At 50.0% G+C, this 62,708-nt stretch overlaps 3 protein-coding genes across 4 annotated transcripts; 1 reads left to right on the top strand and 2 right to left on the bottom strand.

The window, feature by feature from the left end:
- The first annotated feature begins 2,790 nt into the window (after window positions 1-2,790).
- On the top strand, window positions 2,791-13,170 carry Ap1s1 (adaptor related protein complex 1 subunit sigma 1). Its single transcript, XM_028894433.2, has 5 exons — window positions 2,791-2,898; window positions 5,587-5,765; window positions 6,312-6,420; window positions 10,664-10,801; window positions 12,408-13,170. Exons 1-5 carry the CDS (start codon window positions 2,896-2,898, stop codon window positions 12,453-12,455), a joined length of 477 nt encoding a protein of 158 aa, XP_028750266.1. The 5' UTR covers window positions 2,791-2,895; the 3' UTR covers window positions 12,456-13,170.
- Window positions 13,171-14,885: 1,715 nt separating this feature from the next.
- Vgf (VGF nerve growth factor inducible) lies at window positions 14,886-17,951 on the bottom strand. 2 transcript variants are annotated; one of them, XM_028894437.2, is made up of 2 exons: window positions 17,785-17,951; window positions 14,886-17,278 (listed from the first exon to the last, which is right to left on the bottom strand). In XM_028894437.2, the coding sequence occupies exon 2, from the start codon at window positions 17,256-17,258 to the stop codon at window positions 15,402-15,404; it is 1,857 nt and encodes a 618-aa protein (XP_028750270.1). In that variant the 5' UTR covers window positions 17,259-17,278; window positions 17,785-17,951; the 3' UTR covers window positions 14,886-15,401. The 2 variants fall into 2 exon arrangements, with proteins under 2 accessions (XP_028750270.1, XP_028750276.1); XM_028894443.2 differs by lacking the exon at window positions 17,785-17,951 and adding an exon at window positions 17,405-17,489.
- Window positions 17,952-57,455: 39,504 nt separating this feature from the next.
- Mogat3 (monoacylglycerol O-acyltransferase 3) lies at window positions 57,456-62,396 on the bottom strand. The gene is made up of 7 exons (XM_028894397.2): window positions 62,304-62,396; window positions 61,977-62,084; window positions 61,472-61,542; window positions 60,783-60,987; window positions 59,987-60,161; window positions 57,945-58,147; window positions 57,456-57,852 (listed from the first exon to the last, which is right to left on the bottom strand). The coding sequence occupies exons 1-7, from the start codon at window positions 62,374-62,376 to the stop codon at window positions 57,698-57,700; spliced, it is 990 nt and encodes a 329-aa protein (XP_028750230.1). The 5' UTR covers window positions 62,377-62,396; the 3' UTR covers window positions 57,456-57,697.
- Between the last annotated feature and the right edge of the window lie 312 nt (window positions 62,397-62,708).

Genomic DNA, 62,708 nt, shown 5'->3' with positions numbered 1-62,708 from the left:
AACAATCCACAAGCTTCCTATTTATTTTTATTATATATATATATATTTCCAAGACAGGGTTTCTCTGTGTAGTTTTGGTGCCTGCCCTGGATCTCGCTCTGTAGACCAGGCTGGCCTCGAACTCAGAGATCCACCTCCCAAGTGCTGGGATTAAAGGTGTGCGCTACCACCACTCTGCCTTATTATACATTTATTTACTTGTTTATTTATTGTGTGTGTGCACTTGCCGGGGCATGGATGATCAGAAGACAACTTGTGGGCACCAGGTTTTCCTTCCACGACATGGGTCAGGAGTCAAACTCAGGTCAGGGTTGGGGACACATGCCTTTACCTGCTCAGCCATCTCACTGGCCTTTTTTTTGGTCTGACAGTGTCTGATGTACCCGAGGCTGGCCCTGACCTAGCTATGTAGAGAGAAACGATTTTCAACCCCTGATCCTCCTGCCTCCACCACCCAAGGGCTGGGATGACAGGCGTTCACCGCTTCACCTAAGGTGTGCTGTGCTGGGGGCAGGACCCAGGATTTCACACGGGCGAGCCAGCCCTCTGCCAGCTGAGCCACATGCCCTGCCCCAGGTCGAGAGCTCTGAATCACATGCCATTCTTAGGGACTCCCCTGTCCCACATCGTCTCATTGTCCAGTACTCACACGTTCATTACTCAGTGGCCATCTTGGTTGTCAGACAGAGCCCAGCGCCTGTGTTCAAATACCGCGTGTTCTGCTGAGGGACTCCGAAGCACAAAAGTAGCGAGGGCGATAACTCCATGGCAACACATTGTCATAACTGTTCCACTTCAGCACGTGGGCTTTGTAATATTTATTTTTTAATTTCTATTCATGTGTGTCTATGTATGGGCACACGCATGCAGATGTGAAGATGCCCCCCCCGAAGGTCAGAAGTAGGTGCTGGATCCCTGGAGCTGGAATTAGAGGCACTTGTGAGTCACCCACTGGGGACACTGGGACCTGAACTAGGGTCCCCTCCAAGTGCAGTACCTGCTCTTAACCGCCAAGCCACCTCTCCAGCTCCTATCTTTAGTCCTTATTGTTATTTTGGTCCTTAGGTTCATTCTGTGCATAATTTATAAATTAAGCTTTATTACAGGTATAGGAAAACTTCAGTAGATGATTTCACACAGTCTGAGGCTTCAGGAGTCGCCTGGGAGACTTGGGGTGCCATCTCCAGAGGATAAAGGGTGAGTGTAGTTTTAAACCTTCAGCCTAAACACACTGAGTGTTTTCCTCACATCCACACCTCTTTAGTGGAGAGAGACAAAGAAAGGGAGAGGGAAATGGAGAGGGAGAGACCGCTAAAAGCTCTTGCTACAATTCTTTTTGAGTTCACATTTAGGTGTGCATTTTAATTTTGACCCACGCTTTTTTTTGTTTTGTTTTGTTTTGATTTGGGGGTTTGTTGTTGTTGTTTGCTTTTACTTATTTATTTATTATTAAGACAGCTTCTCTCTTTACATAGCCTAGGCTGGCCTTGAACTCTCTTGCCTCTGCCTCCCCAGGGATCAGATTACAGGCACGTACAATGATGCCTGGCTAATATGGTTTATTTGTGTGTGTGTGTGTGTGTGTGTGTGTGTGTGTGTGTGTGTGTGTAGTTTTGCTGTTTGTTTGGCTGTTCTGTTGTTGTTTGGTTTTTGACATAGCATCTCAGCCCAGACTGTGAACTCGTTATGTAGCCAAAGATAACTTCGAATTAGTGATCCTGATCTGTCTGCCTCTACTTTCCAAACTCCAGTATTACAAGTGTAAACCATCACTTGTACGCACGCACTATTTATGTTTGTTTGGTTGTTTTTTTGTTTTTGTTTGTTTTTTTGAGACAGGTTTCTCTGTGTAGTTTTGATGCCTGTCCTGGAACTCACTTGGTAGCCCAGGCTGGCCTCGAACTCACAGAGATCCGCCTGCCTCTGCCTCCCAAGGGCTGGGATTAAAGGCGTGGGCCACCACTACCTGGCTGTTTTAGTTTCAAGATTACATTTCATATATGTATTTTGTGTTGCTCGGGAGCGTGCCGTGTGGGAGGGTGCTCGATTGTGGGGGTGTCAGGGAACAACTTGCAGGAATCCGTTACGTCCTCTCACCTTGGGTTTGGGGGACCAGCTGTATGATCGGAGCGGTCACACCCGCACTATTCGGTTTCACTTTGCTTGGGCTTGTAGCCTGGGGTGGTCTCGACCACGCCACTTAGCTGAGCCTGGGCTTGGGCCACGAGCTGCTCCTGTGGCTGCCGTCCAACGGCTGGAATCTCAGGTGTGCACCACCCCACCGCCTTGTGTGTTTGGGGGACAGGGTACTGTTATGCCGCCCCGGGCTGCTCTCGACCTCTGCTCCCCTCTGTCTTTCCCTCGCGCGGCCCCGCCGCCACCCTTGGACCCGCGTTTTCCACATCATCCCTCCTTTTCTAGCGACCGTCCGCACCGTGCTCCCCTTCGGTGCTCAGCTCCCCGCATCATCCCTCCTTGCTCACCTCTCACCCTTTTCCCGCCTTTCCCCCCCCCCACAAATGCTCCCCAGCTCGAGGCCCTTCATGGTCCCCCGACCCCCCCCTTCCCATCCTCCAATCAACCCACCAAGGCAGCCTTGTTACCATGGCGACCGAGCTTCTGCAAAGCCGAAGTCAAGGACCTGGTTGCCATGGTTTCCGCTTCTCCGCCTCCAGCCCCGCCCGCGCGCCGGGTGGGATGGGAGGGGGGTGGGGGTGGGGGGTGCACCGCGGCAGCGTTGGCGCCTGCGCAGTGCGGCCGCTCGAGGGAGCCGGCGAGGCCCGGGAGGGGCGGGGCTTTCAGGCGGAGAGGGAGGGAAAAGAAAAGAATCGGACGGGGAGTGGAGCTGGCGCCTACGGTGGCCGGAGAGGGACGTGCCGGGCCGGAGGCTGCAGGATGGTAGGCTGTGCTGGGAGGGAGGGGACGGGGACCCGAGGGGCGTGGGCTGTACCTGCGGGGGTCCGGAGGAGAGGGGGGGCCGCCTGTGGTGGGAGTCGCCCTGTCTTCCCCGCGGTCCGCCGAGGATCCACTTCCCGGAGCGGCCGGGGCGAGCCGACCTCGGGAGCTGGAAATGGCACTCGGGACAGGGGCGGGGAGGAGTCTCGTTGGCTGGGAGAGAGAGGGGACTGGGCTGGAGGGTGGCGGGACCGTCCCGAGCAGGGCGCAGCGCTCGGGGCGCGGGGTTCGGTCCTCGAGACGGCCCCGGTCACTGCTGCAGGGGAAGGCACACGAGGAGGGGGCGCCGGGGTCACTCCCGAGGGTCGCAGGGCGCCGAATCCCCTTCCCAGGAGGCCCGGGACCGGGGAGAGCCGTGTGGGAGGGGACGGTTTCCGGGTCTCCGGAGTTCACCTCCTGCGCCTCGACCGAGCTCGCTCCGAGTTGCAGCCGGGGGACCTAGGACTGGAGGACTCCCCGACTTCGGCATTCCCGGCTTGCACCCTCCCCGATCCAGTTTCTTTTCCGGAACCCAGGCCTTCCGTCTTCCTGCCGTAGTTATCACCTCTGTAGCTTAGCCGCACGCGGCTTCCTCAGTTCTTCCCAGTCCCTGTCCCCCCACCAGCCCCCGCCCCTAGTTTCTGGGGTCTTTGTTCCTAGGATTTCATTTATAAGCTGGAAGTGCCGCACACACCCAGGGATTCCAGCCTTGGCCATGTTCACACATCTGTTTGGTGGGAACTGAGTTCAGGATATGAAATCAGGACCCCCTGCACCTGGGAAAAAACTAGATCCACAGAGCTGTGAGGACTCTGCTTGCTCTTTATTCCTCAGACATTCCCTAGGAGAGCCATCTGGGTGACTGGACCCTCAGTGAGGGACTGCAGGATCTGGTGTCTGGGATGAAAGGCCAGGCCTTTTAGCACACACCTGTAACCCTGGCACTCAGGAGGTAGAAGCAGGAGGATCAGGAAATCAAGGGCAGCCTGGGCTACATAGGGAATATAGGTCAGTCAGCATGAGCTACATGAAACACTGCCTCAAAAAAAGAAAGAGGAAGAAAAGAGGGCCAGAGAGATGGCTCAGCTTGTAACGGTACCTGCCGACCCGAGTTCAGTCCCTGGGACCCTCATGATGGGAGGAGAGAGCATGACTCCACAAAGTTGTCCTCTGACCTCCACATGTGGGTAGTGGCACACGGGTCCCCCCCTCAATGTAAAATAACATTTTAAAAAAAATGGAAAGAAGCCGGCACTAGGATCCAAATGTGTGGATGGCAGAGGGCACGACCTGAATATCCCTGTACCAAGTGCAATTCGGATATATGTGCGATACAGACAAGACTGTCAACAAGCATGGGACTGGCATGGAGAGGCCGTAGGTCACGGGGCATCTAGGGCCTTATGGCAGGATGGGTAGAGACCCGACCTCTCTGAGATATGGGGTCTAGAAGGAACCTAAGTAGAACTGTAGTCTGTTGACATCGCTTGTCATGAGGGCAGGCATCTTATTCCTCATGGGAAACAAGCTTAGGAAACAGGAGGTCAGGGAATAGCAGCACCTAGCATGTTGTAGGGCCTACTGTGCGCCACGCACCCCCATGAATTAACTCATTTAAGAATTCCTTAAGGGAGGAGGGGTAGACGGATGGCTCAGCCATTAGGAGCACTGGCTGCTCTTCCAGAGGACCCAGCTCAGTTCCCCATCACCTGTGCCAGGCTGCTCCGACCGACCGTCTGTAACTCCAGATCCTCCAGATCCGGCAGATGTGAGGCCTCTGGCCTCCATGGGCACCTGCTCTCAGGTGCGGCTTCCCGCTGTGTAGACCCACAACCCACACTTCCACATGATTAAAACCGGGCTGGAGAGATGGCTCCGGGCTTAAGGGCATGTGTTGCTCTTGCAGAGGACCGGGCTCGATTCCCGTCACCCCCATGGCGGCTCACAACCATCTGTAACCCTTGTCCTGGGGGATCCAACAGGCATTCACGTGACTATTTCCAACACACAAAGTTAAATATCTTTAAAAAATAAGGAGAAAGACAAATCTTAAAAGAATTCTATAAGGAAAGTAACTTTATTGTTTCTATCTTGCGGGTAAAGAAACTAAGTTTCAAAGACAATAAGATGGCTCAGTGCGGAGAGGCACTTGCTGCCAAGACTGAGTATCTCAATTTGATCCCTGGGGCTCACATGATAGAAGGAGAGAACCCTCTCCCAAAAGCTGTCTTCTGAAACTCACACACACACACACACACACACACACACAACACACACACACAAATGTTTTTATGTCTATTTATTTTATCATGTGTGTGGGCAAGGTGGCTGCTTGCCACAGCGTGAGTGTAGAGGTTAGAGGACAACTCGTGGGCGTCAGTTCTCTTCTGTAATGTGGGTCATGGGGTCATGGGTATTGAACTCCGGTCGTCAGGCTTGGTAGCAAGCAACTGAACCAATTGAGTTGTCTGGCCTGAGGTTGTACTCAGCTAGTAGAGCCAGGATTCGAACCCAAACCGCAGGCAGGAAGATCTTTGACTTTCCCTCAGGAAAAACATTCTTCTCTACTCAGCGTTGACATCTGGGACAGAAGTTTTGAAGAAGATAGCGATGAATGTCTGTCCCTCAGCTCTGGTCCTTCCTCCCTTCCAGATGCGATTCATGCTCCTGTTCAGCCGGCAGGGAAAACTTCGGCTGCAGAAATGGTACCTGGCCACCTCAGACAAGGAGAGGAAGAAAATGGTCCGCGAGCTCATGCAGGTCGTCCTGGCTCGAAAGCCCAAGATGTGCAGCTTCCTGGAGTGGAGGGACCTCAAAGTGGTCTATAAGAGGTGACTGGGTTAAAATGGCGGGGAGTAACTAACTCTCTTTGAAGTCGGGAGAGTTCCGAGGAGCTGAGGAATCTGCAGGCTGGTCAGGAATCCCCTCTTCCCTTACTTCTGAGTTCTTCTCAGTTATTGCTTCCTTCTTGGTTTTCTGACACAGCCTCTTGCACGTACCCTGAAGACTCCCCTGCCCGCATACAGGTCCCTCCCAGTCTCATTCACCACACTGAGGCCTCACCCCACTTTTCCCAATCCACACGCCCACATTCCCACACCCTCCCTTTCTAGTTCCTTCTGCTCTGAGCAAGCGTGTAAACTGGCTCAGATTTCGGCTGAGTCCAGCCGGGCGGGTCGGAGGGCGAGAAGGAGAGGAAATGGAACTTGTGTGTTTCTGAAGCACGCTCACAGTTTGCAAAGCGTTAGTCTGGGTACCTGCTGGGACCACCATGTCTGTGCACTGTCGGAGGACCTCAGGCCGGCGGGCAGGTTGGACCTGCAGCTCCGAGGTCCTGAAGCCAGCTCCTAACTCTTGTCTCTCGGTTTCCTCTCCAGATACGCCAGTCTCTATTTCTGCTGCGCCATCGAAGGTCAAGACAATGAGCTGATCACACTGGAGCTGATCCACCGTTACGTGGAGCTCCTGGACAAGTACTTTGGCAGCGTACGTCTCCCCACGAACCCTGGTTTCCCTGCCAGGCAATTCCGTATTCCTGCCAAGCCTTAAAAGAAAGACTCATCCAGTCCCTGCCCTGGAAGTCTCAGTGGGGAGGTGGTGTTGGGGCACAGGGACCGTAATTAATCTCCCCTTTTAAGCTCTAAGCCTATTAGCTGTGGCCCTTAATCAGCTTGGGGGTATACCTCAGTAGGTAGAGCTCTGCGTGAGGCGGAGGGGGTGGCAGTAGAGGGAGACAGTTTTTACTTTATAGGGGTTCCTGACCTTGGCATTGTATTGGAATATTCTGGAGAGAGAGAATGAGTGTGTGTGTGTGTGTGTGTGTATGCATATGTGCATGTGTGTGTGTATGCATATGTGCATGGAGAGGCCAGAGGACAAACTCATGGTGTTCCTCTGGCACCCTCCTCCTTGATGGAATTTCTTTTCTTTTTTCCTTTCTATCTTTTTTTTTTCTTTTGAGACAGGATTTCTCTGTGTAGCTTTGGAGCCTGTCCTGGAACTCTCTCTGTAGCCCAGGCTAGCCTCAAACTCATAGAGATCCGCCTGTCTCTGCCTCCCGAGTGCTGGGATTAAAGACATGTGCCACCACCACCACCCACTTTTTTTTTTTTTTTTTTTTTTTTTTTTTGAGGGTTAAAGATTCATGTTATTTATTTTGGTTTTTCTAGGTAGAGTTTCTCTGTGAAGCTGGAATTTGCTCTGGCCTTGAACTCACAGAGATCAACCTGCTTCTGCCTCCCTCCCATGTGCTGGATTAAAGGCGTGCGCCATTGCCACCCAGCTCATTTTATTTTTTATCTCTATGTATGTGTGTCTGTCTAGGCATGTGCATGTGAGTGCAGGTGCCTGCAGAGGTCATCGGATTCCCTGGGACTGGAGTCACAGGTGGTCATGACCCCCCCACACCCACACACACACAGGTGGAGGGAATTGGACTCAGGTCCTCTGCAAGGACAGTATGAGCCATCTCTCCAGCTCCCGCCTTGGTTTGGTTTTTGCTTGCTTGTTTGTGAGGTTTTTGTTTGTTTGTTTTGGTGGTTTCTGTTTGTGGAGGAGGCAGGGTCTCTCACTGGCCTGGAACTCCTTGATTCAGCTCAGCTTGGGGATCTGTCTGTCTGTCTGTCTCCACCTCCCCTGTCTGTCTGTCTTTTGTCTGTCTGTCTGTCTGTCTCCTCCCTGTCTGTCTGTCTCCCCCTCCCTGTCTGTCTGTCTGTCTCCACCTCCCCTGTCTGTCTCCTCCTCCCCTGTCTGTCTGTCTCCACCTCCCCTGTCTGTCTCCTCCTCCCCTGTCTGTCTCCACCTCCCCTGACTGTCTGTCTGTCTCCACCTCTCCTGTCTGTCTGTCTCCCCTCCCCTGTCTGTCTGTCTGTCTCCCCCCTGTCTGTCTGTCTGTCTCCCTCCCTGTCTGTCTGTATCCCCTCCCTGTCTGTCTGTCTGTCTGTCTCCACCTCCCCTGTCTGTCTGTCTGTCTCCACCTCCCCTGTCTGTCTGTCTGTCTGTCTGTCTCCCCCTCCCCTGTCTGTCTGTCTGTCTCCACCTCCCCTGTCTGTCTGTCTCTCCCTCCCCTGTCTGTCTGTCTGTCTCCCCCTCCCCTGTACTGGGATTATAAATAAGCGCCATTACTTTTAACTTTTTTACATGGGTCCTGGGGACCCAGCTCCTCGTGCCTGAGGCAAGCAGGTGGTGCATATACATACATGCAGACAAAACACTCCTGCACATAAAATAAATAAATCTAGAATATTAAAAAAAAAAATGATAGCCAGAGTCCAGTCTCCCAGAGATTCTGAATGAATTTATGTGGGGTGTGTCCTGGGTTTTGACAGATAGAGCAGACCTTAGATACAGAATCGGAGTGCCTCCCTAATACATAACGCGGGTAATGACGTACGAAGCCCAGTTGGGAGGCGGGGCAGTGGTGGCGCACGCCTTTAACCCCAGCATTTGGGAGGCAGAGGCATCTCTGAGTTTGAGGCCAGCCTGGTCTACCCAGAGCGAGTCCCAGGACTGCCAGGGCTACGCAGAGACCCTGCCTTGGGGGTGGGAGCAGGCTTGGGCTCTACCTGAGTTGATTTCTTTTGTTGGTGCCGGGGATTGAACCCAGGACTGCACTCCTGCTATTACTGTGTGCTCGCCAGAGCTGTCCTTTTTTGTCTGTTTTTAATTGCATTTATTTACTTGGAGATGGTCAGCCCCACTCAGGAATGTGGAGGTCAAAGGACCACTTTTGGGAATCTGTTTTCTCCTTCTGCCGTGTGGGTCCTGGCTGTCAACCAACCTCCAGCTTGGCAGCAAGCGTCCCTACCCAAAGAGCCATCTCGTTACCGTATTTTAATATTGTGACTACCGGGGTGGGGGGCGTGCTTGCCATGGCATGCATAGGAAGCAAGAGGACAGCTATGTCGAGGGAGTTCTCTCCTTCCGCCCCTGCATAAGTCCTAGGGCCTTGAACTCTGCTTGTCAGGCTTATGTGACAAGTGCCTTTACTTACTAGTGCATCTGGCCAGCCCATTTTGTTGTTGTTTTGTAGGAGGTGAGAGGTTCAATCAGGGTTTCTCTGTGTAGCCCTGGCTGTCCTGGAACTCGCTTTGTAGACCAGGCTGGCCTTGAACTCAGAGATCCACCTGCCTCTGCCTCCCAGGTCGTGAGCCACCACTGCCTGGCTCCTTTTCTTTGTTTTTAAGACAGAAGAGCATGTATGCATCCTAAGCTGGTCTCCATCTCAGTGTGCAGCTGAGGGTGACCTTGGTCTTCTGGTTCTCTTGCCTCCACCTCCTGAGTTCTGGGGTCACAGGTACGGCCACCACACCCAGATTATATGGTTTTGGGAGCTGACCCGTTGTAAAGAAGTGTCTTAGTTACTGTTCTAATGCTGTGAAAAGGCTTTATGACCAAGGCAGCTATTATAAGAGAAAACATTTAATTGGGGGCTCTCTTACAGTTTCAGAGGTTCAGTCCATTATCGTCATGGGGGTGGGGTGGGGCATGGTGGCTGCAGGCAGGTGGTGGAGCAGCAGCTGAGAGAACCAGCTACATCCTGATCCAGAGAGAGAGAGAGAGGGAGGGAGGGAGGGAGGCACTCTGGGTTTGGCATGTGCTTTTGAAACCTCAAAGCCCATCTCCAGTGACACATGTCCTCCAAAAAAGGCCACACCTCTTAATCCTTCCAATCCTTTCAAGCAGTTCTTCTGCCTGGTGACTAAGAGTTCAAATATATGAGCCTATGGGGACCATTCTTGTTCAAACCACCACAGCAAGCATTCAACCAACTGAGCTACATTCCCGGACTGGATTGATTGATTGATTGATTGATTGATTGACTGATTGATTTTGTGATACCTAGACATCGTACCTAGCCTCACACATCAAGTTACTTTGTGCTCTACCGCTGAGGTATATCCTCACTCCCTTTTTTACTTTTTATTTTGAGGCAGGGTCTCACCAGGTTGCCCAAGCTGACCTTGAACTCACTCCGTAGCCCAGGAGGCCAGTCTTCTGCCTCAGCTTCCTGCATAGCTGAGATAAGAGATCCACCCCACCCCACATGCCTTTTGAGGGTCTCTGGCTTGTTCTTCATCTATCCAAGGAGTCAGTGTTACCATCTCCTTTTTTGGCTGGGGAAACTGAGGCTCATAGACGTTCTATGATGTGCACAGCTAATTTTGTATTAACAGAGATCACCTTGGGTCTTCTAAAGCAAAGACCATAATATTCTCCTCTGCCCCAGAATGCCTAGGGTAGCAGCTAGCCCAGGGTCTGGCAGAAACCACGTCGGAGATTTTAAGAGAAAGGCAACAGCAACCACAGACTTCTATTTCCTCGTCTGGAATAGGAGGCAAGCTGTGAAAGAACGAGGAGGCATGGCAGCCTGTGCCCATAATGCCAGCACTCAGGCTGAGGCAGGAAGATTAAGACCTCAAGGCCAGCCTGGAGAAAAAGACCAGCGGACTGAGAGTTGAGGACTGGGAGGATCTAAGATTCACGGAAGGAACTCACTGTGGGCTGGGGATGTCACTCGGTTGGTAGAGTGAGTGCCTGAGGACCTTGCCTGCCCCACATGGTGTGGTGTGGAGGCGCGTGCTTACAGTCTCGGCGTTTAGGAGGTGGAGGCGGGAGAACCGGTCTGGGATAGCCTCAGCTACGTAGTGAGTGTAGGGTCCGGAAGCAGAGGGAAGAAAGAAGGGGTACCCCTTGATGCTCAGCTCTGCCTTCTCCCCCCGTCCCCCAGGTCTGCGAGCTGGACATCATCTTCAACTTTGAGAAAGCCTACTTTATCCTGGATGAGTTTTTGATGGGTGGGGACGTCCAGGACACCTCCAAGAAGAGTGTGCTTAAGGCCATTGAGCAGGCTGACCTGCTGCAGGAGGTACGAGCCAGGGACAGTGAGGAGGAGGAGGAGGACTGTGGCCGAGGGGATTCCCCCTCCCCCGGACACCCTGCCCGTCGACGAGTGGGCCCCCCTCCCTGTGGTGTCTGGCCCCCGTCACGGCCTGCTGTCTAACTTGTCCTGAGTCCTGAACCCCTGGAGCAGGAGGTGGGTGGGCCCATCCCCCTCTGGTGCCAATGGTTCCCTCTTTCATCTGAGCCCTGTCCTCTTCCCAAGACCCAAGATGTCTGTCTTATCTGGCCCAGTCTCCTTTGGCTTCACGATTCTCTGATGATAAGGGTTGTTTAGAGGACTGGAGAGCGGTTCATGGTAGATAAGCCTTTTCTTCCTCGATTTCCTATCTGTCTGTCTGTCTGTCTCTGTGTCTCTGTCTCTCTCTGGTGGAGCCTAGGGCCCTGATCCTCACTTTGCCTGTCTCTGTTCCTATGTGTAACGTGAGGCGTGTGTGTATGCACCTGTGTATGTAGAGGCCAAAGGTTGAGATTGGGTCTCTTCCTCAACCATTTTTCAGATGGTCTCACACTGAATCTAGAGCTCATCCATTCGGCCCAGCTGGTTGGCCGCTGAGCGCCAGGGATCTTCCCTTTCTCAACGCCATCCCCACAAATATTTGGATCACAGACCCGCCCCTCCACACCAGGCTCTCGTGTGGCTGCTGGGGATGTGAACTCGGGTCCCCATGCTTACATGACAGAGGCATTAGTGACTGAGCAGCCTCCCCCGCCCTGACTAATCCTCACTTTGAACAACATGTGCACACGCACACGCACACCCCTCTGTTGCTCGGGAGCCAGCGGCTGTGGGCGCTTGGGGCTGGCCTGGAGGGTGTCTGTCAGTTGTCCTGATGTCTGTCCGGCACCCCCCCCCTCTGCCCAACGCTGCTCGCCCCCCTCTCTGCTGTGCTACTCTGAGCCTTGGTGCAGGAAGATGAGTCACCAGGACTCCGCAGTGACAAGCGAGCCGGCTTGAGCCGGCTCTGAGGAGAGGGAGAGATGGGGGCAGTGAAGGAGCTGGTCAGCTCTCGAGGGGGAGAAGTGGCGGAATGAAACTTGAGGTCACCCCGCTGGTCCAGGTTCCCTTCACTCCCTGACACACACGTGCACACACGCATGTGTGTCCCCCGGTCACTGGACCCTAGTGACTCGTCACTCTGAAGTCCCTTCCCTTCCCCAGGAGCCCGGTACCAATGTCTGATACCAGTGCCCTCGCCACTCTGAAAGGCACGGACCAAGCGTCCGCACTGCCTGCCTCCTGGGAGTCAGGGTTCCTCTGCCTCCGGCCCCGGCCTCATGCTTCTTGCCCGTTGGGTTCTGAAGCCGAATCCCTGCTCCCCCAGCTCAGAGCTTTAGGTCCTGGGTGGTGATGAACCTGGCCTCCGCCTCTCCTTGCCACCGTGGGTGCTGGCAGTGGTGTCATGAGGCCTGTGAGCGCCCTCCGCCAGGGGCTCACAGCGTTCCAGCCTTGGGCTCACATCGGCTTCTCTTCTCCCACCCACCCCCACGTGTGTCTGTGCCTCTGATCCCTTCATCTCGCCTGCCCCGTCTGCCCTTCCTGGTGTCTCTGCGTCACCCTCGTCTTGTCTCAGGAGGATGAGTCGCCGCGCAGTGTCCTGGAGGAGATGGGCCTGGCATAGCCCCGTCAGCCGGCCCGGGGTCCCTGTGGAACTGGGGAAGCCGAGACAAGAGACGGCCCTTGGGGGCTGTGTCTCCCACCTCTCCCCCAGGCCCCTTCTCTGGGCGGGAGCTGGCTGCTTCTCCTCCGCCACCTCACCTTCTTTGGAAGGAGCTGTGGTTCCAGCCCTTCATTCAAACATTCCCTCCCTCCGCCCTCCACCTTTCCCAGCGGAGGCCTTAGGAGCTAGAAGGCAGGAAAGTGTGACCTGGATGGGGTGCTCCGTGGCTTTCGTCCCCCTCCCTGGAAGAACCCGTGTCAAGCCCAGCCCTCCCCACGTCCTTTATCGCTGTAAATATATAAATACGTCAGGCTAAAGGGAAGAGGTTCCCAGGGCTCTTTTCTCCCCTCGGCCCCAGAACCTACCTCCAGCCCTCCCCATAGCCAGCCAGGGCAGCTTCTCCGCCTGGGAGGGGTTCTCCCTCTCCTGCCCCCACTTCCTCCTGGGCTCCAGTGTCCAGCCAGAGCCAGGGAAGGAACCACCGAGTTAATGTTTTTCTAACCTTGCCACCCGGAGGGAAGGAACGGTTCGGGGAGGGGCCTGCTTTCTGGGACACTGGCCCTGTCCCCCTCCTCCACTCCACACTGTGGATGTGGCGGGAGCCAAGCGGGTGGGGTGGGCCAAGCGGCTGCCTTTATTCCTTTCTTCTGAAATAAAAGGAAAAAGTGTTTCTGGACTTGGCTTGCCTCTGTCTTTGTTGAAGCCGACCGGTGTCCACCCCGAGGTCAAGGGCAGCTTCCTGCCAGGGTCTTCCTGGGACCTGGGTGGTCATAGTTAGGAAGAAAAGCTAAAAATAGAAGATACCCAGTTGGACGGCAGCCAGACAGCAGGTTTGGATGTATTGTTTTGTTCTGTGTCCTAGGACAGTCAACCCCACGCCTTGTGCCCGCCAGGCAGACTCTGCCTGCTGAGCTCTCTTAGACGTCTGTCTTGTCTTGAATTTCGAGACAGGGTTTTGCAGCCTAGCTCTGAGTGACCTGGATCTCAGGGATGATTCTGCTACCTGTGCCTTCTGGATGCTGGGATTACAAGCATGTGCCAACCACACCCCAGCCCAACAGATGCATTTGACGTTTCTTTAAATTTTGAATCAGGGTCTCACATAATCTAGGCCGGCCTCAAACTCCATATGGATGGGAGAAGCAGCTTGGCATCTCTGAGCTTCCTGCCTCTACCTCTAGAAACGCTGAGGTCACAGGTGTTCAGCAGCACTCTGTTCTGTGAAATGCTTCACACATGCCGGGCAAGCGCTGGACCAGCCGAGCCACGTGTTGATTTTGTATGTTGCAGTACTAGGGATCAGAACCCGAGCCCTCTCGCTGTTCGAGGTCAATGCTCTATCGCTCAGCCACAGCCACAGCCCCAACAGATAAGTTAGTAGTGTGTCCCATGCACTATGAAGAGTTATTCTGGGGGTGGGGGTATCTGTTGCTTATCTGGAATTGAAGGTTAAATGATTGTCTTTTGTTCTGTCTGGCAGCCCAAAGAATCTCGCACACTGCTGTGACTACACACACAGCCAGGGAGGGCAAGCCCTGAGGTCGTTAGGTTCTCTATTCTGAGATGTCCGTGGGAATTCTTCCCTTTTGCCTCTTTTTGTTTGGGGAGGTAACTGAGAAATGGCTAAAAACAAGGTGTGTGGGGGTCAGCTCCTCCCCAAGTTTCTAGGAATTCAGGGAGCCATGAAGAGAAGGATGGATGACTTGGGGTGGGGGAAGCTATCCAGATACCCAAAGAGGAGCATCTCCTATGCGGTATCTTTTTTTCTTTTGCGTTCTAGAAACTTGCTCATCCCAGACAATTGTTTCTTTTCTTGGTTTTTGTTTTGTTTTGTTTTGTTTTTTCTGACCCTGAACTCACTTTATGGGACTAGACCTCGGGGCCAAGTGCGTACTAGGCAGGCATTCATACTGAGCCATAGCCCCAACCAAACACCTGGCTCTTGTTGGATTCCACTCTTCTGTGGGTCAAACACTGGCAATTATGACTCAACTTCCGGCACAGGGTGGTAGCGGAGAGCAGAGGTTCTATTTTGTTGTTTTTTTTTTTTTTTTTTTTTTTTTATTACATTCATTTATTTTGTGGGCGGGCGGGTGTACCATGGTGGGCATGTGGTAGTCAGCCCTCCCCTTCCATCATGTGGAAAGAACCCTAGTGTTACACTCAGGTCACGCTTGGCAACCTGTGCCTTTACCCGCTGAACCGTCTCACCGGCCCCAAAGTAGATATTTCTAGATCATTCCCTTCCCAGGTACAGCTTCACACCTTTCTCCCACCCAGTCCTGGCTTTGGTCAGAGAGTCCAGAACCGGATCAGACTGGCGCTCCCCTCACCGCCCCTTGGAGAGGCCCAAGCAGGCCCAAGGGGTCGGGTGAATAACGGAAAACAAAGTCCTAATAAAATAGTCACTTTTATTTCTTAGCAAAACTATTTCCTCCGTGAGGGGTATTTACAACAGAGAAGGGCAGGAAGTGGGTAAGTTCACAGCGATTTGGAGAAGGGGGAGGCTCCGGGGGCCCCACGGCTGGGAGACAAGACACTTCACACGATTAATTAGAACAGATTTTCCCGCTGGGGATCGGGAAGTCTCAGGAGATACTAGATGGGGACGAGGCCCCTGGAGGAAGTGGGGGTGTAAGGGGACTCGCACAAAACACCCACCCGCCTGGGATGGCCCCGGGATCGCCCGTGAGTTTGGGGAGTTCTGGACTGCAGACCCGGGGCAAGTCTGACAGGTCCGGTCCCGGCAGAGCTCGGGGCGGGGTCACGTGGGGCGGGGCCGGGCGGCAGCCGAGGGGCGGAGCCGGGGCGCATGCAAACACCGAGAGGGAGGAGGAGCGACACGGAGGGGGGGCGTGGTGGCGCGCCCAGCCTGGGGCGGGCGCGCGGGGGCGGGGCCGGGGCGGGTCACGGGCGGCGCAGCAGCACGTGCTCAATGTAATTCTCCAGCTCCTCCTGCTCCTGCAGCCGGCGCTCCTCCGCGTCCGCCTCCTCCTGCGCGCGCCGGGCCTGGGCCTCCAGGTCGGGATGGTGGCGCGCAGGTGGCAGCGCGTGGTGGAAGTGACGGCGGCGGGAGGACGCGGGTGGCTGCAGTGTCCGCGGCCGAATGTAGTTGGGGAAGGGGTGGTAGGGCCCCGGGGGAAACACCTCATCCTCCTCCCGATCCCAGGGTGGGAGCACTTCGTTCCAGTCCGGCAACTCATCCCGGGCCGGGGCTGGCGGTGGGGGCTGCGGGGAGCGGACATGAGTGGGGGCTGGGGCGGCCCGGGGGGGCGGCACCGGCTCGGGAGGGGCGTTCTTCTTCCGCTTCCGTTTCTCCTCCACCTCTTCGATGATGCTGACCACGTCGTCGGCTGGCAGGTGGAGTTTGGTGGACAGTTCAATGAGGCTATCGATGGTCTGCGGATCCATCTCCTCGTCGTCGTCGTCCTCTTCCCCGCCCTCCTCTGCCCCCTCAGCATCCTTCCGCCGATGGCCTGGCGCCTCCTCCTGGGAGCGCTTGTCCTCGGCTCCGGCTTCCCCGTCCTCCTCCTCCTCGGCGAACAGGAGCGCGTTCTGCCGCGCCCTCTCCGCCTCCTCTGCCTCCGCCTCCGCCTCCGCCGCCTCCTCATCCTCTTCCCCCATCTCGTCCTCCCCACCACCGCGTCTCTCCTGCTCCGCCTCCTCCTCCCTCTCGCTCTCCCGCTCTTGCTGCGTCTCCTGCAGCCCGCGACCCCCGAGATCGCGCTGCCGGGCTCCGCCCTGCAGCAGATACTGGAGCAGCAGGTCGGAGGCGAGGTCGGCCAGCCGCTCTTCTTGCGCCGCGGCCTGCCGGGTGGCCTCCGCCTGTCTCCTCCCCGCCTCTACCTGAGCCAGCCCTTGTTGAAGCAGGCGCTCTCCAGCCTCAGAGCCGCCCAGGAGTGAGCCCTCGAGGCGGCGCACCTTGGGGAAGGGGCCACCTAGGCTTTGGTACGCCTTGGATAAAGGTGTCAGAGTCTCACCTAGATGTGTTTTAGGGGAGGTCACTCCTTCCCCGAACTGATGGGTTTCGGGAAGGGGAGCGCTTTCGGGCATTCGAACCTGGAATTGCGAAGGGACAGGGGGTGGCAGAGGAGCGCGCTCCGGGACGCGCGCCTGGAACTCTCCCCAGGAAGCGCGCCATACGCGCTCTGGCCCGGGGCTCTCCAGATTGACTCGGGTCAGCGTGTGCGTGCGGGTTTCCGTCTCTGCTGCGGCCGTCTCTTGCTGGCGCTTAGCGTTGCTCGGACTGAAATCTCGAAGTTCTTGGAGCAAGGACGCTAGCGCCTCCAGCTCCTCTGAGCGGTCGTCGGCCTCGGGATCGTTGTCCTGAGTCTGAGGGCGAGGGGGGGCCGCAGCGGGCGCTTGGATCTCTGGTGCCGGGAGGCTATGGGTCTGACTGCGCACGGACTCGGTTAACAGAGCTTCTGCTGCTTCTTCGGGTGCTCCCTGCTGGGAACCTCCTGGGACCTCCGGGGGCGAGGCCGGACGGTCCAGTGCCTGCAACAGTACCGCGGCCAGCGCCCGGGGATCCACGCCCTGGAAGAGCTCTCCCTGGTCCTGAGGCTCGGAATTCCGAGCGGCTCGGACCTCTGGGGCGCTGCCATCCTTTGGCCGGGACACTGCGTCCTCAGCTACCTGCTCTTTATGCTCAGAGCCGAGGGGAGGAGGATAAGCATCGGAGCGCCCGGGGGGCGCTGCTCCCAACCCCTGGATCAGTAGAAGGAAGCAGAAGAGGACGGATGCCGGCCACGTGAGGGTTTTCATGACCAACGGGCTGCCAGAGACTGAAAAATAGAAGAAGCCAAAGAAATAGAGGATTTCTGTAAGAATTCCCCGCTTTCTATTTCTGCATTCCCTTCCCCCACCTTTAAGCAGGAAATCCGGGGTTTCCCTCATTTCTCCAACCTTACCCGAAGAGAAAACGTTTAGCAGAGAACAAGAAAGATGTGGCGATCTTTGGAGTCGTGCAAATGGGAAATAACGCCCGCAGTTCTCGCCCTGGCTACCCAGTGCCTCCTGTCTGTCATCCCCTTCCCCAAGTCATCTCTCAGCCAGCGCCCGCGTACAAGGATAAGCGGGAGGTGGGGGGGGATCTGTTCCCTCCCCACAGGACTCCCCGGATGGTGCGTGGGCGACTTCATCAGCGGCAGAAGAGCAGAGACTCCCCCATTTACCAAAGACCCTTCTCGGGGGCACCCGGCTGTGCTCTCAACACCCCACTCGGAGAGAGAACCCTCCCTTCACGCCCACGACTGAAGAGGGTTGGCGGAATGGACATCGGAGTATTTACCAGCCGGTGTCACGACGGCGGAAGGTGGAGAGGAGGGTCGGGACAGGGGGAAGACCGGGCCCCGTCCGCCTTGGCTCCGTTCCGTGGCCGGAGTGCGAGCGGTGGTCGAGGGCTGGCGTCCTGGGAGCCGGGCTCCGCTGGGTCAGCTGCTGCGCTCTCGCTCCGGCTTCAGCACGCTGGACAGCGCCCGCGCCGCCGCCTTATAAAGGGGAGCGCGCGGGGTCACGTGGGCTCGCCCCGCCCCATTGACGTCAATGTTCATTCATGGGGAAGCGGGCGGGTGCCCGGTGGATGGTGGATGTCCGGTGATTGGAGGGTGAGCGCCGCTCCCGGCCTGCGCCTGCGCAGTGAGGCCCTCGGCCAGAGGGGCGTGCGCCAGCCGAGCTCCGGGAAATGAATGAATGAATGAATGAATGAAATGTCGAGGCGGGCGGGGCAGGGGGCTCTGAATGAATGAAGGAGGGACGAGGAGAAAAGGATGAATGAATGAATGGAAGAATGAATGGAAGGGTGGGTACAGAGGAGCCAGAAGGCGGGAGGGTGGGTTACAAAGCAACTTGCGGCGCAGCCCGCGTTGCTGAGCAGAATAGGATAGGAAGAGGGCACCGCCAGCATCTAACTGGGCGCCAGTAAGAGATCAGTACTGGCTGGGGGGACGGTAGGGGTTTGGAAGCTGGGGAGGGGGACGGGCTCCCTACGCCGCCACAGCGTGGTCTATGGGGAGCACGCCCAAGGACGACGCGAACCCGAGAGGAGGGGTGGATCTGCGGAGCGGGATGCCCGCCCAGGGCCAGGGCAGATGGGTGGATATTGCGGTTCGGGTAATCACCTTGGAAAGGGTCCTAGTTGGAAGGGAAAAGGAAAAGATTGACGATGTGTGTGCCTCTGGGTCGTGTCTGTTCACGATCGGTTCGTGTCTGGAGGGGGTGGAGAAAAAGGTGTGTCTGTCCTTCTGGCCAGCGGGCTCTGCTGTGCCTGTCAGGGGTCCCTGTGGTGCCCCCTTTCCAATCCACCTCTCCCACCCCCTTCTGCTTATTCCCCTCTCCCCCACAGCCCCCACCCAAGGACATTTGGAGGGCGAGACCAGACCAGGTGGGGAGGGGGTTGAGCAGGTGGAGAGGGTGACTCAACTCCATTCCTCTCTGCTGCTTAACGGGGAGGCTTGAACGCGACGGGGGGGGGGGGGCGGGGAGTGCAGTGCAACGTCAGAGATGGACCCTCTCAGCCATCAGACCCTTCGACCGTATCTCCTGCCCGGAGGGGTTGGGGCTGGGGGCTTGGACAACTAGAGGTTCCGGGAGTGGGGGGCGATGACGCAGAGATTGCGCAGAAAATCTATCAGGCAGCCGGGGCCGGTGAAGGGAGACCAGACGTGGGCGGGGGTGGGATGGGAGGACGGAAATGGGGAGGGGGTAGAGGAGAGGGAAAGGTGGCCCCGGAGCGGTGACTGCAGGAATGAAGGGGAGGGAAGGAGGGAGGGAGGCTGGAGGGGGCTGCGGTGCAGGCGGAGAGCAGTGCGGGGGCGTGGGCAGGGAAGGGGGGGGGGACAATGACACACACCAGACACACAAGAGCTGCGGACACAGGGGTGCTTGTGGGCACACGCAGAGCCTCACCCCCCCACCCACCCCGCACCTCGACACGCTGGAAACCGGGATGGGTGTGTGTGTGGAGGGTCTCAGGGCCTCTTTCAGAGTCAGCCCTACCGTCATCCCATCCCGCTACCGACCCTCATTCTGAGCCCCCTACATCGGGCGCGCGCACGCGCGGGCACGCGCGCACACACACTCACACTCACGTGCTATCCCTCTATAACCAGCAGTGGCTTCTCCCTTCCATCAGTGGCTTGACTTTCCCAGAAGAGAACCCATCAGCTCTGCGGAGAAAAAGGTGGGGTGAGAGAGGAGGAGGAGATGGGGGCAGGGGAAGGGAAGGGAACCTGGAGCAGGTTGAAGGATCAGGCTAAAGGGGAGAAAAAAAAAAAAAAACAACAAACTTGAGAGCCAAGGTGACAGCAGGCATTCCATAGAAAGGAGGAAGAAGGGCCTGGAGATACCACCACCACCACCACCACCGCCACCACCACCACCACCACCACCACCACCGCGGCAGCAGCAGCAGCAGCACCTGACAGTCCCCCCACACCACTACCCAGAGCCTGCCCGTCTAGAGTCCCCTCCTTCCCTTTCCCCTCCCATCTCCCTGCATCTCAGCCTGGTTTCCAGGAGCAGCAGGCTGAGGACGGGGGTCGCATTACCTTCCTTAAGGAAAACGACTCAGAAAGCTGATGGTTCCAACCTCTGAAGGTGGGGGAGAGCCTTCCGAGAGAGGAGGGTGGGGGAGAGAGCTCACCAAAGAGGGGCGACTGGGGAGATCTCTAAGTTTGAGATCCCCGGGAAAGGAGACAGACACCCAGAGGAACCGTATACCTGTGGGTTCGTGTGCATATGTAAGCACCCTCGTGTGCATGTACATGTATGTGCGTTTCTCTGGACAGAGATGAAAGAGACCCAAAGCAGAGAAGAGAAAGAGAAAGAATTTGAAGAAGCAAGTGAATCAGGTTGAGGCTGGATAGATGTGGTTCCAGTTTAAATGGGTTGGGGGGGAGGGGGCTTCTCTTACCACCTGTGTGACTCTGGGTGCATCCATGTACATTCTAATCTCTTAGGACTGTCAGCACATACCTGTGCTGTTTGGGGTCTTTGGATGCACCCACATCTGGTGTCTGGCTTAGTGCGTTGAGCGTGTGTGTGTGTGTGTGTGTGTGTGTGTGTGTGTGTGTGTGTGTGCTTTTCTGGGGATCCTTTGCTGTCTATTGGTGTGCGCGCATGCTTATGGGAACTTCTCTGGACCTCCCTTGTCCCTCTCTTCTTTCTTCACCTTACGGATCTCAGGGCGATCGTCTCATAACTGAAGCCACTTGTCTGCAGCCCCCCAAGTCCTCACCCCAGGTTGTTAGGAGCCTTCGCCACTTCTCCATCACCCCTAACTCCCCATCCTTACTTATCCGGAAACCCAAGCAACAGCTCATAAATTCACATCTCAAGACCCTTGGTCATCACAGGGTGGCGATGGGCAAGGTGGGCCCAGATACCAGACAGGCGTGGCGACTTCATTTCTAGGTCTGAACCCCTCCTGCCTCTTGGGACTGACTCTCTGTCTCTCTACCTGGTCCCTAGCTCAGCTCATTCACGTGTCATACATACCTCCCCTCCCAGGGATGACGGATGTTCTTCATAACTTCTCCCTCTGTTGTTGTTTTGTTTTGTTGTTTCTGAGGCAGGGTCTCAAGTAGCCCAGGCTGGCCACCAACTCACTATATAACTAACTGAAGATGACCTTGGCTGTCTGATCCTGCCTCCCCCTCCTAAGTGCTAGGATTACAGATATGCTCCCCGGTGCCCAGTTTATGCAGTGTTGGGGATTGAACCCAGGGCTTTGTGTATGCTGGGCAAGCACTCTACTGACTGAGCTACACTCCCCTGCACCCCCCAACCCTATCAACCACCTTTCGAGACTCTGATGCCTCTACACAGGAAAAGATCTAGCCAAGGGGCAGGTTCCTAGGATTGGGGAGAGGAGGAGGATGGCAAGATGGTTAATGACACGGAGAGACAACTTTAAAAGGCGTAGCTAAGATGAGGACCCGGAGGGGACACCCAATATGTTCTCTGGCTGGTGTCTAGGGACCTGTCTTGGTCCTGGTTTCTGAGTCTCTCATGCATTCCAGGGGTAGGAGGAGAAGGTGAGGTTGGTTCAGCAGAACCATGATCTCGGAGTTGAAAGGTTTGGAAAGCCAAGGATGAGGGCTGGCGGGGAAGGGCATTAGGAGGTGTGGGAGAGAAAGAGCAGGGGCTTCGTCGCCCCACCCCCCCCCCCGCCACTCACCCCCCCTTTTCCTGCTCCCCCTCCCCCAACCGGTGACTCACCTCTGCAGCCATTCCTTTCGTCAGCCATGGGGAGGGGTGGAGATGGGCAATGAGAGGGGCACTTTGTAAGGAGACGGGGGTCTCCACTTGGAGCTCAAAACAAGTGTTAAAGACCCTTGGAAATGGTCCGATTCAGAATCCATTCATGTCTTAAACGCCCCCCGCCCCCCGCCCCCAAGCCAATCCAAAGCTGGGCAAGTCTGGGAAGGAACTTGGAGAGAGGGTCAGGGAGGAGCCAAGCAGAGGGTTCCGAATGATACATGGTGGGAAGGGGGGATTCTCACTCTGATTTTTAATACCAGGGTCCCATTCCATTAGACCCCCACCCACCCACTTCGGAGTGGGGGAGGGGAGACCCAGCAAGCCGGGGGAGGCCATTGCCGCAAAGATGAGTCACCAAGCAAAGAGAAAAAGAGGCAGAGATGGGAGAGACATAGAGAGACTGCTACTCGAGAGACCTGGAAAGGGAAACACACCACACACATTTGTGCACACACACACACATACGTTTCACACTCACACACAATGAAGCTGGCATTCACAACTAACAAGAGAAATTGGGTGCTTCCATAATCTTACTCCAACCCCTCCAAAATCCACCTGTCACAGGACACGACCCGCTCCTACAGAGTTACACTCCGACTCTCAGACACACCCACTTAACAAACACAATGTCACACTTCACTTAGCAGAGCCATCCAGACTTAATGCTGAGGATGTGCCGGAGTGATGGCAATCTGCACTGACAGACCTTATTCCTTTTTTCCCAGGGTGGTGGGAGAGGGTTAAAAAAAAAAAAAAAAAAGAAAAAACAAACAAACAAACAAACAAAAAACCACCTCATGAAACGTGACTTCAAAAATCAAGACGCAGTTTCGGGGACTCACAGCATGCACTGTGCACACGCGACAATACACGTAAGTCGCCTGCCTCCCCGTCCACACATAACCACATTAAGCATCCTCATAAAAAGAAAAAGACACTTGGAGTACCTGTTTCAGAGGATACATCAGGTTGGTTGCCCCGAGCACATCCCACCCAGACACCCCCTGGCTCGCACACACATATACAGAAAGGCAGACACACAAAGACACCCATGGGCGCACTCACACGGACGAGAACCACCTTGCGCTGCCTCGCCCGCGTCCGCACTTGTCCTGGCGCCCCCGTGTGGTAGGATTGAGGATCGCAGTCTCCACCGCTCCGGAGAAGGAGGCGGGGGCGGGGGGGGGCGGTGCCCAGGTTCTTCCACCTCCTTCTCTCCTCTGTCACGCGCTGCCCACCCAGAAATGGGGAAAGGCAGAGCGTCTGGAAAGCACGGTCCAAAGAGGTGGGAGTTAGATGCCTGGGGTCTTGGAGGACCGAGTGAACTTAGGAGAGGAACCCAATAATTTAGGTAGCAATTCATTCCTATGTCCAGGGGAAAAAACGGTGACCCCGGGCTAGCCCAGATACAACCTGGGTTCTTTCTTCTGTTTGATGGAGGTGGGGGAGAGCAATGGACAGCATCCCTCCCTGCCCGTCATTAGCCCAATTGCTACCGGGCTTGGAGATCCTCTTGAATACAGGCTGATGGGGGAGCGGGGCGGGACGGGGTGTGTATCCTTCCCCATGGACAAGAAATGAAACATACACACACAGAAGAAGAACCAAAGATCCTTTATTGCCATATGGCCATAGTGGGAGCGACCAGAAAGGTGGCAGGCCAGGCTGAGACAGAGCAGAGCAGCAAGCAGCAAGGGCTGAACTGGGAAGAATCTGGACAGCCATGGCTGTGCCCTCTTGCAAGCCTTGAATCCTCCTGGAGCTCTCCACAGCCCACACCTTGGATTCCAGCTCCAGCAAACTCTGTAGTGGAGGTAACATTTCCCTAGCAACTGTTCCCTTGACCAACAAGAAGTTCAATTCAACAGCATGACCTCGAGAGAGGTTCTGCGCATGCTCGGGGCTTGGACCACTCAGGTTAGAGACCTGCTGTGAGGCTTCTGGCAACCGGGATCGGCTTAGAAACCACTTGGATCTTTTTGAGTCTGTTCTTTCCCTCCCGTTAGTGTGGGGATCCAGCAGCGAAGGAGGCCGCACTCTATAAACACAACGGTTACTTTTCATATTTCAGCAGAAAGAGTCCAGGCTGAGGCTGGGGTGCAGCTCAATTGGCAAAGTGCTTGCCTAGAAGGCCTGAGCCCCGGCTTCCATCCCCAGAACCCATTGCAGAAACTGGGCCTCACCAGGCGCGCCTTTAATCCTGGCACTTGGGAGTAGAAGCAGGAGGATCGGGAGTTCAAAGCCATCCTCAGCTACATGTCAAATTCAGGCCTGACTGGGATAGGTGAGACGCGGTCTAAGGGGAGGGGGATGGAAATCCACACATTATAGAGCAATGGAGGTAGATGCATCCAGAAATATCTGGGATATAGCCCTCTATTGCTCCAAATTTTCCAGTCAGAACCGCCCGTGGGTTGAAGGTTTATGGGTGGAGCCTTGAAAAGTGAGACTGTAGTTGGATAAATTTTTAGGAACCCCCAACCCCTGGGAGGACAGGTTCGGGAAATGCCTCACCAGAGATAAACACAGAGGCCCGAATGGGGAGCGTTACAAATCCGCTTCACGTCCCGAGTCTCTCACCCACTGGGTGGTGGGTGAAGCTAGAGCACTGGACACAGGGGGAACCAAGTTAGAGACTGAAGTTCAGGGAGGAGGAGAAAAACGGGCAGAGTGGAAGAGGCAGTGTCTGCTGGTCAACAGAAGCTGAGGCGGGGGACCCCGGGCCAGCTCCGGGAGTGAGGATAAATACCGAAGCACTCTCCTAGTAGCCAGGGTCTGAATGCTGCACACACTTTTGCTCGCGTCCACCAGGGGGTGTAAGAGAGAAGCCAGCCAGAGCATTCTTCAGTTCTGCTACAGGGAAGGACTCTGAAGGGACCTGTTCTTAGAAGGGCTCGAAGTGGGGCCATGCAGGGGGATTCCCCCAGGCACTGATGTGGGCAAGGGCATTTTGGGGTGCTTTTTAGCAAGCAAGATAGGAAAAGTTAGGGAGTTAGGAATTAGAACCTAGGGGTTGGAGAGATGGCTCCGTTGTTGAGAGCACTTACTGGCTGAGGACCTGGGTTTGGTTCCTAACATCCACATGGAGTCTCACAACCATCTGTAACTCCAGTCCCAAAGAATCCAATGTCCTCTTCTGGTCTCCTCGGGCACTGCATGCAGGTTGCACACAGACAGACATACATGCAGAGAAAACACCCATACACGTAAAATAAAAATACAACTTTCAGCTGGGCGGTAGTGGCGCACGCCTTTAATCCCAGCACTCGGGAGGCAGAGGCAGGCGGATCTCTGTGAGTTCGAGGCCAGCCTGGGCTACAAAGTGAGTTCCAGGACAGGCACAAAGCTACACAGAGAAACCCTGTCTTGAAAAACAAAATAAAGAAAAGAAAAAAGAAAATACTGTTTTCTTAAAAAATTAAAAGTAAACCTTTAAAAGAGGAAGGGGGCTAGAGAGATGGCTCAGCAGTTAGGGGCACTTCCTGTCCTTGCAGAGGACCCAAGTTCGTTCCCAGCACCCACATAACTCCAATTTCAAAGGACCCAGTGTCTTCTTCTGGCCTCTTCTGGCATCAGGCACACATATGGTCTATGCAGGCAAAACACTCACACACATGGAATAAAGTAAGTCTAAAAAAGAAAGATTTGGAGGCTAGGACCCCCAAGATGGCGAGTGGACAAAGGCTCTTGTCATTCAGCCTGCCAACCTGAATTTGATCCCCTGGACCAATCAATATAGGGAAAGGAAAGAACTCTTCCAAAGTTTCCCTCCGACTCTCACACTCATACAGTGATGCTCTTACAAATACACAAAATAATTAAATATAAAAACAAAAAGTTGGTTTTGTGTGTTTGTTTGAGAACCAGCCTATTTCTGAGCGGGGCGGAGCTTGGGAATGGCAGATGTGGGGCTGGCTGAGGATCTGCAGTGTGTGTGTGTGGAGGTGGGGGTGGGGAGGGGGGTTCTAAAGAGCTCCTTGCTCCTTTCCGGAGGAGAGGCCTTAGATGTCCGTCCCTCCCGCAGGTGCTGCGCAATGCTAACCCTTGGCTAACCCGACCCTCCCCGGCTGTTCCGACGAGTCAGCCAGCTGTGAGCGCAGCTTGATGCCAAGTGGCGCTGGCGCAGCCTGGCCAGGGGCTTGTCGCCGCTGCAGGTGCCACAGCTGCTGGTCTGCACTTGCGCACTGGAGCTGCGGAAAGCCACTCTGGCCTTCTCCACCGGGCAGAATGAGGGAGGGGTGCAGGCACAGCATGCGCTCGCTGTCCGTCGGTCCGCTCGCCGCTCCCGGCCTCTGGTCTTGAACAGCAGCTGTCGGTCACACCGACGGCCCTAAGGGGTGATGGTGGCGCCACGACAGCAGCAGGAGGGCCGTGTCTCAGCTCGCCCTGGTCGGAAGATGGTGGGCAGCGGTGCTGACCCGTAGGGCTAGGCTAGGAAGACGGAATCCTCCCTTCAGTAAACAGGGCTGAAAGAATGCTCTGCGGGGACCACAAACGAGCACGCACCCGAGGCCAGAGGCTGTTCCTTCTCAACGTCATCACTCCCACAGCCCCTCACATGGGCCGATGCTCAGGAGGTTTGGAGTAAGTTGGGTGAAAAGTCTGGGTCCCCCAAAGTAGCGGGGCTGGACTAGAGTCAGAAGAGTCCCACTACCTGGATCTCCACGGAAAGATGGATGAGTTTGGAGCAAGCCGGGAATAAGGCTGTTTCCATCCCTGGGTCTCCAAGGGGGATGAACCCGAGGGAGACGGATCAGAAGATGGAGTCGAAGAGGAGAAGGGAACGGGAAGGTTCCAGTTAGAGTGTTTTAGGTTCTTAAAGAATTGGCAGGATCACCTGGCCGTGGCGATGGGATCCCAGGCCAGCCTTTGTCTTTTAAGATTAAGAAGTATTTCTTCCGTTGGGGCTGGAGGGCAGATGGTTGCCTCGGAGGAGCCACACCAGCTTGGCCCTCGGAGGCTGTCCCTTGACTGACTGTGAGCAGAAACAGTGCGGGAGCCTAGGCCACTCCCGGTGCGGCGCCCTCCTGGTACCACACGCAGCTTCCCCCGCCAGCAGGGTCTCCAGGCTGGGAGAGGCTCACACTGCGGACTCCAGCGTGATCTGCAGGGGGAGGCCTCTAGGGGGCTGTCTCTCAGCCTCCACCCCTGCCACGGCTGTGGTTCACCTGGCCCCCAAGCCGCTGACCACATCACTCAGGTGACAGGCCAGGTTCCAGGAGGCTGGTATAGCTGGGACTGTGCAGAGAGGAAGAAGAGCCCATCGCTAGGACTTGGAGAGCATCCAATCCCAGACCATTCGCCCCGTATCTCTGGCTCTAGCCCCCAGACTTACCCACACCCCCAGCTCGCTACCTGCTTGCTTCCTCTATTAAGTCACTGTAGACATCAAATGGAAATTGTTACTATCCTTGAATGAATTAGAACAGTGTTTCTCAACCTGCGGGTCGCGACTCCCCTCGGGGTTTCCCACGACCCTTTCACAAGGGTCGCCCAAGACCACCGGAAAACACGGATGTTTACATTACAATTCGTAACAGTAGCAAAATTACAGTCATGAAGTAGTAACTAAAATAATTTTATGGTTGGGGGTCACCACACCATGAGGAACTATAAGAAAGGGTCGCAGCGTTAGGAAGGTTGAGAACCACGGCTCTGGGGCCTGGAGTCCAGGCCAGCTCTGAGTTCTGGCTCTCAGCTTCTTGGTCCTCTGTGCCACACAGTTCAATCCGCTCCAGGGTCCCAGATGTAGCCTTACTCCGCTGGCCTCCTCTCCCCTTCCTGTGCTTCCGTCCTGAGAATCTACGGGGCCCCTAACTGGAGCCGGCATTCTGCTTCTTCTCCTCCATCTTGCCTTCCGAGTCTCCTCTAGCTGTTCCCGAGCCCTTAGAGACTTCCCTGCTGCCTATTCCAAACTGGTCTGCCTTTTTGTAGGAATCAGACTACAAACTACCTCCTTCCCATTTGGAGTTCCTTCCTTCCTTCCTCCTTCCTCCTCCTTCCTTCTTCTTTCCTCCCTCCCTCCCTCCCTCCCTCCCTCCTCCTCCTTCCTCCTCCTCCTTCCTTGCCTGGAACTCCCTATGTAGCTAGATGAGACTGGCCTTGAACTCAGAGGCCAGCCTGCCTCTGCCTCCTTGTGCAGGGATTCAAGTTTTGTGCCACCACCCATCAGGCTCCTCCTCCCCCCCTCCCTCCTGGACCACTGCTGATGCAGGGGACAAATTCCCCACCACAGTTCTCCTCCCTCCTCTTCTCTCTTTCTTGCTGGAGTCCTCACGACTCCCCTGTAAGAGCTTCTCTATGCATCCCTTCCAGGACTCCTGCCGAGTCCCTCCCTATGAACCTGGCATGCTCTTGGTGGCCAGTTCTTCTATTTTCTCCACCCAGAGACAAGGTCGAGGAGAAACGACCTCCCTCCCCGAGTCCCGATAACTCCCGCTCCAGACCTATTTCCTCATATGAACCACACAACCAATCAAATCCCCCATGGTCTCTCAGCCAATTACAGCGTTCCCTTCATGCTACCTGATGAAACCTCCACAGTCAAGACCCCGGGGACACAGACCCCCAGCTCTGCAGGGGATGATATTAGTTTGGCTTAAAGGGGAACCAGCTGCGGCACAAGAGGTGTTTGAAGGAAATGTTGTTTATTTATTTCCTATGGGTGTTTTTCCTGCATGTATGTTTGTGGATGAGGTACATGCCTACAGGGCCCAAGGATGTCAGGGCATTGGATGCCCTGGAACTGGAATTACAGGTAGTTGTGAGCTGCCCAAAGTGGGTGCTGGAAACGGAACTGAGGTTCTCTGTAAGAGCATTAAGTGCTCGTAACTGCTTAAGCCAGTGGCTCTCAACCTGTGGGCCAAGACCCTGTGGGGTCAAATGAACCTTTCACAGGGGTCGCATATCAGATATCCTGTGTATCAGATAATGACATTATGATTGATAACAGTAGCAAAATTATAGTTGTGAAGTAGCAACAAAATAATTTTATAGTGGGGGGGTCACCACAACATGAGGAGCTGTATTAAAGAATCGAAGCATTAGGAGGGTTGAGAAACACTGGATTTTGCCATCTCTCCAGCCTCTAAAAAATATTTGTAAAGAAGAGTTCCCGCCTCCTCTTCTTTTTTCGAACATTTCTCTGCTAGCTTTGCGCTTTCCTGAACTCACTGTAGACCACTGCCCGCCACAGAATCCACCTGGCTCGCCCCCGGGCGGAGGCGCGCCCCCCCCCGCCTCCTCTTTCTTGCCTGAGTCTTTGTAATCTGCCTCGAGTGAAGCCAGCCTGGGTGAGGGGAAAAAAGAAACTAGATTTAAAGCTTGTCCAAGCTCCTCAGGGGCCACTACAATCTACAGGGCTTGACCTGAACAAGATCAACACAAAACAGTCCATCCACATCCGGTCATGGAGGAGGGAAGGATTCCTAAGGCCCTGCCCCTTGAGGACTAAAAGGAGTTAATTGCTAACAGGGCAGTACCTCGGCCTTTGGGAAATCCTGCTCCAAGACCATCTCCAGGGTATGCAAAAAAATCCACAAATGCAGTGAGAGCTAGACTTTTCTATCTGAGGGGTAGATAAGGAAACACACACTTTCTGATGGTAACTTTCTTTTTTACTTCATCTCAAAAAATCTCCTTCTGGAGCTGGGTGGTGGTGGCGCACACCTTTAATCCCAGTACTTGGGAGGCAGAGCCAGGCAGATGTCTGTTGCTGGAGGGCTTCTCTCCAGGTTCCCCAAGCCCCGCAGTCCCACAATCCACTTATGAAATAATCACTCAGACGCTTATATCACTTATAAACTGTATGGCTGTGGCAGGCTTCTTGCTAACTGTTCTTATATCTTAAATTAACCCATTTCTGTTTTTTTTTTTTTTTTTTTTTTTTTTTTTTTTTTGGTTTTTCGAGACAGGGTTTCTCTGTGTAGCTTTGCGCCTTTCCTGGAGCTCACTTGGTAGCCCAGGCTGGCCTCGAACTCACAGAGATCCGCCTGGCTCTGCCTCCCGAGTGCTGGGATTAAAGGCGTGCGCCACCAACGCCCGGCCTTAACCCATTTCTATAAATCTATACCTTGCCACGTGGCTGGTGGCTTACCGGCGTCTTCACATGCTGCTTCTCCTGGCGGTGGCTGCAGTGTCTCTCCCTCAGCCTTCCACTTCCCAGAATTCTCCTCTCTCCTTGTCCCCCTACTCCTGCCTGGCCACCTACTTCCTGCCTGGTCACTGGCCATCAGTGTTTTATTTATATAGAATGATATCCACAGCAGATGTCTGTGAGTTTGAGGCCAGCCTGATCTACAGATTGAGATCCAGGACAGGCACCAAAACTACACAGAGAAACCCTGTCTCGAAAAACAAACAAACAAACATAAAATATCTCCTTCTGAAAACTCTTTGTCTCCACACAGCTACGTTCTTTAAACACTGCTATGTATCTCTCTTTACATGCACACATCCTCTCCTACACAGTCATACATCTCTATATGCAGTTTCATCTCTTTTTACATAGCTCCACATCTCCGTCTCCACACATCTCTCTTCTACACACTTTTCTCCTCTCTACTCCACTACATCCCTTCACACACTACTACATCACTCACTCACTCTTTACTCGATCACTCGCTCACTCGCTCACTTTCCTCTGCAGACACATTTCTGCCCTATGCACACATCTCTGGACAAATAGGAGTTACATCTTCAGGGTCACAAAGCATTTCTTGAGTAAACAATAAGAGACAGAGCCATTCTGATACACGTAAGGAATCACATGGTTTCTCTCAAGCTAGGGAGGCCCCGCTGACCGGGCATGGTGAATAAAGCAGACACGTAGCTCTGAGTGGTTAGGGTTCCCAGACAGAGAGTGACATTGACATTCAGAACTTAAACAATAAACAGCTAGTTGGCTGGACCTTGAGGCCAGGAGCATGTGCAGAAAGTCAATTGCTGTGGGGAATTGATGTCTTTAACGTTATCAGCTTGGCTTTGGTTCCACAAACAGACACCTGGGAACTTGCCCTTGTGCAATTCGTCTCCAGGGACAACTAGTCTATTTTGGATTTGCTCTGAGGTCTTAGCTAAATGTGTGGAAAGCTGTCTTTGTGGCTGAGAACACAGTTATTTTATGTCAGTCTGAGTATGAAAAATATCTTAGTATTATTTCTATTCATCAAAACTATACAGCTTGCACAGAAATCATCTTCCTGACCATCCACAGATAAATATGTGCCCAATAGATGGAATATATACATGAGATAAACATACAATCAGTGGGAAAACACCCATAGCAGTTCTTAGGGAAGAAATGTAATAGCACATGAGAAAAATGACAGACAGGAGCAAAGTCATTTACAGTCAGTGGCCCATAGTCTTCACCAAGTGGGGCTTCCCATCAGAGAGTTATTTGTCTGATGGGTCAACCTATTGAATACTTCTTGTCACCTGCCGTATATTCCCAGGGCCTCCAGCAGGGGAGGGTGGGACAGTTTCTTCAATGATGAAACCACTGCTGTGTTACCCTTGTTCCTGTAAATAACCTCCCATTCATCTTCTGTATTGAGCCCTGATGAAGCACGTTGGTATACACACACACACACACACACACACACAAACACACCATACACTATGCACACACACCATACACTATGCACACACACTATACACTATACACACACCATGCACACACACACCATACACTATACATACACACCATACACACACACCATATACTATGCACACACCACACACACACACACACACTATACACTATACACATACACCACACACACACGCTATACACTATGCACACACACCATACACACACACACCATATACTATGCACACACACCACACACACACACACACACTATACACTATACACACACACCACACACACACGCTATAACACTATGCACACACACCATACACACACACACCATATATTATGCACACACACCACACACACACACACACACACTATACACTATACACACACACCACACACACACGCTATACACTATGCACACACACCATACACACACACACCATATATTATGCACACACACCACACACACACACTATACACTATACACATACACCACACACACACGCTATACACTATACATACACACCATACACACACACACCATATACTATGCACACACCACACACACACACACTATACACTATACACACAAACCACACACACACGCTATACACTATGCACACACACCATACACACACACACCATGCACACACACACACATCATATACTATTCACACACACCACACACACACATTATACACTATACACACATACTACACGCACGCTATACACTATACACACACACACACACACTATACCCTATGTACACACACCATACACACACACACACCATATACTATGCAAACACACACACCACACACACACACTATACACTATACACACACACCACACACACACACCATACACTATACATACACACCATATACACACACACCATATACTATGCACACACACCACTCACACACACTATACACTATACACACACACCACACACACACTATACCCTATGCACACACACCATACACACACACACACACACACACACTCAACCATGAAAATAGGAGGACTAATTGGGGAGAGGAAGAAGGTCAGGGGGTGTGAGAGTTAGTTTCCTTTGTCCACTTGTCTCAGCCTGGAATCACCTGGGAAGAAAGTCTCAAGGACTGTCTAGAGCAGGCTGGCCTGTGGATATGTCTGCACGGGATTGTCTTGACTGTGCGTTTATAGACAGGGGAAGATCCAGCCCACTGTGGGCAGCACCATTCCCTAGGGAGAGGATCCTGGGCTGTATGAAGTGGAGAGATCGAGCTGAGCTTGGACGTGCACGCACTCATTTCTCCGTGCTCTTGATTGTGGGTGTGATGTGAGCAGTCCCGGTACCTTGACTTTTCTGTTGTGATGGGCTGTCGCCTGGAATTGTGGGCTGAAACAAACCCTTGCTCTCCTAGATTGAATTTGTCACAGAGACATAAACAAAACCAGGACCAGCTGGACCAGGCAGTGGGATAAAGGAGGGGGATGGGGAACACATATGATCAAAGTACTTAGGTCAGATACATGTGCAATGAATGAACCATTATTCTATACAAATAATATATGCTAACACAATTTTTAATATACCCAACTGTAGCAGCATAAACAGTTAAACTCAGGAGGCAGAGGCAGACAGATCTCGTCACAAGCCAGCCTTGTCTATATAGTGGCTTCCAGGCCAGCTAGGGCTACATTGTAAGAGCCTATCTCCAATAAATAATAAAAATTAACAATCACGGTGTTCAACTCTCTTTACAATAGGAGAGGAGCCTTTGGGAAAATTGCAAACCCGGCCCGAGACGCTTTCATAGGCAGAGCCAGGCCAAAGGTGAAACTCTCAGACTTCCAGCTTAGGGAAAGAATCCTCTCTCTGCTTTACCTGGGTCTCCAAACCCAGCCTGAAGAAAGAGGGCAACTATAGGGTCGAGTCTCCATCAGAGCCAAAGCGTCTGGCCACGCTGACTCAGAGCCAGAAATGACATTCTTGGGGAACCCATCCTGCCCAGCCTACACCACATTAACACACAAACCTGCATGCCTAGAAATCCCCTGCCCCCTTCATCCGGAAAATGAAGTTAGTTATTGACCGTCCCCCTCCCCCATTTGTATCTTCAGGGATCAGCAAGATGGCTCCGCGGATAAGTGCTTGCTTATGCATGGTGATTTGATCCCTGTGATCCCTGTGCTGAGAGAAGAAAACCATTTACGTTTTTAGATAACCGGAACCAGCCGTGCCCCGTTCCCGGAGAAAACACAAGCAGGCGGGCCCACGGCGACGGCAGCCATTCATGGTCCCGTGTCCCGTGGGGCAAAGCGTGAGTGGCCTGGAACTGGGGCTCCTCTGACTAACCGAAGACTTCAGGCTCCTGTTTCCTTCCACGGCTTCCAGGATGGGGAGACCGTTCCAAAGGGTGCTTCTCGCAGAAGATTGTTTGGGGTGTAGGTGGCAGAAGTCGGGGCGCGGGGCGGGAGGGGGTTCCCAGAGTCCCGAAGGACTTGACTCATCTCTCCCCTACCCTCAGCATCCCCCGTGCTTCTGCTGAGTCACGTCAGTTTGTTACTGCACTTTGAAGAGCTCATTTTATTTATCTCTCTTTCTCTCTCTCTTTGTGTGTGGGGGGGTGCAAGTGAGCTGCAGATTGCGTGCGGAGGTCAGAGGACAATTTGTAGGAGTCAATTTTCTCATCATGTGGGTGCTGGAAATAAACTTAGGTGGTCAGGCTTGGTGACGGGTGCCTTTACCCACAGAGCCATCTCACAGACCTGTTGAGGTACTTTTTATTACATTTATCATTAGTGTGTGTGTGTGTGTGTGTGTGTGTGTGTGTGTGTGTGTGCACACTCGAGGGCCGGATGACCGTTTGTCTGAATCATCTCAGCTTCCACTGTGTGGGCTCCAGGACTGAACTCAGGTGGGCAGGCTCAGAGGCAAAGTCCCTTCACTCACTCAGCCACCTCACCAACCACTTCCCTCTGCTTCTGTTTCCTAAGGGGGGGGGCATACGCAAAGGTTCTAAGGTCCCTGAACCCCAAAGGCGAGTACTGGTAACTGGTGGGGTAGGGGGTCCAGGGTAAGCCCAAACCGTAGGTTGTCTGGTGCATCTTGTTTCACGGTCTGACTGACACCTTGGAACTAAGTCTCAAAAGAGTGTCTGGGCAGACTCAGTATGGGCAAACCCTGACCTCCAGAGCACTGGGAGAGATGTCGCTCAGGACTACATGGACCAAGCCCCGGACAGCATTCACTTCCCCACCCCATTCTCATTCTGGCATTCTTACATCATGATTTTAATCTCATGAACATGAATGGTGGCTCCAGGTGAAGGGGATGAGTGGGGGAGGGTCACTGGGCATGCTGAAGAGCCATGCATCACCACCCCATTACACTCCTCTTCCACCACATACTTCTGGAATACTGAGATCCCTGAGGCTGGAAGGAAGGGAGGAAGGGAGGGAGGAAGGGAAGGGAGGAGGGAGGAAGGAGGGAGGAAGGGAGGGAGGGAGGGAGGGAGGGAGGAAGGGAAGGGAAGGGAAGGAAAGAGAAGGAAGGAAGGGAAGGGAAGGGAAGGAAGGGAAGGGAGGCAGGAAGGAAGGAAGGAAGGGAAGGGAGGCAGGAAGGAAGGAAGGAAGGAAGGAAGGAAGGAAGGAAGGAAGGAAGGAAGGAAGGAAGGAAGAGGTAAGAGATGAAGCCAGCTAAGATGCAGAAGGCATCTTACAAAGAACCCAAAGATAGGAGCAAAAATAGTGGACAGCAGACAGAATGGGGGCTAGGAACAATTAGGGAGAGATTAGCCACAGGAAGTGCCCATCCAGAACCTCAAACATGACACCTCATGACTCTCGGCCCTGCAGATGCAAAAGATAGCTTGTTTGTTTGTTTGTTTGTTTGATTGATTGATTGATTGATTAAGGGATGGAGAGACAGCTCAGTGCGTAAGAGCTCGCTGCCCTTACGGAGGACCTGGGCTTGGTTCCCAGCACCCACATAACGGTTTACAACCATCCGTAACTCCAGTTCCAGGGGATCCCATGTTCTCCTCTGACCTCCACAGGCACCAACCACATATGGAACACACAGACAAGCAAGCAAAACACTCATACACGCAAAATAATACATCTTTTAAAAAAAGGCTTTAAATCCCTCTCCGAGGCAGATGGATTTCTGTGAGGAGTTTGAGACCAGCCTATCTACACGGTGGGTTCCAGGTTATCCAGGGCTACATAGTGCAACCCTGTCTCAAAATATATATATTAAAACAAAATCCATCTCCAGGGGGACCATGAATGTGGAAAACATGGTGTCATATGTATGCCCTTCCTACACAGGAGTGTCACTGGAAAAGCGCCCAAGGGAATGACATACAGGAGACTGGAAGAGACCCTGCGGACGGAGAAAAGGGTTACAGGTTAATGGGGCGGGCTGGAAGGGTTGGAGTGGTGGTCAGGGAAGAGGAAGGTGATAGGGAGAGGGCTGCCTCGTTCAGGAAGGAAGGCAAGCTGTTGGGAGAGGGTCTTCCTGGACGAGATCAGTGCACCCCATTTCTCAGAAGTGAGAGGGATTCTGAAGAAAGCTGTCTATTTGGCAAGGGTCTCCTTGGGCATGGAACCCTGGGGACAAGTGAGTAACATGGAGATTGGAGACAGGCGGATAGGAAAGATGAAGTATAAGGACCTCTGACTCAGGAGGCTAGCCCAGTAATCTGGGTCATTAGACAAGGTCAAGCTGCACCATGGGGGTCTCCATGAAGGGCGCCATTTTGTCCCTGTGAGATGGTGACTTTCTGCATGTCCTCTGCTTTTCTGGAGCTGGATCTGCGATGCTGAGAAGTAGAGAGGAGGAGGCCCGTGTAGACAGAGACAGGTGTCAGGGCAGAGGCATCACGTCCCAGCCTGGACAGCCTGGGAGGAAGACGAGCAGGCCCTGGGCTGTGCGCACTCCTGGATACTAGCTGGGACTCGGGTCCCAGAGGAGGGACGTGGGCACCAGGTCTGATGAGCAGTGGGTTCAGAGTTCTGGTGGTGTTCTGTGGTGGCTTGGAGAGTGACTCAGAACTGTGAAGCCTCCAAGGGCATGAAGCAGAAACCCCCACCCTCCTCCTCATGGACCTGAGCCAACTGGAGCCCAAGGGGGCACCAGGCATCCGGTACAGCCGGGATGTGGGTGACATGAAGTCTTGTGGACAGAACTCTGATCCTTGTCCTGGCCGGGGAACTGGACGGGAGAGATGAGAGTGGTTGGTGGCCCTTTTGTATTTTTTTCTTTTCTTTGTGCATGTGTGTGGGTGTTTTGATTGTCCGTGTGTCTATGAACCACCTGTGTGCCTGGTGCAGGTTGAGGCCAGAAGAAGGGGTCAGATCCCCTGGGACTGGAGTTGCAGACGGTTGTGATCCTCCGCCATGAGAGTGCTGGGAGCTTGAGCCAGGTCCTCTGAAAGGGCAGCAGGTAGCACTCGGGAAGCAGAGGCAGGCAGATCTTTATGACTTCCAATGCCACCAAGCCCCACCATAAAAACCAGATGACAGCCATGATAGCTTTGGGGATCCTAATTAAGTGTGGAATGTGGGCTACACCTTGACTCCTCCTCCCCTCCTCTTCCTCCTCCTCTTTCTTGTGACAGGAGTAATTGATCCCAGGAGCTTGTGCATGGTAGACAAACACTCTGTCTCTGAAACATCCGCAGCCTCGGTTTAATATTAGCCAAGACCTTTGGAGAGGCAGGAGAGAAGGCTTTTGACTCAGCAGCCCTGTGTTCCAGGGTCCTCTTGAGGCCATGATGCATTATGAATCACAGCACCATCCAGAGTGTTTTCAAAGAGCTTTGGCAGAATTCTCAGAACGCCGCCGTAGGCGGGTGGTTACAGTGGGTGTGAAGTGTCCCCACGGGCACATGTGTTTGAAACTTGGTCCCCAGCAGGTGGCGCTGTTTGGGGGAGGTTTGGAGCCCCGCCGTGATGGGGTGTGTGTTTGTTACTTTCATAGTTGCCATGACAAGATAAGATACTTGACCAATGCTAGCTGAAGGGAAGACAGGTTTCTTTCAACTCACAGTTTGAAGGTACAGTCCATTCCGGTGGCAGCAGCTGGTCACATTGCCTCCACGGGCAGGAAGTAGAGAAGGACGAATACTCTAGCCTGTTTTCTCCTTTCTGTTCAGTCTTGGACCCCAGCCCATGGGATGGTACTACTCACATTCAGGGTGCATCCTCTCTCCTTAGTTAAACTCTCTGAACCCTCACTGACATACTCAGAGGTGTGTCTCCTAGGTAACACCAAATCCAATCAGCAGCTGGGAGGTGGTGGCGCACACCTTTAGTCTCAGCACTTGGGAGGCAGAGGCAGGCAGATCTCTGTGAGTTCGAGGTCAGCCTGGTCTACAAAGCGAATTCCAGCACAGCCAGGACTGTTACACAGGAAAACCCTGTCTTGAAAAACCAAAACCAAAACCAAAACAAAACCAAAACAAAACAAAAAGCACCTCACATGCTGGTTTTTTGTTTGTTTGTTTGTTTGTTTGAGCATTTGTTGGGACTGGAGAGATGGCTCAGCAGCCGTTCTTCCTGAGGACCTGGGTTTGATTCCCAACATGGTGGCTCACAATTGTCTATAACTTCAGTTTTAAGAGATCTGATGCCCTCTTCTGGTCTCCACGGGCACTGCACATACGTGGTGCACAGCCATTCATGTGGGCAACATGTAAAACAAAATAAAATACTTTCATGCCTTTAGTCCCAGCACTTGGGAGCCAGAGGCAGGTAAATCTCTGAGTTCAAGGCCAGCCTGGTCTACATAGTGAGTTCCAGAACAGCCAGGCCTACGCAGAGAAACCCTGTCTTGCTGGGCAGTGGAGGTGCACACCTTTAATCCCAGCACTCAGGAGGCAGAGGCAAGTGGATCTCTGGGAGTTTGAGGCCAGTCCGGTCTACAGAGCAAGTTTCAGCACAGCCAGGACAACACAGAGAAGAAACCCTGTCTCAAAACACACACACACACACACACACCAAAAAAAAAAAAAAAAAAAAAAAAAAAAAAAAAAAAAAAGAAAAGAAAAAGAAAAGAAATCCTGTCTCAAAAAATAAAACAAGAAACGTAGCCTCAAAACTTTCAAAAAATCGAGTCATTTAAAAAATTACATTTGCAGGCTGGAGAGATGGCTCAGCGCTGTTCTTCCAGAGGACCTGGGTTCAATTCTCAGCACCCACATGGCAGCTCACAACTGTCTGTCACTCCAGGTCCAGAGGATCTGCCACCCTCATGCAGACCCAACACCACCAATTCACATAAAACAAACACAAACAACAACAACAAAAAACCCAAACAACAAAAAAATAATTTGCTTAATTATGGGTGAGGGGGGCACCCATGTGCCACAGCTCCCACGTGGAAGTCAGAGGACAACTCTGAGGAGCTGGCTCTCTTAACCGCCATGGGGTGCTGGGTTGGAGACCAGGCTGTAGGGCTTGGTGGCAAGTGCCTTTACCCCCTGAGCCATCGTGACAGCCCCACATGCTTTAAAACGAAAACAGGGTTTCGTGTAGCCCAGGCTGGCCTCTGGCTCTTCATGGAGCTGAGGATGCCTTTCAACCCCCAGTCTTCCTGTTTCAGTCTCCCTGGGATGACAGGCCTGCACCGTGACTCCATGCTCCATTTGGATCTGTGCAGTGCTGGAGAGGGAACCTAGGGCCTCCTGCTTGCTTGCTAGGCAAGCAGTGTGCCCACTGTACTACACTGCCAGCATCCCTCAGGCACCCCATAACCTTCACAAGGAGCTCATTCTTCAGACAGGGGAGGAGACCAGGGACACAAGGGTTAAACAGCTGGCCCGTCATCGCAGAGCCTGACTCAGAAGGGCAGCACTTAGAGGAACGCTCTGGAGGCTCAGAAGGCGATGGATCACTGATGTCACGCTCGCTGGTGAATCACGACATCGCCCTCTCTATACAGAAGACCTAACACCTCGTTTCCAGTAAGGGCTGAATGAGATGATGCGGGGAAAGGGCTTCGTGCCGGATTTCTGGCACAGAGGCTCAGGTAATGGGAGGAATTATTATTTAGTCAATTGGAGCTGTTGTTCTCCAGCCGAGTTTCATTACAGCCTGGCCATCTCAACGCAGCCATAATGGAAGCCTCTCTTGTTGAGTCCGTAGGCAGGATTGTCCAATTCTAGGAACACCCTTGGGAGCTTTGTGAGTCAGAGAGATAGAAGAACTGTCAGCCTTGACTGTGAACTCTTTTAGGACAAGGTCATGTTAGAGTCATCTCTGTATCTCTGTGTATTGGGTAGTGGCTGTTCTCATCACGACGAGAGGATGCCTGGCACACATTTGGATATTTCTTTGTTAAGACAGGGTCTCACTGTGTACCCTTGACTGGCCTGGAACTTGCTATGTAGACCTGGATGGCCTTGAACTCACAGAGATCCCCCAGCCTCTGCCTTAGGAGTACTGGAATTAAACTTGTTCCCTACCACACCAAACCTTATGCTTACCATTTGTAAAGACCTCAGCACTGCCAAGTAAACAAAAAACAAACCACAAAGAAACAAGCTGTATTTTCCTTCTACCAGTCTGCTGTCATGGGTTATCTGGAATCCCTGATGGGAGATTTGTCTTCCGTTACCGTAAATGTGCTGAGACATAGCTTCTCAAGGCATGATGAATGATGAAATGTTTCCCTTCTTTTCAAAACAGGGGCTGGATAGACGGCTCAGAGGTTAAAAGCACTTGCTGCTTCCACAGGGACCTGAATTTGGTTCTCAGCATCCAAGTGGCAGCTCACATCCACCTACCACTCTAGCTTAGGGGACTGGATACCCTCTTCTGGCCTCTGTGGACACCTGTATGCACTTGCACAGACCCACACACATACACAAAATCAATAAAATAAATCTTGAAAATAACCTTTTCAAATTAATGAGCTGCTCCGTGTTCTTTAGTGCAGATCATCAGACTTTTTTGTTTGATTTTATTCTTTTTTGTTATATATGTGTGTATGTATATGTAGGGGTGTGTGTGTGTGTGTGTGTGTGTGTGTGTGTGTGTGTGTGTGTGTTTTCCTTTTTTTTTTTTTTTTAAACAAGATGAGATCTCACTATGAGCCCTGGCTGGCCTTGGACTCACTATTTTCCCACCTTGGCTTCCCTAGTGCCAAGATGATCGATGTTTTCCACTTCACCTAATACAGCAAGTGGGGTGTCAGGCATCTTTAAGGGGGGGGGGGCCTGAGCCACCTGAGGTTGCAGGCCTGGGAAGGCCCTCTGGAAGTGGACTGTGAATTGCACTGAGGTGTTCCCCTCCAGGTAGGCAGCTGGTCTCCAGCAAAGCCCAGGGCTCAGAGGCCTCCTGCTCTGTGAGCTCTTCGGAGTATAGCGGCTCATGCCTATAATCTCAGCACTCAGGAAGTTGAGGCAGGAGATTCACAGGTTCAAGACTAGCCTGTGCTCCAAAGTGAGATCCTGTCTTAAAAGCCCAAACCAAACAATCCAGACAAACAGGGCCAGGTGGTGGTGGCACACACCTTTAATCTCAGGACTCTGGAAACAGAGACTGGTGGATCTCTGTGAGTTTGAGACTAAGTGCGACTGCCCATTAGACCTCCCAGTAAACAGGAGTGACCGGGCAGAGGTTTTAAACTGGAGGACAGATTTGCCTTTTGAGAAGAGATCACCCTCTGGTGGCCACTTCGAGGATGGCAGGGAGAGAAGAGGTGGAGCTTGTGGAGCCCTGAGCACACAGTGTTGGAGCATACTGTTCACGACATGGTGAGGAGGAGATCCGCAACAGCCTTGAACTCGGGGATATAGGGCTCTGGAAAAGAGAGAAGGGGGAGGGGAGAGGAGAGGAGGGGAAGGGAGGGGAGGAAGGACAGAACAATCTGAGCCATGCCTGTGTTCTCAGCCCTCAGGAATGCTTATGAATTCAAGGATAGCTCATGCTACATATTGAGAGCTCACCTTCAATTAAAAAAAAAAAAAAAAAAAGGAGAGAAGAGCAGAATAGTATGGAGTGGAGTTGTGCAGACCTGGCTGTGGTAGCACTTTCTAGTTGGGACCGCCAGCTCAAAAATAATGACACAGAGACTTATTATTGATTATGAAAGCTTGGCCTTTAGCTTAGGCTTGTTTCCAACTAGTTCTTATAACTTAAATTGACCTGTTTCTCTTAGTCTGCATTCTGCCATGTGGCTTTTATTTATTTATTTTTTCTCAGTACAGCATGTCTGACTTCCTCTGAGTCTGCTGGCAAAAATCTCCTTCTTCTTCTTCTTCTTCTTCTTCTTCTTCTTCTTCTTCTTCTTCTTCTTCTTCCTGGCATTCTCCTCTCACCCTGGAAGTCCCACCTATTCTCTCCTGCCTAGCTATTGGCCGTTCAGCTTTTTATTACACCAATCACAGTGACACATCTTCTAAGTGTACAAAAAGATTATCCCAAAACATTTCCCCCTTTTTGTCTAAATTAAAAGGAAACATTTTCTCTGCATAGACGAGACAGTTGTTTAGCTTGACCTGCTTAAGGGGCCCTCTGGCAGTGGGATCAGGATCTATCGCAGGTACATGAGTGGGCTTTTTGGAGCCCAGTGCCCATGGTGGGACACCTTACACTGTCTTGATGCAGGGAGAGGGGCTTGGACCTCAAGTGAATGTACCAGGCTCTGTTGACTCCCCATGGGAGACCTTGCCTTGGAGTAGGTGGGAATGGGAGGTGGTTTGCAGGGGGGAAGGCTGGGGGGGTGGGAGGAAGGAGGAGAGGATGATCTGTGGTTGGTATGTAAAATGAATAGAAAATTTCTTAATAATAAAAAAAGACAAAGAAGACTTAAGACTGCAAAAAATAAATAAAAGGAAAGGTTTTAACTCTAACATAGTAAAACTATATATACATAATAAGAATAATTATCAAGTAAAAATTATAGTCACAATATCCAGTCCATTTGTATTAGGCAAATTCAGAGAAAATATTTCATTTTCTGTCCTATCTTGGTAAGTCCAAAGTTTTATACCTAATTTATTTTCTATAAGAACTAAGGAAAACTGTAACTATAACTATCTAGTATTCAACACCATCAGAGACCCAAGAAGGATTTAATATTCCCTGAGTAAACAAGAAGTGAAGAGCAAACGACTTTCAAAACTATAGAAATAACAGAGACACCCGAGGTTCCTCTGCAATACTGGGGCATCCATCTTTAGCCCACAGGCCTAGAATATCTGACACACTTTTCTGTGAAGCAGGAATTTTGAAGGACTGCCCTATTTTGTCTTGGTAAACTTCAGCAGTTGCCTTCTTTTGTGTCCTGTTTATCCAGTTTGGACAGCATACTGTCAACAGTTGAGGCAAGGGCAGTGTTGTGCCCAGTGGCTAACTTTGCTATAAAAGAAAGCAAACTCCATATGGAGGTTCTTTGATGCCTATCATCCTTTTTTGAAGTAAATTGGTGCTTCCAGGAGCATACATGATTCACAGTTATGAAAAGCTTTGTTATTAAAACATTTTAAATGGCATATTCTACAGGTCTTTGAAATGTTTGAAGATCACCTATTTAAAATATATCTCTGTTTGAACTAGAAAACATACCTAACATGACTATAAGTTTGATTGTTATAGATGACTAACTACTAATTGTTTTACTTTATTATCCTAAATAGCTTTCAAGGACTAGAACTTTACAATATATTTTTAAATGAGCTGCATAGGTACAATACCTTACACAAGAGTAGAAACATATATACAGTATAATAAAAATAACTTTAAATTTGTATCAATATACAAAAGTATCTTAAACAAGAATAGAAACATATATACAATAAAACAAAAATAACTTTAAATTGTATCAATATACAAAATAAAAAATTTTTGAGACAATGTTTCTCTGTGTAGCTTTAGCAATCCTGGAACTCACTCTGTAGACCAGGCTGGCCTCAAATTTACAGAGATCTATGGTGATATTTTATTTTGTACTAAAATGTTATTTGTATGTTAATAAATAAAGTTGCCTGGGGGTCAGAGCTATTAGCAAGCCATAGGAAAGCTGGTCAGTGGTGGTGCACACCTTTGATCCCAGCATTTGGTAGGCAGAGCTAGGTAGATCTCTGTGTGTTCAGGGATACAGCCAGCATTGGAGACACACGCCTTTAATACCAACCATAGAAGACCTGGAGGTCTGTACAGACAGGCAGTGACGAGGCAGTCATGTGGTTGGGTTTACAACCAATGAGAAGGCAGAACCAAAAGTCTTTATAAAGACTTTAACACAGGAAGTAGCTCTCTTTCAGAGAGGTAGGACCACCGCAGGAGGAAGGGTAAGGTTTTAGCTCTTAGCTCTGACCTCTTGGCTTTCTTCTTTGCATTGGTTCTGTGTTTCTTATTTAATAAGACGGTTGGTTACATCTACATTTGGCGCCCACCGTGACAAGAATCCATTAAAAACCGTTTGGCTTGGGACAGACAGGGTAATCCTTTGCCTTGGGCTTCGGGAAACTCCCAGAGGGGCCTCAGGCAGGTCCCCACAGTAAATCCAGTTCAAACCTTTCCTGCAGTTGTAGAGGAAACCCCTACTCAAAGCAACTAAATAACCAAATGCCTATTGGAATAAATCATGCTGGTCAGGATGATGAAACAGAGAATAGGAAATTCAGGAAAAAACATAAAGAAAAATTTTTGACAAACTTCTATTAATGAACAAAGACCAAAATTAACGATAAAAATAAATGGTGTTTTGTTGTCTGGTCTGGTAGACACAGGTGCGGACATTACCATAATTGCACTCAGAATTTTGGCATCCAACTTGGCCTCTTTAGGAGGTAAACATTCAACTGTTAGGAATTGGGACATTATCTCGAGTGAAACAGAGTGCAAGATGGCTCGAATGTATAGGTCCAGAAGGACAGAGAGGAAAATTAAAACTATGTGTGGCTAACATAGCTATGAACCTGTGGGGTCGAGACTTGTTGCAACAATGGAATACTCAGATTAACATCCCTCCAATCTCAGAAACAAATCATAAACTAGTATATGTTTCTGAGAGAAATATTAGAAGATATTATTCTAATAAGTGGTCACCAGCCATCCATGTTATACAAAACAGGGCACAACAACTGATAATCTTCCAAAAACACCAACAGCTCTACCTTTAAAATGGTCAACAGACAAGCCTGTATGGGTTCAGCAATGGCCTTTAACAACAGAGAAACTCCAGGCTTTAGAAGAGCTGGTAGAAGAACAGTTAAATGCTCAGCATACTGAAGAATCAACCAGCCCTTGGAATTCTCCTGTATTTGTTATTAAAAAGAAATCTGGTAAATGGAGAATGGTAACAGACCTTAGAGCAATTAACAAAGTAATTCAGCCAATGGGCTCTCTACAATCTGGAATTCCATTGCCTACTCTGTTACCAAAAGGATAGCCTCTCATAGGTTTAAAAGACTGTTTCTTTTCAATACCCTTACAAGAAAAAGACAGAGAAAGATTTGCTTTCACAGTGCCTACTTATAATAATTCTCAACCGGTTAAAAGATTTCAATGGAGGGTCCTCCCTCAGGGAATGATGAATAGCCCAACTCTGTGCCAATATTTTGTACAATAGCCATTGGAAGTAGTATATAAAAAGTTTCCTAAATCTATAATTTATCATTATATGGATGATATTTTACTAGCTGACTCAAATGCAGATACTTCAGAAAGAATGATTGAAGAAGTAAAGAAAATTTTGCCTTGCTGGGGATTACAAATTGCTCCGAAAAAGATACAAAGAGGAGATTCTATTAATTATTTGGGATATAAAATAGAGCTACAAAAAAATTAGACCCCAAAAGGTGCAAATTAGGAGAGCTCGACTACAGACTCTTAATGACTTTCAAAGATTATTTGGAGACATTTCTCATCTAAGAACTATTGTTGGGGTAAAAAATGATGAACTGAATAATTTGTTCAAAACCTTAGAAGGTGACAAGGACTTAAATAGTCCAAGAGAATTATCACCTGAAGCTGAGAAAGAATTGGCCTTGGTAGAAAAGAAAGTAACGAAAAGTAAAGAAGGGCACGTAGATTGTATTGATCCAAAGCTGGATTACATTTTGGTTATTTTACCTCCTAGGCATTCTCCTACAGGAATATTAATGCAGAGGGAAGATATTATATTGGAATGAATATTTTTACCAAATAAACCAAATAAAAATTAAAAACTTATGTGGAAAAGATCTCTGACTTGATTTGGAAAGGAAAATTGAGACTTTGTCAATTAGCAGGAATAGACCCAGCAGAAATTGTCATACCTTTAACTAAGGAGGACATTGAAAAATTATGGATAGAAAGTAAACCTTGGCAAAAAGCTTGCATTAATTTTTTGGAAGAAATTAACAGCAAATATCCAAAAGCGATAGAATTGATCTTATAAAGAGAGCTGATTGGATCTTGCCTCAAATTGTACGGGAAAAACCCATATCTGGAGTTCGTACATTTTATACAGATGCCAACAAACAAGGAAAGGCAGGTTACAAATCAGAAAATTTAAGTAAAGTGGTTCAAGTCCTTATAATTCAGTTCAAAAATCAGAATTGTATGCTATTCTGTTGGTATTAATGGATTTTTCAGAACCTCTCAACATAGTACATAGTAACTGATTCTCAGTATGCTGAAAGAGTGGTATTTACATATTGAGACTGCAGAATTTATCCCTGATGCTTCAGAATTAACTTCACTATTTATTCACTTGCAAGATACAATCAGGAAAAGGAGTCATCCTTTATATATAACTCACATCTGATCCCATACTGGTCTGCCAGGCCCTCTAGCACAAGGCAATGATGAGATTGATAAATTATTGATAGGAAATGTGCTGGAGGCCTCAGAATTTCATAAAAAAAAACATCATGTCAATAGTAAAGGTTTAAAAAAGGATTTTTCCATAACCTGGCAACAAGCCAAAGAAATAGTAAAGAAATGTCCTACTTGTTCCTTCTACAATCAAACGCCATTACCAGCAGGATGTAACCCAAAGGGTACTCAGAGGAATGAAATCTGGCAGATGGACGTGTTTCACTTTGCAGAATTTGGAAAATTGAAATATGTACACCACACCATCGATACTTATTCAGGATTTCAATGGGCAACTGCTTTGAGTTCTGAAAAAGCTGATTCTGTAATCACTCATTTGCTAGAAGTTATGGCCATCATGGGTATACCTGCACAAATCAAAACTGACAATGCTCCATCATATGTCTCTGTTAAAATGAAACAGTTTTTTTGCTTATTACAATATAAACCATATTACAGGTATACCACATAATCCTACAGGTCAAGCAGTTATAGAAAGATCAAACAGAACTCTAAAGGATATGCTAAATAAACAGAAAGGGGTAACAAAACCCACCAGAAATAGACTACATAATGCTCTATTAACTTTAAATTTTCTCAATGCCAATGAGAAAGGAACAACAGCTGCAGAGAGACATTGGATAATAGAAAAAACTACAGAATTAAATCAGCTTATATACTTTAAAGATGTGCTGACCTCAGAATGGAAACCAGGATATGTGTTACATCAGGAACGAGGTTTGGCTTTTGTTTCTACAGGATAAGATAAGCTGTGGGTATCATCAAAATTGATAAAGGTTGATTTGAACAAGAGAGACCTCTTAGAGGAGGTGATAGTTCATCAACCAGCATGAACATCCAATTTAAACTAACTTATACCAGTAACACATGCCTTTTCATTTAAACAGATAATAAGTTGCCAAAAAGGAACATCCCCAAAAAACTTTGGGGAAAGGTTTTTATTTTTGTCTTTTAGGAGAATGAAGATTATGGAATCTGAAGAACACTGAACAAATGAGACAGCTGAAGAAAAGGGACAAATCATCTATCCCAGGAAACAGAGTGAAATGGCGTATGGGTATATTATCTAAAAAGTTTTATGTCTTCCTACATGTTTGTTTCTGCTTTTCTCTAAAGATTTAACACTACTGGTCTTCTAATAGTTCCAGTTCAATTAAAATTTAAAGCTGACTTTGGAGTTGGAGAATGGCTCTCTCCTTCTTTAAACTCAAGCATGTTGTTAAAAGGAAAATGCAAACTCCCTGTATCATGCCAGAAGAAAAGAGCCATCTTCTGCTATGGGACAGGACAAAAGCCAAATTAATTAAGGAACTATTCTATTACTAATCTCAACTCTTTGATTCTACTCCGATTCTTTAAACTTTTCTTAAAGTATAAATTTTATATCAAAATCTACAAGATTAATATATATATATATAGATATATACATTTTAAACTTTGTTAAGATATGAATGGTCATATAGAGTACTAACTAATTCTAGAAAAAAGGCTAGCTGCATATATATGTTTTTTGTGTTCGAGTCTCTTATCACTTTTCTGCAGGAATTCACGGCCAGGCCTAACATCAACTGAAGTCTCCAGGAAGAAGATGGGGCCCCACAACAACAACAATTCCACGTGGACAATAATAACATCACTAAGCTGACAAACATCATCTACAGATCAGCTTTGAACTACAAACAGCTCAGAGCAATTTTGAGAGGGCTAGCTGAGATGATCCAGTCTCAAAGACTACTTGAATAAGGATTTGAGATAAACCCTGAACTTTGGCATTATACACAGACTGGATAACAAAGGATATAGTACCTTTCCTAGAATTTGAAAATTAACCTGAAATTTTTCTTTTCAGGATAAAGATACCTTCGCCCATACCCAGCAGGAAGCAATTTTAAGAATACAATGCCCACATTCCCAAAGAGGTGTTGTGGGGTGGGTGGTTTTTTTTGTCTTTTAATGGGCTTTGGGTCTGGGATAATTTTCATTGATTGGGGGGTTGGTTACAAGTTGTTGTCAAGGGTTAGGAAAAGGGCTAAGCAAAGGAGATTAGATTTAAGGTTCTTGTTTAAAAAAAAAGAAAGAAAAGAAAAGAAAAGAAAAAGACAATTACTAGTTTTAAATACTTTACATTGGATTGGATTGTTTTATATTGTATACAAATTATATATATTAAAATTGATATTGTTAGAAAATGCTATATGTATATTTCTAATTGTACTTATACCGTTCATTTAACAATGTAATGCAATTTTCTGATTCTTGAATGTTATTATTACCAACTATTAGGATATAAAGAAATGAAAGTTAGTAGTTAGACATTATAATAGAACTTGTAGTCATATTAGGTATGTTTTGAAGATTGAGCAGATATATTTTAGATAGACGGGTCATCTTCAAACCCTTCAGATCTACAGAATATGGCATTTAAAATGTTTTAATAACTTAGAAATTTTTTCTTTTTTGTTATGACTATGAGACATGTCGGCTCCTGGCAGTACCAATCTACTTCAGAGAAAATATGGGCATTGAAACAACTGCAATTGGAGTTAACTTTCATTGTGGCAAAAGTTAGCCACAGGACAACAAAGTATCCTCAAATGAACTGCTGACAAACAGGACAGATAGGACACGAAACAAAGGACTACTGATTCTTGCCAAAACAAATGTGGTTATGGCTTTATCAAAAGGCATCTTCTGAGGCCAGGACAATATGGCCTGAAATGGCCTTCGCAATCTGGAAAAGGTACAGTGCCCTTTTCTTCGAAGGCAGCCGACCAGGCAGTGGGCTGATGGCTTCTGATGTGCAATGGAACAGCAGCTGAAACACTTATTCTGGAAGAGTAACTAAGCTCACACCTCTAAATAGTAGAATGGCATTTAATAGAGGGATGTGTAGAAGAACAAGATGCTGAGATGAAGCCACATACACACATAGCCAAGAAGAATGGACAGCTGAATTCAAAAACTGTCAACAATTTCCAGAATTTAAAATCCTGAATCATGACATGACACTAGTGGAATTCAGGTGTTTCTGGTACATGGACTGCTCTCACCCAATGTGAGGTTGAACTGTTGACCTTATGTACATCCTACTTCACAAATGAGTCTGTCAGATACGCTAAGCCTATAGGCTGAAGATGATGCCCCAATACTGCAGAGAAACCTCAGGTGACTGTCCAGGCAGCTGTCTGTTTCTGTCAACCTCACAATTTTTTGGAAGTTGCTTGCATGTACTTCCTGTTTTTATTTTTGTTAGCTAATATTATTTCCTTCTTGGGTCTCTGAGGGAGTTGAAGATTAGTTAGTTATAGTTGAAGATTAATTAGGATAGAAAGTGAATTAGATACATTTTGGACTTACCAAAATAGGATAGATAATGGAATTATTTTCTCTGAATTTGTCAAATACAAATGGACTAGACATTGTTTAGGTATTTATTACTTGTATATAATGTATATAGTTATTGTACTTTTGTATATAGTTTTTCTTATGTTAGTTATAAGCTTTTTCCTTTTTTCTTTTTATTAAAATAGAAAAGGGGAAATGTGATGATATTTTATTTTGTACTAAAATGTTATTTGTATGTTAATAAATAAAGTTGCCTGGGGGTCAGAGCTATTAGCAAGTCATAGGAAAGCTGGGCAGTGGTGGTGCACACCTTTGATCCCAGCACTTGGTAGGCAGAGCTAGGTAGATCTCTGTGTGTTCAGGGATAAAGCCAGCATTGGAGACACACACCTTTAATCTCAATACCAACCATAGAAGACCTGGAGGTCTGTACAGACAGGCAGTGACGAGGCAGTCATGTGGTTGGTTTTACAATCAATGAGAAGGCAGAACCGAAAGTCTTTATAAGAACTTTAACAAGAGCCGGGGTGGTGGAGCACGCCTTTAATCCCAGCACTCGGGAGGCAGAGCCAGGCGGATCTCTGTGAGTTCGAGGCCAGCCTGGGCTACCAAGTGAGCTCCAGGAAAGGCGCAAAGCTACACAGAGAAACCCTGTCTCGAAAAAAACCAAAAAAAAAAAAAGACTTTAACATAGGAAGTAGCTCTCTTTTGGAGAGGTAGGACCACCGCAGGAGGAAGGGTAAGGTTTTAGCTTTTAGCTCTGACCTTTTGGCTTTCTTCTTTGCATTGGTTCTGTGTTTCTTATTTAATAAGTCAGTTGGTTACATCTACAGATATCCACCTGCCTCTGCCTCCCAAGTGCTGGGATTAAAGGCATGTGCACCACGCCGCCCAGCATACAAAGATATTTTAAATGAGAGTAGAAACATATACAGTATAACAAAAATAACCTTAAATTTGTATCAATATACAAAAATCCATACCAGTGTAAAATATTTGAGATTAGTAATTGTTTTTTCAGTTTAAAAGTAGTTCAATAGTTGGGCAGTGGTGGCACACACCTTTTTTTTTTCTTTTTCTTTTTCTTTTTTTTTTTTGCCGAATGTTATTTATTGGGCACACACCTTTAATCCCAGCATTTGAGAGGCAGAGCCAGGGGGATCTCTGTGAGTTTGAGGTTAGCCTGGTCTACAATGTGAGATCCAAGACAGGCATCAGAACTACACAGAGAAACCCTGTCTCGAAAAACAAAAAAAAAAAGTAGTTCAATAATCTACCTTTTTATCCTATCATTCCTATATCCCCCATTTTTCTTTTCAGAATGAGATCCCTGAATCAAATCTCCTTTGCTTCATTTCCTCCATGATCATGACCTATAACAACTTGTAACCAACCCTCCTAAATGATGACAAACATCCACCGAATGACCAAAAACCACTTACCCCATCTCTTGGGAATGTGGGAGTTGTGTTCTTAAACCTACTTCCTGTTGTCTGAGGGCAACGGCATCTTTAAGAGACCCTGAAAAAAAATTGCAATAAAGACAAAGTCCTGGGAGAGCTAGTTGTTATCCAGTCTCGGTGTGATGGGAAAGTGTAGGGCTTATTTGAAGTTCTGACTGGAGTAGTCTATGATGTTGGACCATCTTAGTTTAGCTTGAAATTGTCCTGAGCAGTCTGTAGGCCAAAGCTGATCTTTGGGTGGTGTTTGTCAGCTTAGTGGTTTTACCACAATCCCTGTGGAATCATCATTGTGGGGCTCTGCCATCCTTTTGGAGACATCAAAGGTTGCTGTTAGAAATGGTCACAGTTTCCCAAGCATAGGGAGAAGTGCTGAAGTCTTGAACTAATTGCAACTATGGGTTACTGAACAAATCAAGCCAACAAAATGAGTGAACAGCCAATCATCAGCACTAATTTGACTGAGAAGGGTACAAACAAACAAAAAACTCCAGCTCCATGAAATCCCATACCCACTTCTGTCTTCCTTGGGCAGCAGCACACATGGGAAACACACACACACACACACACACACACACACACAAACACACAAACACACACACAAAAAAAAACTCCAACAACCAATAAGCCTTAAAGAAAATCTACTTGGGCTGGAGAGATGGCTCAGAGGTTAAGAGCACTGGCTGCTGCTCTTCCAGAAGTGTTGAGATCAATTCCCAGCAACCACATGGTGGCTCACAACCATCTGTAATTCTCATTACAGATCTGGTGTCCTCTGCTGGCAAAAACCCCTTTCTTCTTCCCAGCCTTCTCTCTCTCCCCAGAAGTCCCACCTATTCTCTCCTGCCTAGCTATTGGCCATTCAGCTTTTTATTAAACCAACAGTGATACATCTTCATAATGTACAAAAGGAGTATATCACAACACCTGGCACTTGTCCTTTTTCAGAGAGAACTTCCTATGAGCTAGAAATGGTGGCAGGGTCTATAATCCCGGAATTTGGAAGGTGGGGAACAGGAGTTCGAGGGGAGCCTTGGTGACATAGTGAGTTCAAGGACAGCCTGGGCTACATGGGCCTTTTTCTCAAATAAAAGAGGAGAGAAAGGAGGGGAGGAGATGGGGGGAGAGACAGGGGCATGGGACATAGCGGGGTATGGAGGGCAATCAGGAGCATGAGTATTTCAGGTGTATAACAAAGTAACAAGGCAGGCCCTGGGGAACTGGAGCCCTTAGGGGGCAGGCCTCCTGCTCCAAAGACTGGGCTGAAGCCCACCAGGGTTTGAATCTTCTGACAAACTTCCTCCCTACATATCTGTAACCTCAGCCCTAGAGGCAGCAGAGACAAAAGGAGGGCTGGGCTGCTGAACCGGAAGCTCCACCTTTAGTGAGCCGCCTGGAGGGCACAGGACGAGAGCAATGGAGGACGTGCTGGGTGTCCTCTAGCCTCAATCTGTGCGCATAGTCACACACACACACACACACACACACACACACACACACACACACACACAACACACACACACACACTCACACACACACACACACACACACACACACTCACACACACACACACACACACACACACACACACACACACACACACACACACACCACAACAACAAAAAACGATGTCAGGAGGGCTGGAGAGACGGCTCAGCCAGTAGAGTGCCTGGGCAGCACACACGTGATTGTGCAGCACACACCTACTACCCCTGGGTTCATCCCCAGCACAGATAGGAAGATCAGGAACTCAAAGGTTTCCTCTCCTTATACAGTGAGTTCAAAGATAACCTGGGCTCCATGAGATTCTGTCTTTTTTTTTTTTTTTAAAAAAAAAAAAGACAAACAACTTCCTATCTGAAGAGGACCAACATAAGCTGTGGATTCGCCCAAATTTTCACCTGGAGACGCAAGAAAACCCTTCCCCTGAATACATTTTACAGGGCAGTGGATGACAAATAGAGTCGCATTCGGATTGCATTCAAACAAATTGACATTATTATTATTTTTTATTATTATTATTATTATTATTACTTGAGACAGGATTTCACTGTGTAGCTCAGGCTGGCCTCCTACTTAAAGAAATCCTTCTGTCTCAGCATCCCGAGAGATCGCAGGCATGAGTCACCAGGCCCAGCTGACAAGCTGCTCTTGCTTTAAGTCCTGGATGCAAACCCAAAGCCAGTGGGCAGATGGAGCCAAAGAGAAAGGACACTGGGCCGCACGAGGACCCGGAAGACAGCAGATCTCACCCCTCGTTTTATCCACACAGTGCAGTCACAATGGCGGTGAACTCTGGTCTCCACCCCTATTTTTAAGCCCTTAAAACTTCTTTTAATCTAATATCCTTTTATTAATCTGGGGGGAAATTTTATATACGCATACGATGCATTTCAATGATATTGACTTCTCTCTGCTCCCCATCCATCCCTCACCCCTCATCCCTCTGAACTTCGTTCTCTCTCTCTCTCTCTCTCTCTCTCTCTCTCTCTCTCTCTCTCTCTCTCTCTCATAACTCATCAATTCCAGTTTGCCGGGCCCATATCCTCATGGGTGTAGACGGATCCACTGGAATAGGTCTACCTGCTAGGGTTGACACCCTTAAAGAAAATTGCCTCTCCCTCCCCTCTCCAGAAGTCTCCAGCTATCAAGGGCTCCTCCTCGGCTAGGCGTGGGGGCTTGTGGGCTTGTGGGCCCCTCCCCCTTCAGGGCTGGCTTGATCTTGTGCTGGCAACCACAGTTGGTGTGAGTTCATGAGAGTATCGTCCCGTCCTGTCCTGTTTAGAAGACACTGTCTGTCCTGACCTTTGACTCTTACGGTCTTCTGCTCCCCTCTTCCTAGAGGGTCCCTGCATTTAGATGGTGTTGAGCACTCCATTGACCCTTGTTCTCTTTGCTTTGATCAGTTAAGTTTCTACCTTAACCATTGTCCGCTTCACAAAGGAGCTTTGCTGATAGGGTCTGGGGGCTGCGCTCATCTATGGGTATGGAGATACCCGAATTTAGAGGGCAGTGTGACAGTATATCCGTTTAGCAGTGTGATTGGTTTAGGCTCACCCTTGGGCCTATGAGCTTCTCCAGACTAGTGGTTCTTGGCCAGATTCACTGGTACCAGGTGCTTGTTTCCTCCTGTTTTGTTTTCAATCTTTGTGTGGGAGTGTGTGTGAATGTGGGTGCACACTCCACACCAGTACTGACTGTCCACCTTGTCTGAGACAGGATCTTGTTGCACTAATCCTAAAATGGTCTTATAATAAAAAACCCAGAGCCAGATATCGGGGTAAATGCTAAGAGGTCAGAGACAAAGACACAAGCCACAGCTGCGTCTCATCTCGCCAACTCCACAAATCCTGTCTGAATGCCTCTGAGTCCTCAGCCAAAAAGGCTTCTAGTTCCTGTCTCCTCACCCCTTACAGGCCTTTCTCTGCTCAGCCATTTCACTTCCTTCCTAGTGCTGGGATTAATGGCGTGTGTGCTTCCCAAATACTGGTAGCAGAGGCAGGAGATCTCAAGTGCTGGGATTAAAGGCGTGTGACTCCCAAATACTGGGATTAAAGGTGTGTGCCACCACTGCCTGGATCTGTTTCTCTCCTAGACAGAATCAACCTCATGTAGTCCAGGGTGGCTTTGAACTCAGAGATCCAGATGGAGCTCGGCCTCCCAAGGGCTATGATTAAAGGTGTGTGCTACCACTGCCTGGCCCCTATGTTTAATCTGTCCTCTGATCCTCAGGCAAGCTTTATTTGATGCACAATAGATCACCACAGGGTCTCTTGTTCATCATTGCCTAGGCCAGGCTAGCTGACCTATGAACTTTCAGGGGGATTTCTATCTCTGCTCCCATCTTTCTGTAGGAGCCATGATCTTCCTGCCTCAGTCTCCCACCTGCTGGGGACAAAGGCATGCACTCCAGGACAGACCCCCAGCTTAGCTCGCAGTATTCCAGTATTTACCCTAACTTCTCCTTCTTCCTAAATTCTACTCACCCTTCAAAGCCGCCCTTCCTCCTCAGCTCTATTCTGTAGCCTGCCAGTTCCTCCCCTCACCCAAGACAGGGTTTCTCTGTGTAGCCCTGGCTGTCCTGAAACTCACTTTATAGACCAGGCTGGCCTCGAACTCACAGAGATCGCCTGCCTCTGCCTCCCGAGTGCTGGGATTAAAGGCGTGCGTTACCACCGCTGGGCACCTGACAGTTCTTAGCTAAGCTGCTGGCCTCCTTTAGAGAGGGACGGGGATCTCAGCAAGGATTACAGCCGCTCAGTGGCATTCAGCTCTAATTCCAGCACTTGGAAAGTGGAGACAGGAGAAGCAGGAATTCAAGGGCCACCTCAGCCATATAATAAATTCAAAGTCAGCTTGAGTCACAGGAGAATCTGTCTCACAGTAGGAGTGGTGGGAGTCACACCTTTAATCCCAGAGCGTGGGAGACCAGCTTGTCTGCACAGTGAGTTCCAGGCCAGCAAGAGGTACATAATGAGACCCCCTGTCTCCAAAATTGAGGGTGGGGGTGGAACTTAATGCTTGCTTTGCGAGGGTGAGACATTCTCTTCAACAGTGTAGTCACTGGTGAGGGGCCCACACTTCTGTAAATAATTCTAATGAAACTCACTGGGTCCCCAAAACAATGCAAACAAACAAAAAGACAGACCAGTTGGAAAGAGGAAGGAAGGGGGACAAGAAAGGGTTGTGGGTGTAAGTATGATCAAATGCTGCATTGTATACATGTATGAAAACCGTCATAATAAAACCCCATAGATACTGGGTGTGGTGGCGAACACCTTTAATCCCAGCGCCCAGGAGGCAGAGGCAGGTAGATCTCTGGGAGTTCAAAGCCAGTCTGGTCTACAGAGTGAGATCTAGGACAGCTGGAGCTATGCAGAGAAACCCAGTCTTGAAAAACTAAAACTAAAATAAACAAACAAAAAGACCCTGATAGCGATGGGTGGTGGTGGTGCACGCCTTTAATCCCAGAACTCCGGAGGCAGAGGCAGGTGGATCTCTGGGAGTTTGAGGCCAGCGTGGTCTACAGAATGAGTTCCAGGATAGGCTCCAAAGCTACACAGAGAAAAACTGTCTCGAAAAACCATAAAAAAAAAAAAGACCTTGAGTTTTAGATTTATTTATTTTATTTTATGGGAATGAGTGTTTGCCTGCATGAATGTGTGTGCATCTTGTGCTCGCCGGGTGCCTGTGGAGGTCAGAAGAGAACAATGGAGCCCCTGGAACTAGAGTTATGGGTGGTTGTTGTGATACCTCAGTAAAACCCCCACTCTATCCCCTATAGACAAAGAGAAGCTTAAACCAGGATTCCTAAGTGTAGAAAAGAACTTAGACCCCTTTTCCCAGGTGGTTGTATCTGCTACAGGGACTTTGGAAAACACAGAGTCAGGATATTCGACCAAAAGACTAAAAAAAAAAAAAGGAGGCGGGTTAAAATAAATTATATGGTCTGTGCCTTTAGGAACTAGCCTCACAAAGAAAGGGGAGCGCTCCTTCCAACCTCCCTGCTGTGAGTGAGAGATTTGGAAGAGCCTCCCTGGAGGCTTGTAAACTTAGAATACACCTTACTTTTGCATTCTGTACCTAAAGTCTCCAGTGGCGGCTTTGGGGACATGATCTAGGCACAACAAGACCCTCACTCTATTGTCTCAAAAGGGGGCCTTAGACAAAGATATCTCAATATAGAGAGACCCAGGTCAGTTTCAAGTCCCCAGAAATGATGGCGCCAGCCCCAGGAACTCAAAAGAACAAAGTCAGAATGTCTGATGGTAACCAATTAACCACAAAATGCCCCTCTCTGGAGATAACATGACCAGACCCCAGAGATAAGTTGTAAAACTCCTGACAGAGCAAACAGGTAAGCTAGAATAAGATAAAGTCCAGGCCCAGGAAAAACTGGACCAATCAAGGATGGACCCGTACTAACGCCCTCCCCTCTAAGAAATTTTATGGGTTTTGCCTATAAAAACTAACTTCCCCAAGAAAGAGTAACTCTTCCCTGCCTCACTTGAGATGGCTTGAGATGAGTTCCCTGTCATGACTTGTAACAGATAAACCTTGCTTTTGCATTCTGGTATGCTCGTCCTTGGTGGTCTCTCTGGGGGTTACGATCTGGGCACAACAGTTGTGAGCCTCCATGTGGGTGCTGGGATTCCAACCTGGGTCCTCTGCAAGAACCACAAGTGCTCTTAACTATTGAGCCATCGTTCGAGGACCATGAACCCACTATTGTGTATAATTAACATATGTTAATAAAAACTTAGGCAAACAGAATAGTGACTTATCCAAGGTCAAAAAACAAAAAACAAACAAACAAAAAAACAAAACAAAACAAAACAAATGCTGGGTGGTGGTGGCGCACACCTTTAATCCCAGCACTTGGGAGACAGAGGCAGGTGGATCTCTGTGAGTTCGAGGCCAGCCTGGTCTACAAAGTGAGTTCCAGGAAAGGCACCAAAGCTACACAGAGAAACTCTGTCTCAAAAAAGCAAAAACAAATAAACAACAAAAACAAAAAACAAAACAAAAACAAACCAGCCAAGACCCACTGGGAAGAGACCAGAGACCCAGACTAGGGGGTGGGACACTCTATAGCACCTGGGGATGGGGATGGCCATGTCTGGATGTGTTCATGTGCAGAATTAGCATTTATGAAGTAGTGGAGCATGACATGGTAGAAGTCTGCAGGCCCAGGGTCCAGGGTCTCAGGTCTAGAGGAAGGTGAGGTGGGTAGAAGCAGGGACACCGTAGGTCTCCTTGTGGTCTTCAAACAGTTGCTCCAGAGCCTTCATGTAGAGTTGGTGATAATGATTGACTTGGTCTTCGGTGGGTTTGAGGCACTGGGGTACATGGATGGGGCGTCCCACTGCAGGGTGGGGAAGATGTGGGTGAGAGGGCTCTCTTGCTGCAAATTCATCGGACAGTGGCTCTCCTCCCCAGAGATTCCCCCAGACTCACCCACAGTAACGATGGGCTTGGCAAATGGTAGCAGACCCCAGGAGTTGGCAGAGAAGAGACCACGGCCCCAGAAGATGCAAGGGGAAAATCCCATGAGTCTCTTGAAGGCAACTTGACACCAATACTGCCAGGAGTTTGGGGCAAAAGACTTGAATCTGTAGATATCATTCTCCCCAAAGGAATACACAGGCACAAGGGAGGCCCTGGGGAGGGTGTGAGAGGAAAGAAAGGCTTAGTATGTGTATCTCCTCTCGCCTAAGCCTCCCAGGATGCTGGGACTCAGGGCCTGTCTCACCACAGCTGGTGCCAAGGCATCGCCTTGAAATCGGGCTGAAGGTATGGGGATACTGCCCAGTGAAGCGCTTGCTGTGGAACGGTGAAGACCTGAGATGATTCCTAGAATCTATGTTTTAAGATCCAGATGCAAGGGATGGGGCTGGAGAGACCTGGATTTGAGTCTCAGCACCCCACATGGTATCTTACAACTGTCTCTAACTCCAATTCCAGGAAATCCAAGGCCCTTTTCTGGCCTCCTTGGGCACTGCACACACATAGCCCATGGACATGTATGCAGGCAAACACACACACACACACACACATAAAAATAAAAGGACATTTTTAAAAATCCAGGTGTTCTGTTGGTCTTTTCTGTGTCAAACACACAGATTGCAAGCTCAGTGCCACTTTGAGATCTTTGGCAGCAGTTAACTCTGCAGCTCATACACGATTGAACCTGTATGATAATGAATAACACACGATTGAGCCTGTATGATAATGAATATTCAGAGACGGGTAATGCCTGGGGGGCCTGTGTGGCCTGGGCAGACGTCTCCATGACGGGTAAGGTGACCTGCTGATGTCCCATGCAACCTAAGTCAGAAGCTCATTTTTTAGTAAAAGGGGGGACCTGTAGGGTCCTGGCCCCCGTTTTGGGTAACTGTTGCCTTGCTTGCTGACCTTGACCTTGATATCCTCCCAATGCTAATTCCCTGCCAGGTTCTACCCTCCTGAATGCTTAAGGGAAGTTCCTGGTCTGTGTGTCCTGCATAATGGGCATTAACAGCTTAGATGCAAGATTGTGAAACATCAATAGTGAACTTCTGCCCTCCAGGGTTCTCCCATTGTGCTGTAAGCCTGTATTTAAGACCTCTTCCCTCCTTCAACAAACAACATTGGGCATTTAAAAAAAAAGGGAACTGAATATTCAGAGACTTTGCAGTGGTTACAAGTGAGTAGCAGCAGAAGTGAAATAGTGGCCTACTCTGGTTTCCTTTAAGACTGACATTTAAAAACAGTCTGAATCATAGAACTCTGAACTTAATCATATATTGTTTTGAAATGCCAATGCTGTTAAAAATGGAATTAGTTTGATCTCAGCCAGGAAGCTATCTAAGAAAAAACACTGTGTCCTACACCTGTGCTTTATCACCTATATTAACTGAAGTTGTTCAATCTGAATGTCAAGAATAAAGTGCTTTAATAGAGAAAAATTTAAAAAATTAAAAAAATCAAAAAATCAAAATAAATAAATAAATAAATAAATCCAGGTGTGGGGCTGAGGAGATGGCTCAGAAGTTAAGAGTACTCGCTATTACAGAGGACCAGGGTTGGGTTTCCAGCCCATGTGTTGAGCAGCTCACAGCTAGCTGCCTGTAACTCTAGACAGGATCTGATGCCTTCTGATGGCCGTGTGTGTGTGTGTGTGTGTGTGTGTGTGTGTGTGTGTGTGTGGTGTGTGTAGTGTGTGTGTATGTGCGTGCATGCGCGTGCATGCATGCAATATAGATATACCTATCTATCTACACCTATCAGGTCGAATACTCACCTAGCACGCACGAAGCCCTGGGTTCCACCCCCAGCACAGCGTGAACCTGCAGTGATGGTTCACACTTGTAATCCCAGCACTCAAGAGGTGGAGGCAGGAGGATCAGAAGTTCCAAGTCATTCTTGGCTACAGGGTGAGTTCAAGGACAGCCTGGTCTACACGAGACCCTGTTACAAAGCAGACGCCTGATCTGAGAAGCATCCGCTGTCCCACTCACCCATGCCTTAGCGCCAGACGTACGAAACCTTTACGTGTCCTTAGCGTGATGCAGTGCTCCCCCGGAACCGCGTACAGGGCTTCCTGGGCACCCCCAATCAGGATGGTCACTGCCTGGCCAAGCTGGGGCTGTGACAAAATGAAGTCCAGACTCTGTCGACTCACAGGACACAGCCCTGTGGACAAAAGCAGGGGACTGTCACCACCCTCTCCCCCGCTCCCCAGCCATCCCACCGCCACTCTTCGGCACGGAGAGAGTCAGCCTCATAGTCTGATCCTCTCTGAGTTCTGCATTCCCTGCATCCTGTGCTACACACTTGGTGTCCCCCTCGGAGGGAGACCAGTGCTCAAGCCGGTTCTCCTTCCGAAGTAGGGGGTCTGCTGTGTGAGGATCTTGTTAGTTATGGAGGGGACAGCCTATAATCCATGGGCACGCTCACCTTTCATCTCTGTTACTGGGTTTACTCTGACCAAAAGCAACTTAGGGGAGGGAGGGGTTGTTTTAGCTTATAGGCTGCAGCCCATCATTGCGGGCAGCCGGTGCAGGAGCTCACGGAGGAAGCGCTCCCTACAGGCTCACGCGCAGACTCCTGCTTAGCTAACTTTCTTCTACGAGCCCAGGGAATGGTGCTGCCCACTGTGGACTGGGGACATCAACTAACGATCAAGATGACAGTCCCCCACAGACGCAGCCACAGGCCAACCTGATCCGGGGAATCCCCCCCCATTGAGATTCCCTTCTCAAAGGGGCTCCAGGCTGTGCCAAGTGGACACAAGGCTAGGATAGGAAGGCTCACCGATGAACATGAGGTAGTCTCGATAGATAGGAAGATAGAAGAGTCCCACCAGCGTGGCGACCCAAGGCCGCAGCCCGGGAAAGAGCTGGCAGAAGTCACTGCTGTCCGTGGAGAAATTACAAAAGGCTCCAATGCACATGACCCCATGGGGGTGTGCACCCAGCACGTAGTTCCGGTCGGCAGGCAGCTCTGCAGTTTTCAGTAGCTTTGACGTGTTTGGGAAGCCGTCAGGAGGAAGGAGGCACAGAATGCAAGATGAGGGACAGGTGAGATTGTTGGGGCTTGTAAAGGAGATTTGCTACCAAGCCTGACAACTCGAGTTCAATTCCTGGGACCCATGTGATGGGAGAAACACCCCCCACCCTCTCCCCTCCCAAATCTGATTGCTACAGGCACAGTTGTGGCATGCGCAAGCCCCTCCCCCACCCCCAAAATAAGTAAAATATAAACTTTAAAAAAAGTTTAAATTTCAAAAGTAAATAAAAATAAAACAAGAATACAAGATAACTGCTGGAAAGAGCTGCCCTTTACCCCAAAGTTCAAAGTTCAAGGTCCCAGGGATCACTCTCACATATCACCCCATTCTGAGCTCAGACATCCAATCCAGTAGAGGCTCCAGCACAGAGGAAGGTGAGGAGGTGACAGAGAGGAAGGAGACCAACTGTCTTTTAAGAGTTTGGACTCGTCACCTTGATCGGGAAATAATCTCTTTGGTGTTTCCATATTGTCCACTTTCTCGTCCACCTGCTGCGCCTTCCACCTGCACACAGAGAGATGGGGGCAGGGATGAAAGACTTCCCTGGGAAAACCGTACCTTCTGGACGAGGCCAGATGGCTCAGGGGTTAAGCGCTCGCCAGAACTCATGTAACAGCCAGGTGGGCCTGGAAGCCACTGGAATTCCAGCCTCAGAAAGTGGAGACAGGAATCCCCCAGAGCAGGCAGGCTAGCAAAAACCACCATATCAGTGTGCTCTGGGTTCGATTGAGAGCCCCTGCTTCAGGGAACAAGGTGGAAGAGTGATGGAGTCAACCTCTGGTCCCCGCATGCAACGCCAGTGCAGAGGAGTGAACCCACCTTGTGAGGTCACTTACATTTAAAAACAAAACAAAACCAAACCCCATAGGCATGTGCATACACACAGGGGATGGCAAAACATGTCTCACGACCCGAGGAGACCTCTGCCCAAGACTTACCTTGGTTGGGCGTGTCCCAGTCCAGGTAGAGCCATACCAGGTAGAGAAGAGACAAGGACCAGAGCCGGGTGAAAAGGAGGAAGAAGACCAGCAGGGTGAAGAAGGGGCCTGGGTGGAAGGGAAAGATGCCTTGGCTTTAGTCAGGCAGTCCTCAGCCCAAACAACCCCGCTCCTTCTCCTCCACCCCTGCTGAGCAGCCCTTTCCTGGTGCCTGGAACCCACAAGGGCAGAGGCCCAGCCACACGGCCTCTAATCCCCTTTTCCTAGCTCCCTTGTCTCGGGGCCCCCACGCCTGCCCCATCCCCACGCCTCTCCAGTCACTCTTACCCATGATCAGCAAAAGGAGCACATAGTGGCAGGCACTCATCACTTCAAGCCATTGCTTCTGAGGGGTTTTCATGGTGAGAGAGGAGAGAGGGGGACAGAGGTCCTGGTACCTCCCTTTGTCTCACGAGGACTCCAGGACCCAGGAAACAGAGGGTGAAGGTTTGGGGCTGTGATCTCACAGGAAGCAGTTCACTTCTGGGGTGATCCGATGTTGGACCTGGAGCCCCCGAACTTTCTAGGCTCCTTCTTGGACTGACCTGCTGTGAATATATGTTGTTCCCATTGGTTAATAAATAAGCTGTTTTGGTCTATGGCAAGGTAGCTTAGAGGCAGGTGGGAAATCCAAGGAGAGAGACAGGAAAGAGAAAGGCAGAGGCTGGGGGTTGGGGGATTTAGCTCAGTGGT

The sequence above is a fragment of the Peromyscus leucopus genome, chromosome 23 (assembly GCF_004664715.2).
Source record: "Peromyscus leucopus breed LL Stock chromosome 23, UCI_PerLeu_2.1, whole genome shotgun sequence".
NCBI lineage: Eukaryota > Metazoa > Chordata > Mammalia > Rodentia > Cricetidae > Peromyscus > Peromyscus leucopus.
Note: the sequence above shows the minus strand (reverse complement) of the source record. Positions and strands in the feature narration are given on the sequence as shown.

Excerpts from the sequence above, each read along its gene's own strand:
- Ap1s1 (XM_028894433.2), top strand. Across the intron at positions 6,421-10,663 it reads TGGACAAGTACTTTGGCAGC|GTCTGCGAGCTGGACATCAT; the intron begins GTACGTCTCCCC and ends CCCGTCCCCCAG. Across the intron at positions 10,802-12,407 it reads AGGCTGACCTGCTGCAGGAG|GAGGATGAGTCGCCGCGCAG; the intron begins GTACGAGCCAGG and ends GTCTTGTCTCAG.
- Vgf (XM_028894437.2), bottom strand. The coding sequence starts at position 17,258 with ATGAAAACCCTCACGTGGCCGGCATCCGTCCTCTTCTGCTTCCTTCTA.
- Mogat3 (XM_028894397.2), bottom strand. The coding sequence starts at position 62,376 with ATGAAAACCCCTCAGAAGCAATGGCTTGAAGTGATGAGTGCCTGCCAC. Across the intron at positions 62,085-62,303 it reads GCTCCTTTTGCTGATCATGG|GCCCCTTCTTCACCCTGCTG; the intron begins GTAAGAGTGACT and ends CCTTCCACCCAG. Across the intron at positions 60,162-60,782 it reads AGACTACCTCATGTTCATCG|GGCTGTGTCCTGTGAGTCGA; the intron begins GTGAGCCTTCCT and ends TTTTGTCCACAG.